Raw genomic sequence first — 72,089 nt, 5'->3', positions numbered from 1 at the left:
AATGAAACACGTGGTGTCGGTAAGATAGTGAGACATTAACAATGGTTAAGTTCGCCCTTAACAATAAAAAGAGAACCGAAACTGGAAGCAAAGAAGGCGGTATGGAAAATGAGTGACTTTCAAACATCTACAGAAAATAGATACATGTTATTGTGCGACAATGATGACACTGATACGAGATGAGAAACGGAGACGCGATGACCACTGAAGCCAAAAAAGCGACAAATTAGCGTGTTACAGGTAAGACACGAATGTGCGAAACAGTATATAAACAGTGCTCGTGTAATACGATTTTTACAATGTGATAGGGAAATAGAATCAAATAGCAAGTCGATTTTCCTTCTTCAACGTGTTGTCTGAATTGCCATGCTACTACACGGAATAGCCAATAGTCCAACAACATGTAACATTGAAGATTATAATTGAAGATTAAGTTACAAGCAGAAACTTCTGTGTATACAAGACTCAGACAACTCCTACGTTAATGTAATATATAATATATTTATGTATTTGTTATAGAAGTAAGCATTGTAAATGTCTTTGTTGTTTATTCTACTTTTTCCAATTATTATTATTACTATTTTTTTTTAATATTACGCGCGAACGGTAACGTTATGGTCATCCGCCATCTCTTCCTCCATACTTTTGTTTATACATTCAAGTATGTTTGTGTTCTTCTTATAAATCGTTGTGTAGCATATAAGTTTAATTTCGTAAGCATTATACACAGAACTATGAGCTATAATTCGTGAACTGCACAACAGATCTACCGCATCATTAAAATAAAATTGTGCCTATGTTCTGCTTTAAGATGATATATAAGATAATTTAAGTAAGTTTTAAGCAGGAATTGATGTACATAATAGAATTAGTTAGAAAAATGAAAATGCTATAAAAGAAATAGAACTAGATTTCGAGCGTTTTATTAATATACCAACCTTTGGTATTGTTATATATTGATATCGACACTGCAGCCGTTTATTCGTTTGTTTGGTGTCTTTGACATTTGGCGTTCATTGCGATATTTATAAATTGGAATGGCTTGAAAAAATAACTGCCTGATACATGAAAGGCAACGACAGATGATCTTCGCCTTGAAGATAGAGGATACGGTTATATTGCAAAAATTCTGAATCGATGCAAGAGTGCAATTGCTGATTATGTCACAAAGAGGCGATATTAACAATTTCAGTGCTACGGACAAATATATGTATACGTTTATCAATTTTGTCGACTTGCCTCGCATTTGAGATACTTTCATCAGCGTATGAAATGGTACATGCGCACTCCTTAGTAACGGCAATAAACAGAAAGAACGAAAGCCCGTTCATCGTAATTCCTATCACACCGCGAGAGTTGCGATTGCGAATAATATTATAATAGTGTCGTATATAAATCATTCTTATTATCATACTTCTTATTTCTAATGCCCTACAAAATGCGTAATAATCTTGAAGAATGTATTACAAGAGACGACAATGAAATAGGTGAAGATTATAATTCATCGGTAGCTAGATATGTGGAAAGTTATATAAATAATTATTTTATTGGATTAGGTGTGATCCATTTCGTTATATCTCTATTATTATGTTCATGCATAATTCAATAAACTAATATAAAACCGAAAAAAACATTCAACGATTTCGAATAAATGCTAATAATATTTTTCGTTCCGTTCGCCAGGACGCCCAAAAACAATCATTTTTTGACATCCTCTTTATCGTACACGCGTGTTACCGTGTTAATTGAAATGCGCCTGGCCAAAAGGTGATTTTGACAAAAATGACTTTTAGTATTTAACGACCAGGCATAGATTTCACGTGCCTCTGAAATACGAACCGTTATATATTCAGTTGCAATGCAACTATATATAAATTATTTATATAAATATAAACTGTAATATATATAATGTATATAAATTAAAAAATATTTTTGTGCTATCTGACAGCGCTAAAATGACTTTATTTAAGCAAAAGTTGGAGATTCGCCCTTTTAACTTAACACAATAGCGTATTACGTTAATTCTTAACTAAACACGCTCAAACTCTATTTTTTTTGAAAATGAAGTTTTAAATGGGGAAACTTCATTCCACGTTGGACTTAATTTCGTACGTATAACGAGCTTCTATTAATCGTTTACATATACCTAGATGGTACTTAGCCAAGTATAAGTATACTATATTGTTGACAAATTTTGAAATTCAATTTTGTCATACACCAAACGATAAATGACAAAATTTTATTCATATTTTTTCTTAAGGAATCACTTTGCCTCCATATATACATAGTCGTACGTGTTATTCGATCGCACTCTATATTATCATTGAAAAATAAGTGGATTAAGTGCCTCTAGTAAAACACGTGTGCCTGCAACTTACTCTCACCGAGTCGTCTACTGTTTATGCTAGTCCTTTTTATACCAATCCTTTACTTAAAAACGCGCTACTACATGGTTTTCTTTATTAAGGCAATAAAAATTAAATATTTATTATCATTAAACTATAGAAAACAAAAAAATATGAATGTATCATGTACCATAAAAGTAACAGAAAGTGCATTCTACTCCTACTGATCGATGCATTCCAATAAATGAATAAATTCTATGCAAAGACGATGGTCAGCAGTTTCTAAGATAAATAAATGTCGTGTGGAGAATATATTGCTTATAATTATACGTCCAACTCGACAGCAACACGTCACAGTAGAATGTACCTCGAACATGTAAAATGTTATTATTATTAATTCATAAAACCAGTTTTCATTTAGAAAAATAGCAATATAAACTGTTCCCCTTTAGCAATTACTTTTAGCAAAGACTCGAGTGTTGGTCATCTTTGTCGCGCAATGCCCTAAAATATGTTCGTACGTTGATTCGTTCTTATCGAACGCAGGAATTTTCAGTCAGCATGCTTTACATTTTAGTGTCGCGTACGTCCTCCGACGTGTTCTTATTCACACAGAGATACGATCACGATGAAACTCCTTGTACAACACTACATTACTAATACATTTATAATAATATATAATAATAATAACGTTACAAGGTGTAGATTATAGATCTCTTCCACAAGTTTGAAATTTTATTGAACATAGAATAATCAATCTGTAGATGTTTATTTCTTACTATTATTGAAGAGAGCTTGCTAGTACTGGTAATTTGCAATCTGTTACGTGTAAAATTTCACTAAAAATATTGATCGAATTGTGCCAGAGAGTTTAGGAGGTACATACAAGAAAATATGTTGTCTAGATGAATATCATGTATGATAACGAATATGATGTCTATGCTGAAGATATGCTTATGCTATAACATAAGCTCATCTAATTAATCGCTAGCTGCCGATCACTCGCTTTCTAGTTAAAAATTCAAGAGAGAAGCTGACAGAACAATTCGTTTCTATGTTTCGTTTGACTCCTTTGTACGAAACCCACTGTCTGCGAAGCGACGCTTCATATCACGCATATTAAACGTGTTAATGCTAACTATTGAAGTGATCGCCACTTCTAAGAAAACTCTACATCTGGTCTTCGGTTTTCTCAAGCGCTAAGGTCATCGATAGTGTCACACACCTAAAAGGACCATCCGCTCAGTAACCAGATAGGCCGAACACCCTGCATAACGCGCCTGTTGAAACAATAACTAAACGAGCCCCCTCCAAAGGGACTACACTCTCGGCAGAAGGACCTTCCTGAACTAGCGTTAAGTCAGTCCGCTCTAGCATCTCGAATCAGTCTGTCTTAATATTCCGAACCACACTGTTGCAACCGTCACTCCGTTAGATTTCTACAATAAATATCATTGTCGCATACCAAGTCTATTTTCTTCACCCTGTTTGTGAAAGAATCGTTTCGTTCGAGCCGCGACGCGAGGAGATTACCGGCAATCCGTTAATTCCGCGATCTTTTGTGTCTCCGACGTGACAATAGCGCATAGACAAAAGAATGCGTCGATGACAGACCATAAGCGGTACAGGTGCGACGTTGGTTTCGGCGGTTCTTTTAGTCTCAGGGTAACATTGCTAACGTGAGGATCTGGATCAGCTTACATTGTATTCCACACTTTGTATTTTAATATTCACAATATATATACTTACAATACCTTACAATTTACCCACGCGTTGCTTTAATTCCACATACACCGAATAACCTTAACACTAACAGTACGCTTCTATGCAGCGTTCATTGTAAATTGTAAACTAATGTGTGCCTGTCCACGAAACAGCAGCGAATTATTTTTGTCGTAACGGCTGACGTTAACATTGCCAGTAGCGAGGCGTACTGCAGCTATTTAAACGGTTGTAACGATATAGGATGGAAGCGTCTTCTTCATTATTGGACTCTTTAATAATGACAGAAAAAGATATCTTACTGTATCTTTTGTAAACTAAACACCGGCGTAGACGCATCGTCCCGTCTAGCAAATTACGTTTACGCTTTTATGATGCGACGCTGCACGAATAATGGGCTAATGACGTTGGTGGTCGACGAATCCAGAAAATACAAAATTGCGCCGCGAGTATCCTACTATGAAGTTAACTTTAGAAACTGGGCGACAATCGGGGACGATAGCGGAAATTTCTTAAATTTGATCCTTGATCGTAACAGTTAAATAAGAACAGTTAAATAACGTCTTATTGACCGACTTCTAATAAGAGTCGAAAATATTTACAGCTGTATGTGTCATCGAAAATCAAATACATATCTACATAAAATACTACAAATTCTAATGATTTATTCTTAATGATAATTAAGAGTAGCATGTGGCTGCTAATCCAATGGTATTAGCATTATTAGAAGATATTCATATTTGAGCTTGCGGTGTGCGTGAGAGAGTGCGTTCTTCGACCCCGACATCGGAGTTGTCTTCACCGGTTGCTTTTCGGCCGATGCCTTCTTCTTGTTTTTTCTTCTTTCAGCGGCCTGCCATTCCATGGTAGCCGCTTGTCCTCCCTTGGTCGCTGGAGTGTTGGGAGCTCCAGTCTCCACCTTCTTTCTCCGACCTTCTCGCGGTCTTTTCCGGGACGACCTCCTTTTCCTTCTTCCTATCGGAATTTTGTGGGTGTTCTTCTTATTAGTCGGATCAGCGCGGTACCCAGCTCCTCTATCTTGCGCTTGATCATGGTGAGACGTGACTCGACGCTCTTTTCTGCCGCAGAACTCGAGGCTCGCTCCTTTCGGAGCGCCTCGTTTTTCGCCTCCAGTGCCATAATGCGTGCTTCCATTATGGCGAGAACGCCAGGAGTGATGACCATCATTCTCGCCATCTCTGGTTTGCTGGTGGCAAGTAGTAACTTCATCGATTCCCTTAGAGTCTTCACGTATGTACCCTTGAGGCACTTAGACACCTCTGCGGTTTGCCGGAACATTTCCTCCCATACGTCCGCCGAAGTGGCTGTTCTCAGCTGCTCGGTCAGTTCCAGCTGGAACCCGATAAATCCACCAGCCTTCCCCAACTTCGCACCTAGCGCTTGGGTGACGGGGGAATCTTCGTCCTCTGACGACTTTTCTATAAGTTGGCTCCCCGTGCTTGGTGGGAAGCCGGAGTACCCCTCCTTGGGGACACCTTCCTCGTATTTCCGGTGTCAGTTTATATGGGCTTCGAGACCAACTTCGGTTCGCCGATTCCTCTCGAGACTTCCTCCGCCTTTTCCACTCCATTCTTTTTATTTTTACTTTTGTTATTGTTATCTTTATTTTTTGATGTCATCATCTGCTTCGTACGGAAATTCCAATTCCTTGCGGAAAGCATGTCACCCCTGGCAGAGCCGCTTACCGGAGGAAGGCTGATACCGCCAGGTGGTCGCCAAGTACCCCGGGGCTTAACTGCTAATGACTGGTGCACCCATCAGACTTCGTCGCCGAACAGCGCTGCCTAGGGTTAGGGATCTTTTATAGAGGTTGTCATCTTTGCGGTCCGGGCAATGAAGGCAAGACCCCAGCCAATTGAGACATGACCAATGGGGTACGGTATTTTGGCTAGGTTTCCTCGGGATCGCATACCCGTACTGCGACTCGCCAGCGAGTCCGCAGTCCCTGAGGGACTGGAAGTTGGGTGGTATGGGAAAGGAGAAGTGGGAGAAAGAAGGGAGAGCCGTGATCTCCGGGTTCCTCGAGAAGTTGCACCTTCCCGGCCGCGAGGCCCGCACAGGTCCCCAGCGCCTCGTGACGTATGGGGAATGCTGTACGGCTCGGCCAACACTGCCAGGCTGATCCTCCGCTCCACCAGGAGCGATTGCCGTCCACTTCTTCTTCTTCCGTTTATGTCGGTGAAGGTCCCGTCTCCATGGCCTCCTTCTGGCTGTTCCCCTCGCGGTTGGCACAACCGACCTTCCCTTTCTCTCTTCTAGCCTCCGTGGGACCGGTTGACAGCGTCGTCACTTTACTCACCGCCGCAACACCGCCATCGTCAGCGACAGCCCTTATCTCTTGTACGGCCCCCTTCTTGCGGACTGGTGGTTTACACGCCGGTGATTCCGTTGGGTGCAACGCAGGCAGTCGCAAGTCCGCACACACCGGACATTTAGGTACCCGCGCCAGGCAGTCCCTGGCACGATGTCCTTTCGTACCGCATCGGTAGCAACGGTCCGTGGCAGGGTGACAGGGAGCCCCACGAGAAGTTGAGGTGAGTGGTCTTGACAGGTATGGGCCCACCAACTTTTCCGAAATTCTCCACACCGGATCGGCAAACTGATGGATGCCAAAGGCATCGACCAGCCACCATCCAACTTTAGGAGAATATCAGATCCATCGGGGGTTCCCGTATGCGGCCCATCGACACTTCGTAACGTTATTTTATATGATTCCATCCTTATATCATTAGAAGAATGTTCAAAATTCAGCATTATTGGAAGTGGCTTCACCTGCTTTGCTTGCCCACTAATGAAGTTTCCCATTTCTGACATCGTTATGGCGACCTTTTCGTTGTTGTGTTTTCTGCCATTGTTCAAGGTTTGTTCGTTAGAATACCCTTTCTTCTGTTCTGATCGTTGTTTCGTGATACTTAAGTAGGACAGAATCTTCGCCTTTATATCTGGTGTGTTATTGGGTCGGTATGTGTTATATGGTATATATTATTATTAATTAGATTGATTGAAATTTGTTGGAAGTGGTAGCAGTAGATTGCAAAATTAATTGAGCACCAGTAGATATAAATATTTTGGACTTCTAATACTTAGATTTATAATAAATGATCCTTAAACAGCAAAAAGAATTTTATATTCATTATACTACATGTTGCGACCGTTCGCGGAGAGACGCGGTCGCGAGGAAACGCGTCAGCGAGAGTCGTAAATTCTCGCTACGATTCGGCTAATCGACGCCGCGAAATGGTCGCTCCCCGCGTTTCGTTTAGGATAACCGGGGTGATTTACTGAATGCAACTTATTCTACGATTGTAGAATAAATATATATTTGTATCACAATAACACTTACAGTTTATATAAGGTGTCGGTTTAAATAGTATCGGAAGTTACCACTAGAATGTTCGAGTTATATTTTATACAATGTGACTGATTTGGACGCGACCGTACAGAAAGTTTTCGACTGCGACTGATCGGTTAGAATGTTAGATTGCGACTTTACGATGCTTCTCCGTGAGTTCGTTGGACTGAGCGATCGTGGTAGACGTGTTGATTGAATTGACGACGAAGACGAACTGACTTGATCGTGACGATGCTGTGTCGGAGGTGAGCTAAGGAAGGGTGTGTCTAACGCACGGAATCATCTGATTTGTTGATGACAGTTTTTGGTTGGAGAAGTGAGGGTAATAGAAATTGTTTCTATTGGTTACTAAGACTATCGATGGACTGGGAAGGGTCCTAGCCGCCCTCGATGGAAAGTTGGGAGTAGGAGGCATCGCACGTGTGAACACTTAGCGTTCACGTGTTTTCCAGACGTTAACCAGAAACCTTAGAAAACGCTTTCGTGGAAAAGCCCTTGTTTGCGATGAAAGACTTTCGCCAGAGTTTTCTGAGATTTATAGTCAGGCTGCGAGTGTTTTCAAGAGTATGCGATAAGGATGTGCGGGCATCTGGCTGCCATCCGTCCGCGATGTGAGGTCCGGCTCAGGTAGAGAGTCGGCCGACGTAACACTACATTATATTAAAATAAAGCATATAGGTTCCAAAAAATATTACACAATCAATACTAAAATTCCGTTTTAATTATAAAATGAAAATAATAGATACTTCTTTTTTAAACGTTAAATATTTTGGTGAATATCCCTTATGTTTAATAACGTAATTTAAACGATTTCACATGTTACGCATTATTTTCCATAAATAATTTATTCCTATTTTTTCCCGCTCTTCTATTAAATAGTATCTTAATTCGTCTATAGAATTTAGTATTTTTTTATGGATAAAATATTAAAAATATTAACACAGAGTACATAATTCCAAGACTTTAGAACTTATAGTATTTACCAAGTAAAATAAAAAATATTCAATCGATATTTAATTTTTGGGGGATTAATATCTTCATTGTTCAACAGAATTTTGTATTTTCTTTTTCCTTTATCGTAAATTAAGTTTCTGATATTATATAAATAGCGTTTAAAAAAGTAGGTGATAAATGCTCCTACATATGTATGTGCATTAGATAATATAAAACAATGTAATTTGAAAGTATACATACATACCTCGATTAGTAATTTACATTTCCGAATAGGAAGAAGGTTGCTATGATCTTTTGATATTGCGTTTGATATTGTAATTATAATGTATCATGGGGACGTAATATTAATTTAGTTAGCGTTCTTATTGATCGAGTTTCGTATTTACATTCGATATATTACGAAATATACTTAAATTTCTTGAAAATATAAAATTGCATGAAAACCTAGTTAAACTAGGATTAAGTGTAATTGTTAATATCGTTAATGTCGATTTTTAAATCAACGATATCTGAGGTGTTGTAACCACCTTCGCAGACGCGTCTCGTCCTAACGACGACAAACGTGAAGCGTTAGAAGTTCCCGGAAAGATTAAGAAATTTTCCAGGTCGTAACTTCTGCAACGATACCCACTACATATCGGTCCAAAATTATTTTTGAAATGAAGGACACGTGTTCGGCTATTGAATGTGACAGAAAGCAAAAATCCCAGAAAAACCAATGATTATTGTAGCCAACAGATGTTCTAAGATTTCCATTCAGAAGCAGCCTTCATTCACACTTTGCCAACGAAGATTTCACATATTCTCTTGCATGTTTCAAAATGCAACATATGTACATATAAATATTGAAATTTTGTTAAGAACATGTTTTGTTATTATGTTGTTATTAATGCCAGTTAATTTTTTTCAATATCATTTTAGTATAAACGAAGCTACTTTTAGTTAGAAAAATAAACTTTTATACAAATTAAATATTTAAATAGAATGATTAAACTTATATTCACTAAGCGAAACCTTTAATTTATGTCTCTGCGATAGCTAAATGTGTATTAGCCTCCATTATCTCGTTTGGGTATCGACCTATTCACGGTATTCGTATAGTCCATGTTATAATAAGATTTTCATAAATACATCTTTTTTCATAAATGGCTATTTTATTTATTTTTGTTATTTGCATTATTAATAAACATCGAAATTTTGTGCAAATTTATATTCTTACGAACACATTTAAACAGATGAAATCTAAACAGAAATTTATTTCGTTTTCCTATAAGCGTTATAACGTAAGTTACGCGAGTACTTTGAATATATGATATATCTTCTTATATAAAATATATTAGGTATTTGCATTTCTAAATTCTCCGCAAATGCAAAGAATCCTCAGTTTTATTATTAAATATCCCATCGTATTTGTTATTCTTCGGTTCCATGTGTTTCATATGAATCAGATTCAAATTTTTGTAAATTTCGTTCAATCTGTTATATAATTTATTAAAAATTCTCTGAACGAGGTTTCGACAAGAAGCTGTAATTTATATTACTTAAATTATTAAAATTTCATTGTTTCTTAATTCATTCGTTTCTGTAACTTTTTCGAATGTAAAAACTTTTTCAAAATATATGCCGTTGTTCTAAATGGTCATTTTAAATTGTCCCTGTATTTATAAACGGAATTGTAAATTATATTACGCTTAAAGGTTTTGTTAAGAAATATTTATACTTATGGCAATTGGGTGGTAACATGGAGTTTTCAATCTCTTTCCTTACCTTCAACGATGTGGCTTTATAATTTACCGAAGTCACGACGTGGACGAGACTGTACTTCTATTTTTCACATTAATTATTAATGACTGGAAACATTGAAACTTTATATTTTACAATGGGAAAAGCAAACCGTATTTTGTTGTTTAAGAATGCTTTCATTTGGTATGTTATTTCTTTTGAAATAGTAAGTGCGAAGAAGAATTCTATGCCTTTATAAACGAATTTTGTTCCCATTTTTTACTTATTCCCAAATTGATCGTTTTCTCTCGTATTCCTTTTTAAACAATTGGGGTAATTTTAATCATTTAAATATCTATCATTGATCTCAGTGCAAATGATTTTTTCATATTTCAGGCAGTAATTGATTCAGTAATTATTGCCAAGTTCAAGTGTTAAAATTTTAGAGTCGTCGACACGCGCTACATCTCTCCTACAAGAAAAAGTAAAAAGTATGGCATACTTACATTCAAAGAGTCCATATCTTTGATACAAACCGCTAATATAACAATGGTGAGTTCTACGCATCGTGTATACAGAGAATATATTATAATAAATATCTATTATTAAACCCTTAAACTATGATTTGCGTTTGAGAATTTTGGGCCGAAAACGTAAACAAGCTCGCGCAGCCTTCGAGCCATTCGCACGACTTGTGTAGTACGATAATCGGGCCAATCGTAAATATTACGGGCATCGCTCGTGGTACGACGGTCGCGGTTTGTAATTTGCCCCACCACAAATAGCACAGACAAGGCTCCTGAAATATTCTTATTATTTCTTCGTATCGTGATCAGTTTCAAGTCATTCTTGGTCACATTCGCACATCGAAATTTATTTTCATAAATTATAGAGAAGCATCCCCACAACATGTTTTCAAGAAAAAGATTTCGTGATGAGAGCAGTGAGAATTGTGCTAAAAATTCCTCTACCGAAAGTGAGAGTAGCGATATTATACGTTCTGTTCGAAAAGAATGCATGCGATTAGTTATTGATGATACTTCTGACGACGATCAACTACCAATGCCTTGGCTTTGAAAAGAAATAAGAAATAGTCCAAAAATCTGGGACTATACGATGACTCCTGGCATAAAAGAGGCAGCCTTACGTCAGTTAGGAGGAAGTAGAAGAGAAGTAAATATATTTAATCTAATATTTGATTATAATATTATTATGATACAATATGAAAATATTGTAATCGAAACTAACCGGTATACAGATCAAATACGAGCGAATCGACGCAGAACGCGAGAAATCGAAGACACTTGGTTTCCTGTAGATTCTAACGAAATTAAAAGATATTTCGCATTGTCCATAATAATGGCACAGGTAAAAAAACCAAGAATACGAATGAATTGGTCGAAAAGGGCTGTTATCGAAACGCCGATATTTAGAAAATCAATGCCTTTGAAAAGATATCTGCAAATTACAAGGTGTTTGCATTTCGCAAACAATAATTTGGTTGCCAATACAGATACATTGATTGAAGATTAAACCCGCGATCAATTTTGTGAATCAAAACTTTAAAGAAGTATATATAATGAAAGAAGACATTGCTATTGATGAATCGTTCATGAAATTCAAGGGGCGCCTATCTTATAGGCAATTTAACCCATCAAAAAGGGCAAGGTTTAGCGTTAAATTTTATAAATTGTATGAGTCTGATTCAGGCTATTGCTATGAATTTAAAATATATACAGGCCACGATAAAATAAACCGTAATGATAGCGCTTCGGAAAGTGTTGTGAAAAAGCTTTCGGAGTCAGTGTTGCACAAGGGTCACACTTTATACATAGATAACTGGTATTCTTCCCCAAAATTGTTTATGACATTATCGTTTAATTACAAAACAAATGCAATTGGCACAGTACGTGGAAATAGGAAGCATATGCTAAAAGATTTGTGTAATTTAATATTAAAAAGGGGGGAATACGCAATAAGAACCTGCAACCGAATACTCGCTATGAAATGGAAAGACAAGCGAGATGATTATATTATGACGACAAAACATGAAACAGTCGATCCAATCGTACTCCAAAACCAAATTGTATTACAGAGTACAACAAGGGAATGAATGGAATTGATCTCCAAGACCAAATATTAGCATACTTTCCAGTAATGAGGATATACATGAAAGGATATAAAAAAATTTTTTTTATCTGTTCGATATTGGTCTTTTTAATTCATACATTTTATGCAACAAAATAAATAACGGGAAGAAACAATATTACGATGACTATAGGATCAGCATGGCTGAATCACTATTGAAGAATATGCGAAAACCGAATTATAGAGAACGAGGAGAATTATCAATAGCATCAAAATTAAGACCGTCAAAACCTTGCAGAGCTTGCCAAAAAGATAAAAAACGTAGGGAAACAACGTGGGAGTGGCAGAAGTGCAAAGTTCCATTACATCTACCAGAATGTTTCGAATTGTATCACACCGTTGCAGATTATTAATTTTGTATTACTGTTTTTTGTATAAATAAAATTTTTGTAGTACTTGCATCTACTACAATTATTGCATCAGATTGTAATTACTTATCAAATATTCCACAAATATTTATACCTTTTGGAGGGAGCCGCCGCTAATATTTATATTTGGCCCGATCATCGTAATACAGGCTATGCCCGTAGTTGTACGTCAAGGGATTAATTCCAGGCCTGCCCAAAGTACTGGCTCTACTTTTTAATATTTTATATTATACCTCTCACTATCCGGAGAGTTGGAGTGAGAATAGGACCACATTAATGGGGATCACGAGGCAGGTGTGAGTTCTCAGTGTGTAGGACCACGCCCTGGGAAACCCCGATGGATCTGATATTTTTCTATAGCTAACCGGTGGCTGGTCGGTGCCTTGGCGCCCATCAGTTTGCCGATCCGGCGCGAAGAGAAATCAGACTCACACCTGTCAAGACCACTCACCTCACGTTCTTGTGGGGCTCGCTGTCACCCCGCGCCAACTTGGTCCCATGTGGGGTGCGAAAGAGTGAGTGGCACCGGGACTGAAACTGAAAGTGGGATCGGATTTTGTATGTTGGCGTTGACGACAAGGCCAACATACAAAACGATGAGATAGTTATGTCAAAGAAAGCAACAAATAACGTTTACGGTGCAGGGGAAGGATACCCCAGTACCGGTTGTAAAGCGGGCCCCGTTGCGTCGTCATCGAGTAACCGTGGCCGTCCGGGAGTGGACCACCAGGCCCCCGGACACGTTCAGGCGTCTGGTGAAGAAGAGGTACAACCGGTAAGGTCTCTCCCAAAGGGACACAATGCAACCATCAGCAACCCGGGATCTTCTCGTGATGAGCTGCCGTTGCGGCGCCGCGGCGCTTGGCGCTCGGCCGACAGACAACACCGCCTCCGCCGCCGATGGTCGCGGCGGGTGCGCCAAACGACGAGGGCTATAGGGAAACGCGACTGCGGGGGATTCGGACTCCACGTTGTTGCCCTATCCCGAGAAGAAGAAAAGGGGGGATGCGGCGCGGACACCGATACTTGTTTGTATGTACTTAAATTTATTTAAAGCAGCTAAACACTCTTATTGAAGAGCAAGGGTAATAAGCCCTCGAGGAAGCAACCTACTGGAAGCGATACAAAGGCTGCACGTACAAATCCGTGCAACTGGAGAACCTACGTATTGTCCTACCCACGAAAGTCGTAGGTCTGATGTACTAGAGTGCTTCGTCACAAAAGCAATAAATCAAGGAAGCTTCTCTGTCTAACTATGCTTAGATCTGCAATCAAAACATACAGCAATATCGGCAACTATCACGAACCAAAGCATTACGTATAAGAAAAAGCCACCTACGCTATATAATGTTACCTATAATGCTAAAATGCTTTTAATTAATTCCAGAAAACGGGACAGAAATAAAAATGTCACTAAAAACGGAAGGGCAAATAGATGGAGCTGTAGATCACTTCTGACTGTTATCTTTAGCGCGGTGGTCAGAATAGGTTGCTTCCCAATCTGCTGGATTGTAATAATTGCAATTGCATTGAAACAAAGTGTGGTAATTCACTGTGTTACTCTCATAAAATTGTACCTCTCGGACAGATTATTCCAGGACAAAACACAAAGAACCACCTCGATGTTTGTTACTTCCTATTACTTTATTCTATTCAATCAGTGTCATATATATTGTATACACGCAGGTCTACCCGACGATACCAAATAGCACAAGCTACCTTCGGCGACGACACGGCGATGTTAGCCTCGAATCGAGATGCCCCACGAAGCCTCAAAAGAATTACAACACCATCTTAACGAAATAGAACTCTGCTTAAGAATACGGTGAACTAAAATCAATGCTACCTGTCCTATATGTTCCCCAGTAGAATTAAACGACAATAAAATACCGTAGCAGGAAACAACCAAGTATACACTGGACGGAAAACTATTCTGGAAAACGCGCATTCATAGAGAAGGGGATCGATTAAGCGAAAAGCATAGAAAACTTTTATGCCTATTTGGTAAACTGTCAACTATAGGGCATAGCCTTAGACTGCAACATAAAAACGATAGAAAAATGGCAAAATGAAAAGCCAGGAGCTACGATGAATGCAGATTGGTGCATTTGCAATCAGCAAATAATAATTAAAGAAATTCTCTTCGTAAAAGAAGAAATTGTGCCAACATCTTGGCCATAAGTACATCATCGAAGAACGTAAAAGATTGAAGAAATTTTATTTTCTACAAGCACTTCGGATTTAGCGATTCAGTTAAACAGCATTAGTTCGGTACACCATTGAGTGTATTGATGTTCAGATCAATCTAATCCACCACATGTCGATGCTCATTATCATTAAACGATAGATTTCACGCATGCAGATATTTAAAAAAATGTATACATTTAGATATATTGGCAATGATGGAGTTACTTCGCGTCGACTGGATGTACGAATGAAATCGTGAAGTGAAATCGCAACATTCATAAATCCTATACTCAACACAAACATTCATTATATCTAACGAAAACTTTTGGTTAAAAGTGAAAGGTTCTTCGTGCACGATTATTATTATGCGATGTGCGATATGATGTGCAGAGAATAACCGAAATCGACACATTCGGATGGCTTGAGGATACATATCCTTTTGGTAATTGGAACGGAATATCATGGTGGCTACTTTCGATATACGTAGCGGACAAAAGTTTAAGACAAAATGGAAGAAATAAATAATTGATTTACTTTCCATAAAAAATATAAATACAGTATTCTACTTTTGATATTAACTGATTAGACATTTGTTTGTACACTTACAAAAAAATTTCATTTTGATATTTTGCTCAGCAGCTAAGTTATAAAAAAGGAACGAAATCTGTATCATATTTCATCGGTCAAAAGTTTAACGCTACACAAAAAATATTACTTTTTGGTAAGAAAATATATACAATTTTTGTTTAAATTCAATATTTTGTCCAACATCCGTTATTTCTTATCATTTCGGTACATCTTCTTGGCATAAAATCTATTAATTTTTTACATTGATCTAATATTAATATTACTTCAAGCTGTTTCAATTATAAAGTTCATTTAAATTTTTCGGTTTATAATCTTGTACTGCCTTTTTTATGATGCTCCACAAATTCTCAATTAGTTTAATGTCTGGTAATTGCGACAGCCACGGCAGCACGGTAATATTTTCATCTTCAAAACACTGTTTCACACCCAAGTCGTGTAATTCGGATCATTATCATTTTGAAAAATAAAATCATCACTCATATTGTTGCGTGCAAAAGGCAACATTGTGTTCTTGAGTATGTTCATGTATTGAAAACGGTCCATAATTCCATTGATACGACATATCGGACCAGGACCGTCTCGATAAAAACACGTCCACGCCATAACGTTTCCACCACCATGTTTAAGAGTTTCTAAAACGCACTGTGTTTTCAAACTTTTGCCATTTCGACATCTAACATACCGTATCCCGTCAGAAGTGAAGCGATTGAATTTCGATTCGTCCGAAAACAATACCCTTTGCCAATCTTCGCTTATCCAATGCTTATGAGTCTTGGCAAATGCAAGTCGTCTTTTTCGATTTCTAGAACTCAGCAGTGGTTTCTTTTGGGGTTTTCGCCCACTTAATTTAAAGTCTTCTAATCTTCTCCTAACAGATCTAGCACTAATTTGTGTATCGTTTTTGTAGTTCTTCACCGCAGCAATATTATTTGCACTGCGAAAACGATCCTTTTCGCTCGATCGATGAATCCGGCGATCCATTTTCGGCGTTGTTTTTCGCGGTATTCCGTTTTTCGGTTGATCGCGATACATGCCTGCCTTCAAACATTTATACCAAGCTTGCTTACAAGCCGTTTCTGATCTATTCACTATATTTGCTATTTCGGTGAAGGTTTTACTTTGCTTTCGCAACCTTACGATTTGTTTCCCTTCGTTTTCAAGTAAATTCTGTGATTTATTCCGTTTGCGCAAATGAGACAAGAATACTAACGAGAGGAAGTGAGACTAATGATACCTACTATATAAATAATAATCACTAAAGTTACAGCTGATTAGCTTAGCTTTTAAACGGTAGCGTAGAGAGTTCCTGAGTAAAGAAATGTTAGATGGTTCCTTAAAATATAATTTCTATAATTCTTATTATTTAATATTTTAAGAAAGGAAGATAGAAAATAGCTATCTGAGAGCGCGTTATTGTTTGATAACGGTAATAATAATTAAACAGCTCCAGGTATTTCCACTATCTACGGAAGGTATTATAGAGCGACCTGAATATTATATTTTCCGATAGTTGGTGTTTTATTTCTACGGAAATCAATCACGTGTTAGGTATTAATTGGAAATGAATCGTATTGAACAGATCGGTCCTCTAATTGAAACCTACGAGTGCTGGTGTAAGTTAAACAATGACATTAATTGATTTTATGCGCCGCGACGATGATTCTTTTGTGAACTGTGATCGATCATTGTTGACCGGCAATTGTAGTGGAACAATGGGAATGTTAATTGACAAGTATGCTTGACATATTGGATAACGAAGACAAAGATATAACTCGACAAAGATATAAAATATAATATAAATTACGATTAAGTACTCTAAAATTAAGTAATCTAAATCTACTTAACTAGATCTTTTGCAGTTACATACTCACTCAGGCGGGGACACTGCCCCCGCCGAACAGGCAGCCCGAGACGTTCGGGGGGAAGTTAGACGAGAGGTGTGGCAGCAGTGGCGCTCCGAACTACTCACCGAAGAACACTTTCGGGGCTACCGAGCCATTAGATCGGTTCTGTCAAACTGGGAGGCTTGGAGAGACCGCGGAGGACTTGCACTGCCCTTCCGGATGACGCAGGTGCTCGAAGGACATGGAGTATTCGGGGAATATCTGAAGAAAATCGAAAGAGAGGTGACGAGTACCTGTCATCACTGCGGTGAGGGCGAGGACACGGCCCAGCAAACGTTAGAATTTTGTCCGGCGCGGGAGGCCCCACGTCGTATTCTACGGCTAGCCATTGGCGAGAGATTAGCCCCCGATGCGGTCGTCGAGGCCATGACGAGGGGTCAACAGGAGTTAGCCGCCGTCCGCACCTGCTGCGAGCGAGTCATGCTCGCGAAGGAGCGGGCGGAGAGAAGCAAGTAGTTTGGCGCTGTGGTGGCCATGGGCCGTGCCGTACCTAGAGTAAAGACTCATACCGGCGAGCGCAGTCACGATGGTCTGTGACTGTTTACTACTTCTCCAGCGTCCCCTGTCAAGGGAGCGGCGCGCAGGTGGTCGGCGCGCGGCTTGGAAAAACCCTGCCCTCACCTTGCGGATCACTGGACAAGTTGAACCTGCCCTTTCGGGCAGCAGCTCTCTTAGCCGGCGCCTCGCGACGCACGCGTCGCGCTGCGCCGTTACCAGCGGGGGCCACGGGGAGGCGGAGCTGCCAGCACAAGGCTCGGTCCCAGCAGGTTGGCTTTCCAGCCGATTATAACCTGCACCGTCACAGCTCCCATTGTGTGGGTGCCGCCTGCACCGACGGTCGCAGGTCTACTCCTCGGTTCGCGCTCTTGCGCTTCTGCTCTTGCTGGTTCTGTGTTTTGATTTTTAGTTTTCTGTTTCTTTTTCTATTGGTCCTATTTTAATATGGTCCGGTGAACTGTGTATTTGTTACTTGTTTTTTGCATGATTGGTTAGTGACTTCTTCCTTGTTCTTCCCTATTGTCTATTTTCTCGTCCTCCTCCACCCTAGTTTGTTGGCGGGTTCTTCTTGTCGTACTCGTCGGCGGTTGACTCGGCTGCACTTCCGTCCTTCTCCTTGTGGGATTCCCTTGTTGGGGCGGGCCGCTCGTTCCTTGCAGAGCCGTTCTCCTCCTTTGTTCTTTAGTCAGAAGAACGGCTCTTGCAAATGCTTGGAAGTGGGAAAATACGTCTTTGGTGACGAACTCCCTCTTCTCCCTCGGCCAGGAAAGTTCTAGCTCCTGGATGGAGTCCCGCAGCCTCTGTCGATCCTCCTCGAAGAGACGGCATACTTCCAGTATGTGTTCCGGGGTTTCCTCCATGCCGCAGTCACACGTGTCTTCCTCGCTCAGCTGGAATGACTTCAACTTCTTCTTGAAGTCCCCGTGACCACTTATGAACTGTGTTGTGTAGTGGTCCGGGTTAATCCAGCGGTTTGCCAATCTTTCTTGAGGGGTCCTGAAAAATTCGTAAGTTGCTCTGCCTTTCGACGTTGTATTCCAGCGGGCCTGCCACGTTTGAGTGGCTTCGTGGTAGATCGTTCCTATTGTTTCTCCTTCTGTGGGGTTCCTCTTGAATTTGTAGGCTTTTGCCCTTGCTTCGATGAGGAGATCGATGGGCAAAACCCCTGCTATTATCTGTAATGCGACCGTGGAAGTCGTCCTGTAGGCTTTTGTGACCTGCAGGAGCGCCATTCTCTGTGCTCGTAAAAGTTTCGTCTTTGTACTGCTGTTCAACAGGTCGCTCCAGCCAGCCGCGGCGTATGTGATTATCGGTTCAAACAACCCTTTGTACACAGTACGCATGGCTGCTTGCCCGAGTCCCCACTTCGCCTGGGCCACCCTCGCGAGACTGCTGAGTAGGTTTCTTGCTTTGTGGATCGTTTCCTCGGTGTGTCTATTGATTTTGAAGCCGTTCTCAAAGTAGACGCCCAGGTATATGATGGATTGCTTTCCTCGAATACTCCTGCCATCGATCTTGATTATTGGAGGCCTCTCGGCGTCCAATTTCCCCTTTATCAGGAGCATCTCGGTTTTACTTGCCGAAAGCTCGAGCTTTTTCTTAGTGCACCAGTTCGAGACACGCGTGACTGACTCCTGTCCCGCTTTCTGCAGTTCCACTCTGGAGTTCCCCGCAACCAATATAACTAAGTCGTCCGCATATGCGATCGGCTCGCACTCGGGTGTGTGCGTCCTAAGTTCGTCCAGCAGGTTATCGAATACCAGGTTCCAAAAGCTTGGACCTAATACCGAGCCCTGCGGGCATCCCTTGGTAACGGGTCTGGTGATCACTTCGTTCTTTCCTGCGATCTGCACGGTTCTGTCCTGAAAGTAACTCCTCGTCAACTTGTACAGGTTGTCGGGGCATCCTCTTCGCTTTAGTTCGTGCAGTACATTGGGCCACCAGACGTTGTCGAAGGCACCCGATATGTCGAGCGCGATCGCGAGGACGTACTTTCGGTCACCCATCTGTGCCGCCTTCTCCCTGAGATGTATTATGGTGTCCGTGGTTGATCTTCCGGGGCGAAAGCCGTATTGCCTGTCCGAGGTAAGCTCGTGGTGGTGGAATAGGGTCGTCAACTTGGCAGCCATCAGCCTCTCCAGCAACTTGCCCACCATGGAGAGCAGGCAAATCGGTCTGTAGGACTTTGGGCTGCTTCTGTCTCGTTCCGGTCCTTTCGGGATGGTAATCAGATTCCCCACCTTCCAGATTCTCGGGAAGGTCCCCCAAGCTAGGCAGGCGTTCATCGTCCTCAGGATTTCCTGGTGGAGCACCCCCCAGGCGTGCTGGATGACCTCCACCTCGATCAGGTCGGGTCCCGGGCATTTCCCTCTCTTGAGTCTTTTGACTGCACCTACGAGTTCCCCCATGTTGAACTCCGCGGCATTCTCAACGTTCGGAAGGGTGCCCATTTCCCTCCTGATCTCGGCTTGCTCCGCCGTGTCCGTGCTTTCGTGGTCTTCGGGCAGGAGGGCAGTCAGCATCGCCTCCGCGGTCGATCGCCAGTTGGAGAGGTTTCTCCGTGTGGCGTCCGCAGGGTGGATACCGTTTCTTCCCTCCTGATTCTTCCTGTGACGGTTTTGTAGACGATGCCCCAGGGTTCCTCGTTACCTTCTTTGGTGACGAACTCCTGCCAGCTCCGGTTCTTGGCCTCGGTCACCGCTTTCTTGTACGACTTGGCGGCTTCCCGGTATCGCGCTTTCTCCACTTCCCTCTCTTCAGGGTCCCTGGTCGCCTGATATCTTCTTCTCGCCCGGTAGGCGCGTCGCTTCGCCCTGGTGAGCTCCGGCGTCCACCATGGCACGGATTTATGGTGCCATTTCTTCCTCCGGATGGTTGCGTCGCAGGCCCTTCTCAGGGCTGCCTGCAGGCGCACCGCCATCTCTTCGACGTCCTCCTCGCGCTGTGGGACGAGTTCCTGGAGGAGTGTTCTCTCCTCCAGAAGGATCTTTTGGAACCCCTCCCAGTCGGCGGTCCTTGTATTGTATCTCAGTACCGGCTGGTGCGGCTGGGGGCTTTCCCTCTCGGGAGTTAGGCGCGTCTCCAGGATTCTATGATCGCTGGAGGTTCCGTCCTCGTGTACTTTCCAATCTTCCACGAGCGGTATGATCTCTGGACTCGCCAGGGTTATATCGATGTTCGATCGCCCCCTGGTGGTTTCGAAGGTGTGAGCCTGTCCCGGTCTGTTTAGGATGTGGAGGCCGTATTGCGCAATGACGGCCTCCAAGGCTTCGCCCCTGTCGTCGGTGCTCCTGCTGTTCCACAACGGCGATTTGGCATTAGCATCCATGCCGATTAGAATCTTCTTCCCTCTGGTGTGTCTCAGTACCTCCTCCAGCTGTCGAATGCCGACCTCGATGTTTTCGGTCGGCGGGAAGTACTGGCTGACGACGTAGATCTCCGTTTCTCCGTCACTTATCTGCACACACACGCAGTGGGTTGTGCATAGACCTACTATCTCGAGCGCCGTCATGTATCTGCTGCCGATTCCCACCGCGGCCATCGGCGGGTCTTGCTTGGAGCCTCGAGAGGCGATCGCGAACCCCGCGAGCCCAGGTATCCTTCCGTCGAGGCTGTAGGGCTCCTGCATTAGCAGGATGACGTTTCCTTCAGCCTTTATTTGCGCTTTGATTTCATGGGGGACAATTTTCGATCTCTGCATGTTGTGTTGCAGGATCCTTATCCCCCATTAACTCCCGAGTCCATTTCCAGATTCGCTAGACATTTTACTCATAGGTGGTCTTCGAAACATATTGCTCCAATGCCCTCTTATACGCCGGACAGTTTATATTGGAGGCCGCATGGTCTCCCTTTTTCCCAGTCTTTTTGCAGTTGACACAGCTGGGGGGGGGTTGCTCTTGTTAGGGCATGCCTTGGTGCCATGGCCACTGTCGGCGCAGTGCGCGCAAATGTCGTAATTCACGCGGCAGTATTTGGCCACGTGCCCGTATCCTTGACATTTGTAGCATCTACTTACCGCTACATAGTCTCTCACCTTACACGAGTTCCAGGAGATATATAGTTTCCCCTTGAGGAGCTTGTCTCTAACGAGGTACCTCGACCACCCAGTTCGTTTCGCTCTGATCCTTGCGGTCTGTTCTAAAGCAGAACTTGATGGCCGCTAAGTCCTCTTCGCCCAGTCTCTCCTGGTTCTGTCTACGGAGGCAGGCCAGTATTTCCTCCTCCGAGTTATCCCTCGGTACGTCGTAAATTATCATCCGCGGGTTCCTTCTCGTAGGCGTACTGGCTTTTAGACCAGCCCCCTTTAATTTCGCGTTCTCCGTGAACGCCTTCAAATCTTCCGGCTTGGTCGTTTCTACGACCAGCCCGCTGCCGCCTATCTTCCTTATGGCCCTGACTTGCAGACCTCTCTTACGGGGGTTCACCACGGTGAACAGCGCATCGCACGTTTCCTCGCTAGTGCGTATGTCTCCGTCCGCCGTTTCCGGGCGGATAATGACCACATTCCTCGGTGGTTTCACCGCTTTAGCCTCTACTTTGTTGCTGGTCATTTTGACCCTCTCTGCGTACGTAGGGTGTTTCTCGCCCGTCGGGTCTTTCTTAGCCACCACGGCCTCCAGTCGCTTGCTGGCCTGAAGAGTCTTGTTGACTGCCTTCAGGATTGCCGATTCTTTTTCCTTTCCCTCGCCAGAGTTCTGCTCCAGTCTTCCAGTGAGATAGCTGTTTTGGAGGAGTAGTTCCTCCACTATCCCCCTCATGTCCCTGAAGAACCTCATAATTGAAGAGGTTTGCTCCTTATTTATCTTCTTAGCCGGGTCTAAACAGAAGGCTAGCACCTTCTTCTCTATATCGCCGGCCTGTGCCCTGAGTTCCGGCACCGGGCGCGCTTCTTCGACACCCGCGTCTTTGCTCTCCTCTTCCGTTCGCTTCTCTGGCGTCGGAGGGGAGCGGCCCTCCGCGCTCTTCTGTATCTTCGTTGTCTTCAGGGGGTGAAGCACCACCCTAGCTTTCGTCGTCGGCGGGGTTTGCCCCTGCGACGGCATTTTAGCCTGCTTTTGGGCCTGGTCGCTCATTTTCTTATTCAAACGGGAATTTTTCCCAAGTCCGCGCGAAAATTCTCACGACGCGAACGTCGTGTTCCCGCCTATTTCGATTTCGACAAGCAAAAAAAAAAAAGGGCCCCGCGCCTACTTGTGCCGCTCCTAGTGGCGCCGCCCCTGCTAGAGCCGCTCCTGCACTGCACTCGGCCGTCCCCAATATGGCGTCCAATATGGCGTCCAATATGGCGTCCAATATGGCGTTCCCGCTCACCTAACCACTACCGACCACGTGCTCACCAGAGAATCACTGAAACTGTATTTCTCGATGCACTGCACCGCTTATTTTCACACCACTTGTTCCTCGATTTTTTCCACGCACTATTACGTAGTTTTCGTCCACTGGGAAGGTCCCTTTTGCGTTTTTTCGCGCACGAAAGTCTCGTCGACCACGTGCTTCGACGCACGAATTTACAATTCGCACTTTTCTCAGTTTCTCACTGTTACTTTTTCTCACCTTTATTCTCACAGTTACTAAGCCACTAAAACTTTACTATAATGCACTTTTTTCTTCACCAAACTGATTATTTTCACAAAATACCGGTTTTAACTGCGGAGCGATCTGCACGCGTCCTCTCCAGTCGCCGCCATCGGGCGGAGAGAAGCAGGTAGTCTCCTTGTATCTTTAACGGGTACCCTTACCTCGAGTAGAAACTCATACAGGGCCCGGGTCCCCGGACAGGACCAATCGGGGTCGGGATCACGCCCGACCGACGTACAAGGCACCCAGTGCACTTGCTTCCTTTATTAGCTAGGCCTGGCAGAGGCTTTCGCTCGTCTAAGGTAAAACGGGGCCACCTTCCCTTAGGCCCTACCGTCTCCCAGGACGGTTCCAGAGCAGTTGGTACGCTGCTCACCCGCCAGCGTAACCGTTTCCGGAGTACGAGTGGGGAGGCTCGCACCCGGGGGACCGGCCGCCTAACCAGCATTCGGCTATGAACCACGCCACCACAAGTCCATACCCAGTTTCGGACGAGCAGAGGGGTCGCTACTCCCTCCGGGCTAATACTCATCCTGCCCGTGGTACCAGCTTATGTCGCTGGTGGGACCACCGTGTGGATGTACGGTCACGTCACTGCTGGCCCTGCGAACTGCTAACAGGGCTCTCAACAGACCAAGAAGGGACGCTCGCAAGCGGGGACCTGCGACACTTTTGTGCCCAGGGATTTATCCCGGCGGTCCCCTCATTCGCGTCAGGATCGTGGGTGCGCTACTACCCATGACCGCGTAGAGAGAGCATGGCCGCACTTAAGCGCACGCATACTCCCGGCGATCATCCTTGCGGAGTACATAGGGACTCACGTAAGCGGAACGCTTGTTCTGACGGTCCCCCTGGCAGCGGGAACGTGGGTTTGCCAGCCCCCATAGGTTCACGCCCTCCCTGCGTGAGGGCGGAGAGAAGCAGAGAGAAGAGGAGCGATCCCGTCAGGGTGGCTCGCCGAAGAGAACCGACACACTGCCGCGGGACCGCGGCACCACCACCGCCGCCGCCGTCTTAGGCGCGCGCGTCGAAGGATCCGTCACGCCGAGGAGGGTCTGGGCCCTCCCCTCGGACCTGCACGACGGCCCATGGGCACTAGGGGGTGAGTGGTCTCCCCCTTGCTGCCCAGCTCGACCAGGACGCCTCACGCAACAACGAAGGTAGACGACGACGAGGGAGTGTTGCGGTAGCATGTCTAAAGAGAGGAACCGGGACACTCCTGTCAAGCGTCATAACGGCCACCGTAGGGTTTTAGTCGATAAGAGTCCGACACTACCCGCCACCTCCCAGAGAGCGGCCGGGCGTCCATGAGGATTTCCCCACGTTAAAAAAAAAAAAAGAGATGTCAATATCGGTGTGTGGATGTGTGTGTGTGCGCGCAGCGTCTCGAAAACAAAGGAATGTAAACTGTTCAGTCGGTTAGGAGTCTGGTATACAAGAAAGTGCTGAGACGCGAACAAGTGTGTATCGATGAATATATGAGAAATCGTCCATAAAATAAATATATTATTATTTTAATATTAATCCTCAGTATAAATTTAGTGTTCCTATAACATTATTTCGGCTTCGAAGACCCACAATTTCCAACAACTACGAACGTAGGCGCTGATGCTATTCAGTCCTGTATTAACAAAGGTGTTCGTTAACCAAAGCGAACCGACACCGATTCCTGGAATGATTACTCAAATATCGCGCCAGCTTGCTTCGAGTCAGCAGGTGACTAGTTATCGTGCACAATGCAGGAACACGACTTGTTGACCAGGAAATGTCGCAGTCGTAATGTGAAATATTAGCTACTTGTTCACATTACATTATGGTAAGCACTGTGATATTTTCCCTTCATTCCTCATTTGTTTATTTTCGTTCTCATTACTTTTTGTGGTAGTTCCGCTTGATTTATAGATAGATGAGAGTTTCACGATAGGAATATATTATTCCGTTTGCAAATATTCATGGTATATTTCTAATGTTCTGATGATTTTGCATGTTTGAGGTAAAATCGGTGACAAACTTGTATTTCATAACTGACTTTAATGCGTTAGCTATCAGAATCGTTGGCAAAAAAAATTACAACGATAAGAAACATACATAGACCAGAGTCAAAAGCTTTGTAAGAATATTTGACACGCAGTGATTTCCGTGTTTATATTGAGTTCTATCTGTGATCGTTCACATTAGAAATATAGGATATTTCAGGATATTTTAGGATATTTCAGAAACTTCAGAAGCTACTTCGTTTGTTTCAATAATACAAATACATATGTATATGGAAATTTGAATATCAATTTAGAATTTTTCTTGTAATTTCATAAAAATTCGTGTATACGCGTGCAATTAGTGACGATGAATATTATATCAAAGACTAACTATGTAATATAAATTATAGTTAAAACAATTGAATTCCCTTTTTTTTTTAAACCGAAACGATACAACGTACAGGTTCGAAACTTTCAACTCGAAACTCCGGAAACGTAATTGCATTGTACCATTATAATCAATCGAAAGTTAAGCTATTTGAATCCTCAGCAGTACGATTCTGTTCGTTCTCGTCGAATGCGAATTTGGAAATTACGAAGCGATCGTGATTACAGACAAATCGATCGTAATCTGACGGCGAACTTTTGTATTCGCCGCATAAATCTGGCTTATCTACCAAGCCGCGGTAACCTAAACTATTCGTCTCGTGGCCCGGAAGCATCGGCAAACTTGTTGTTGTTATTAGGCTCTCGACTCATCATGTACCTTCATGTACATCTACTTTCGAAATAGTTATTTCCGTATCGTTAAACAGCGCCCTCTCTTTATTTTGTAATCAGCTTCCCGGAGTCCCTATTTTCTTGAACGTCCACGATCTCAATTTTCTCACCACGATCCGAAATATTGCAACTTTACGTACGGGATTTGTAATTCTTTGAAATCAAAATAATCCATAGTGCCAGCTATTGGGCCCTCCTTCGTGTCCCTTACCTTTTAATAGCATAGATATACTTTTAGTATGTTTGAAAACTTATAAAGAGGAAGATCGATATCGAAACACTGTTTTTGTTTTCTATTAAAAATTTTCCTTTTTGGCATTTACCTTTGTTCCCTCGTAACTTCAATTTCTCAATTATCTTCAAAACTGGCTGAACAAATACGAAGCAGAAAATGAAGCGAATCATTATATAGCAGCTCCTGAAGCTAGGGAGGCCAGGGAAGCAATCGAGTCCAATTGCACGTTCACCGTCTCCGTTACCATAGAGATCAAAGCTCGAGATGTTCCGCGCGCTCGCGGCAAAATGAACGTTACGATGCTCAAACTTCTGTTGCTTTCATCAACTAGAAAGGGTATCAGACAGGGAGAGAGGGAAAAAGGGAGGGGTTGAAACGGTGTCGTAACGAACCGAGCGTGTTGTTAATCGCCCGCACGTTTTTTCTTACCCAATTTCGAAGGGACTAAAAGAATCTACGCGATTGTACCGCTCTTTAAGTTCCACAAACCGCGAACACAGGACAAAATAGTATTACAATGACTGTAGCAGGGTCGGATCAGGAGAACGTGAACAGGAGCGGTTGTAACGGCCTCTTTAACCATTTCCACTTCCTCGTGCAAATTTCAGTGAAATTGTCGTGCACTCGAGGCTCTTCCCTTAGAGATGGGCGATCCTATTCAGGGACCACTCGAAGAATACTCGAATGCCCATTATACGAGTACGTCCGTCTCTTCAGGATGCTTCACCTCGCCGATCCACACCACCTACACTCCTTTGCAACCTGGTAAATATCCGAGTAAAATTACTCACTCCAAGTATCGTGTTAACAGAGGATGTAAGACTTAATCAGATTTCAGATGAATTTCATTCTACGTAGTTCTGATGCAAAACGAAAATTCGTATGTATTTGCTAAATTCGTGCATGTCGTTCTTTATGATAGTTGATTTTGTTCGATTAGAGAGTCGATATTAAAAATTAATTAATTGGAACTTGATATTTCTAATCTTTCTTTTTACAGCCAAATTGTTCGAGATTCGCCGAATTTAAAGAGACAACACACAATGAACCACATATGTTAACCATCATGTGTTATAGAATAAATTTATAAAAAATCTACTATTCTATGAATAAGGCTAGCCTACTGTGTTGTTAGATAAATAATCTTATCGATGACTTATTTCATCTCATTTAAAAAACTCCTGAAACAATGCACGTCTAAACTTCATGGACGCGATGTATGACTCTTTACAGTTTTTAATTAAATTTGTCAAATAGTTTTGTTTTGAATAATAGAATTAACGACTATATAGTACATCTACTTTTATTTTCAGTGTTAAATTAATTAATCCCACCTTTTTCATCTTTTTCGAAATAATAAAGCAAAATCTCTAGGTATTCATCGAGTATTCCATCAATTTCATTAACTTCTTCTGGAATTTTTAAAGACTCGGTGCGATAGTAATACACGTAACCAGCAATTTAAAGCAGTTCACTATGCATTATGCGATTAGATTTACAATTTCCGATTTCCGATTTCAAAACGCTTATGCTTAATGAAAGAGTGGAGCAGAAAGCAGTCATTTACAGTTCCCTACCATGCACTCGCGTTTCCTTCAAATTGGAATCGTATTACAGACAATGATTAAAGTAAAGATACGATTCAAAGGGAAACCAGCAATGCGGCCATTGGCACTGATAACATTACAGAATGCATTGTCCATTAAAGCTTTATGTATAAAAAAAATTTTCAATTCTAATGAAATTCATTTTACGTATTGCATATTTTATGAATGGAATAATTTAACGTAGATTTTAAAGAATTCTGTTCTAGTGCGAATTCTGATGGCGAGTTTAGAAAATAACCGCAGAATTGAATAAATAAAAAAATATAGTCCTAGAATCGACAATATCATTTAAAATTTTACCTAATAAATTAGTATAAAATAATCAGATTACCCACTACTAAATCTATCAACATTCTATTCCTCAGAAGTTCTTCCAGAAAAATTTAAGTACGAGTATCGTATCTTTTTGAAACCTATCACATCATTCCGCGTCTCACCGCTAACAGAATCTCCAGTACCGCTATTCGCCAATTTTCACTAGGCCTGTTATTGTCATAACTTGAAAGGGTATAAATGCCAGAAAGAATATTTCCACGTCCTGTAACCGGAGGCTCTTCATTTTCCAGCATTGTTGAATTTCGCGCTCTATACTTAGAGAGACTATACGTGCGCGAACCCACTACGATTAATCATTCTGTTTTTCGATGCTACCTCCCCCGACCTCGAGCTACCTCGTTCTTTTTTTTTTTCGTTGTCGGCTAATCTTCACGGAGGAGTCGAGGATGATTGTTCGCTCACGATACAAACAACAAGCGCGCCAAAGCCGAACGAGCCAGCGGATTCGTTAGGCAAGCATTTAACGAAAAACCACGCGGCGCTTCCTCGAGCTGTCTCCACCACTTCTCGTTTGATTAGTTTTTGTTTTAACCGGTTACGTTCATCCCTTACTCCGACGATACATACGTACGCTTGTCTTTTAACTTTTACTATCTGTTATATACGTCGGCCAAAAAAAAGAACTACTACTAGTACTACAAATACTGAAAGCGAGCATAGTGACAAAGTAGTAACAAGAATGACTTCCCATGCTCTGGATGATCCGGAGGATGGGGAGTCATGGGTAGTTGCCCTCTTCTATGGCACTTTGGCGGGCCTCTTCGGCTCGTAGCCTCTTCTTTCTTCGGGCGCAATGCCCGCTGAAACTTACATCTAAGCTCGAGACTTTCCAAATCGTAAACCAAAAAAATAAAGTACAGAGGTGAAATAGAAACATAAATCGCAGAAGCTGATCCAAGTACATATGGATGAACAACGATCATATAACAATTGTCACACGCTCAAAAAGGCAATACGTTCAGAAACAGTAATCAGGTAGACGAAACATCCTGCATACCACTGCCATCGAAACAATAACCAGACAGTAACGGAATAGCCGCCTCTGATACACACCCGACGATAACCCATCCAAAGGGACTAAAACCTCGATATAAAAACCCTCCTAAATTAGCGCTCGACACATTATTCTATTGCAACACGTAGAACCGTCACTCTGTTGGATTTATATACTAAATTCCATTATCATATACGAAGTTCAATTTCTTCACTTTATTCGTGAAACGTTCGAACTGCGACGCGAGGAGATTGTCACGAATCAATTTTCCTTTTTACCATGTGGCACGCCAGATGTGACGGTCCTTGCGAGATTCCCCGTAGTCCGGACGCCAAGACCTATCTATTGTTCTATTAACTCGCAACAGGCCTAGGAAGACGACATAAACCGAATCTGTTCAGTTTCAGTTTCCTTCACGTAAACATTTTCGGTTTATGTTTGTTGCACGCTCTTACCTAATACGGAGAAAGCGGGTGTCTGGCAAGATAAGAGTTTTCCCATGAACAAGGATGCCCACGAGCCATATCTAGCTCTCCTTGTCTTTACTACCTAATTCATTTACCAATGGGCATCGCGGATCATTACCCTCACTTTTCCACCAAAAAGTGTGGACAACGAATCCGCGTTCTGAATTCCAAAGGGAACACCCACACCGAGTTTTCCTCAGTAAGAGCAGTAGAGCAGTCAGATAGTCTTGAACGGTCACGTCTAGAGCTCGGAAGTGTATTGTAAACAAAAGAGAAAAATAAAAGTTTCTTTTCTCCTTAAATTCATTATTATTTTACGTGACAAGATCACCGGCGATCTATCGGTTTCGTGATTTCTTATGTCTCCGACGTGACACGATCGCTGTCCGTTCGCATGTGTATACTCGAGCAATATTAACGTCCGTTTCGAGAACCACTCGCGGTCACGAACGCGAAATTAAAAAAATCAACGGGCAAAGCCAGAGACGATTACATGTTCCGTTGGTGCCAGTTTTACAGTCGATTATTCGAATAAAATTCCCTAAAACAGGTTGGTCGCTCGAAAACGCGTCTACCCGACCAGAGATCCACCTCCACGGATCTCACACATAACACTAGAGAGAACGTCTCCGGACGCCTCCGATACCCAAGCTTAACACGCAACATGCACACTCTAATTTACGTACCATTTTCCTGAAATCGACTGACGAAGGCTAGTGACCATTGCGCAAAACGTGATAAAACACGTCTAAAGAAATTATATCGTTAAAATAAATATAAGTAAACTTACAATTATAATTGTAATTTACAGCAATATTAACAGCGTGGTTACACTTAATCGTGTAGCTGATATTACCACTGTTACGCCCCGAGGTTTACTATAGGCCGTGTTCCTAATTGTTGCTCGTGGTACTACAGTGTCGCAGACGGATCGTCTTACATGATCGACGAAATATATACAACGTCGATTCGCCTTCGGTCCGTTATTTTATCTACGCAAAGAAGTTAGCATACGTGATCATAGGCGCGAACGGTGACGTGACCCGAGCGTGGTGGGGGTCGTCTCCCAGAGAAGACAAAGGAAAAAATATCGAAGGGCAATATGTATCATTTGAGGATTTAAAGGGAATGCATCGAGAGGTTCAAACGAATAAAATTCAGGTCGCTTAGTCAAACGAATACATCGAGAAATATCATAAAGTCGGGTCGAATTACCGTAACAAACTAATTGTATCATCGTTAAATCATTTGTGACGTGTTCATTACAATTTTAAATATTGTTAAATATATAAGCTTATATTAAACCTGTTAATTCAGTGTTAAAATCATTTCAACTACCTGTGTTATCCTAATCGACTAACAGGAGAACGACTAATTCGCGGCGTCGATTATCAGAATCGTAGCGAGAATTTACGCCTCTCGCTGACGCGTTTTCCTCGCGATTGTCACGAATCTATACCCATGATATGTAGGTTTAAGAAACGCAACGACATATCTACAGTGCTGGACAAAAGTATTGGCACAGCAAGATTGTTATGATACAAATGCTTATAACTATTAAACAAATTGATTTAAACAAAAAACTTTTTGACGTATTTATTTATTATCTATCCTAGTTTATTACATAACAAGAGCAACAATATAAATAAAATAATACGCAAAATAATAACAAAAATATATTTTTTGAACATTTTATGGGTGGACAAAAGTATTGGCACAGTAGAATATTTACGCTTATAACTAATTACATAATAAACTTCTAATATTTTGTTGGCAGTCCTTTTCTTTTAAGGACTTCCTTTAATCTTCTTAATTATAACACTCGATCAGTGAAACTGGAGACTTCAGTTATTAAACAACAAAAAACCAAGAAAGAGTAATAATGTCTAGAAAAACGAAAGAAACCACAATTGAAGAAAGAAAAATAATATTAAATTTATATAAGATGAATAAATCTTACAACGAAATTGCACAAATCATAAACAGAAGTCGTTTTACTGTGCGTTCAGTCATAAAACGCTTTAAAAGTGAAGAAAATCTAGAGAATCAAATTAGGAGTGGTCGCCCTTCTAAGGTAACAATTCGAGAAAAAAGGAAAATCGTAAATATTGTAAAGAAGGATCCAAAAACTAATTCGACTGAAATTGCTTCGATGTTAAAAGCTGAGTGTGAAAAAGAAGTAAGTACCAAAACTGTACGTAGGGTATTGAAGGATGCCGGTTATTCTGCCCGTGCAGCACGAAGAAAGCCCTACATCAGTAAAATAAACCAAAAGAAAAGAGTGGAATTCGCGAAAGAGTTTGTTACGAAAGATACTGATTTTTGGGAAAAGATCATGTTTTCAGATGAAAGTAAGTTTAATATTTTTAAATCTGACGGCAGAATATTAGTATGGCGAAAACCCAACACAGAGATGGACGAACTGAATCTGCAAGCCACCATGAAACATGGGGGTGGTGGTTTAATGGTGTGGGGATGTATGGCATCATCGGGTGTAGGAGAACTTATATTCATTGATGAGATAATGGATAAATATGTATATTTAAATATACTCAAGCAAAATCATTTGAAAAGTACTCAAAAATTAAACCTCCCCAGGGATTTCTATTTTCAGCAGGATCGAGATCCTAAACATATGGCGTATATTGTTCGTCAGTGGATAATATATAATACTGCCCACACATTAAACACACCACCTCAAAGTCCCGATATGAATCCCATTGAGCACGTGTGGAACGAATTGGAAAAAAGAATTAGGAAACATAATATCACAAGCAAGTCTGAACTGAAGAAAGTTCTTCTGCAGGAATGGAGCAATATTGTACCTGAATTCACTAAAAAATTAGTCCACTCGATGCCCAGAAGATTAAAGGAAGTCCTTAAAAGAAAAGGACTGCCAACAAAATATTAGAAGTTTATTATGTAATTAGTTATAAGCGTAAATATTCTACTGTGCCAATAGTTTTGTCCACCCATAAAATGTTCAAAAAATATATTTTTGTTATTATTTTGCGTATTATTTTATTTATATTGTTGCTCTTGTTATGTAATAAACTAGAATAGATAATAAATAAATACGTCAAAAAGTTTTTTGTTTAAATCAATTTGTTTAGTAGTTATAAGCATTTCTATCATAACAATCATGCTGTGCCAATACTTTTGTCCAGCACTGTATAAACGGATCTATTTACGGATGAGAAATCAAAGCGCGTGAACAGCTTCATCTAACCGCGCGAAAACGGACAAGCATGTCAACTTGCTACTCGCTGAAAATCAAAAGATTCCGTTGCACAATCATTCTCCCGTTTTGAATACAAATTAGCACTTACCGCTGTACAAAGTATATTTTCGACCGGTAAATAATATCAGGGAGCTAAATGACAGTGTTCAAGCTTATTGCTCTGGTTGTTTCCGTACTAGTACTACACCATGCTATCGAGTATTCAGTTCAAGTAAAATTAGCATACACACGAATCTGTAAGATTAGGGATCTTGCCCTGTTTAGTTGTAATATAGCATATGTAAGAACCTATGTATTTAATCTGTTACGTCGAGTAACACTCTCCTCCACCGGATCACATACCGCGGGCAGGCTGGCAACCAGAAGTCCGTACATTGTCGCGGCGCGCCTTCAATGTCGTGTTTCTAACCGTCGCCAGCGGTCCGCCGGCGTCGTATATCAATACAATGTATCGACGAGCGTATGGTTGCCGCCTGGCCGCGAGTTCCAGAGACTTCGATTGAGATCTGTTTAATTTTACGAAGAAATCGGCCTACGTATTCATTGGCGCGTGCGGTGGCGTGATCCTAGGGTGGTGGAGGTTGTCTCTCCTAAAGACAAAAGAATCGGTCCAAGACAGTCTCTTCTCCATCAAACATTCTAACTCATCAGTCGCATTCGAACATTCTAACTCATCAGTCGCATTCGAACAGTCACGCCTAGAGCTCGGAAGTGTATTGTAAACAAAAGGAAAAAATAAAAGTTTCTTTTCTCCTTAAATTTATTTTTATTTTACGTGACACGATCGTGTTTCTCCGCCAAAGGTCGTAACAACTACGAATTGCGATTGTATTGATACATAAGTTGAATTAATATATATCCCCACATTTTTAGTATCTTCAGTTGTAGCGAATGAGAAAAACGACGCAATTCCACAGCCTAACCACACACACACAATATGGAAAATACGTCGTGCACGATACACTAGCACATCGACAGCTGCTAAGACATTTTTGCATTATTCTGGTCATCGTGCCCAATGTCCTTTTCTCATACAAGTAGCACCTGGGCACGTGAATGAGATCCTGACAATGGGCACGGAAATGGTTAAATCTGAAAATCCTAATCTAAAAACATGATTAGTTTGTCTGATTTGTATTTAACGGACTAACGTTCTTTGATTTTACATTTTATTACTTCGTTTCGGATTATAATAATTCTGCTTTATTAATGTAATAAATTACTGAAATTTTAATATTATCAAAAAAGACGTAGACGAAGACGCATTAATTGAAAAAAGACGAAGATTCGATGAAAATGCAGAAACAATGTTCAAAATTATTGCTTGATTAAAAAATCTGCTTGCCGCAAAGTTTTTCCTTGCACTTAAAATTTTACACATTCTTGTACGGAAAAAAATAGATTTTAATTCATATTTTAAATTCTACTTATGTTTATAATATCTGAAGTCAAATAAGAGAATGTGACTTAATATTGTGACAAAATGTATGTATCGTATATTGCATGAATCGTCATTATCATTGAGTGAAAATTGCATCTTTTATTGCAACGAAATCGGAGGGCATCCGACTTCTCTGCTATAAAATGCTCAAACGAAATCGCTTCCATAGCTCTTATCTATACTAAAATTCATTGCTTAAGATTAAGTATATTTATGTCATACAAGTATATTCCTCTAGATATTTGCCTTTCGCAAATATTTATACCAATTACTATTATACATATTTGTAAGTACCACGAATATATTCTCAAATTTATATGTTTAAACTAATTATAAAAAAACTAATTATTATAATCGCGATGTGCAAGAAGACCTATCCTGAACTAATAAATGAAGATATGAAAAAAAAAAATGTTACTACTCACGAGTATAAAAAATACTCGCGGTCACTATGCTCGAAAAAAATTCTACATAATACAACCAGTCACCCGTGCCGATTCGGACCTTTCATCCTACGACATGACTGAGTAACCGGAGGAACAAAAATGCATGCGACTCACCATTAGAAGCGGACAAACGGAAAACGTTGCCATCGATACTGCACTATCTCAGCAAATATCATTAGAAAGACTAACATCAGGCAGGAACCGTTGAAAATCCAATGGTGGAAATGGAGGTTGTGAAAAATCTGTTACAAAACAAAACACGATAAGTGATCGCTGATTATTTGGAAAGTTGGAGATTATGAAAAATGGAAATTTATTACATTCGTAACTTTAGTAATAATAAAGATTGAACTTCTAATAAACATCCAGAAATGTAAAAACCGAAACTCTAATATAAAAGTTTAAAATCTAGAAATCAAGAATCTAACGATTTTTTAAATATATTAGTCTTTTTTTTTATAATTTGGTATTAAGGCTTTAACACTTTTTTTAATTTAGTACAAGAATAATCTTAGAAAACCCTAACCTATGAAATTTTCAATCAAATTGTATTTCTTAATCAATAGTAGTCAAAGCAAAATATACAGAATACACATAATTCAAGTATGATATGTAAAGTTACTTACATTCTTGTCTTTTGAGCCACCGTTGGAGCATTCCCAAAGAAGACAAAGAAGTCCAAGCTGTGATATGTCTATAACAAAACATGAAATATCATTAATATCGTTAATACGCAATAACGAACATGGGACTTTAGCAATGATAAAGACTAAACTCTAATAAATATATAAATTGAAACTCTAACGTAAAAGTATGAGAACAGAACATTGAGAATTCAATAATTTTTTATGCGTATCAGACAGTTTTATTGTACTTAAATGTTAAAACGTTCAGACTTTATTTCAACTAGAAAGGACATTTACAGCTTTCTAAATTATCAACCATTTTTATTGTATAATTAACAATAATTCAAACAAAATATAATAAATAACACAAATTGAAATACAATATGTAAAACTACTTACATTCTTGAGCTCCTGCAGAAGCTTTGTCCTGTTGAGAGATGCACTGACTCTAATACCGAAAAAGAATGTTCAAAAGAATATAAAATAAGACCACATTACCGCGACCGCTAAAATTATAATTGGCGAACGATAACTCTAATGTGGCGTACAAAATTGTTTGATAAAATTTTATTACTTTCGCGTGTGATTATTTACTTGAATTTAATCAAAACGACCGTAATTTGAAAATATCAAAAATACTGAAAATACTTTGGCGAAGCAAACACTGACTCTACAAACCGCATTGCACGCGGTCACAAATATTCCCTAAATATAAAATTGTTTATGGGTGTAGAAAAGAAGCGGAATATTGTTTCAATGTTTTCCTTCTTTTCACTATTGAACGTTTATTTAGAAAATAATATTACTTTTCCGTTACGTATGAAAAATATTAGTTTAAAATTATAAGGTATTTCTCGATATCGAACAAATGTTTACGAATACCGTGAATGCAATGCGATCATTTGCAAGAATTATATTGTGAATGTTCGTTGCTAGAATATAAAATATCCACTCCACTAATACACTATAGTCGCGTGTTATAAATAGTTGAAAATATTTGCAAGAATTCAAAAGTTCCCAACCAAATATACTTAAATAATATTAGACAAACGCATGCGAAATTTTGCTTTGAGAATTTAAACGATAGTAAAAAATACAGTAATGAATAATGCGAGAAGTATACTAATGAAAATAATAAAGAACCGACGCCACCAATAGGTGATAATATGTTACAAACCTGACGCAACGCGATCCATGTTATCGATACGAAATGAGACGACTAAATGACTCCTTGTACCTTAGTTTCGCCAAGCAACTTCCAAAGTGGTGGTAGAAGGGGAGGGGACACATGAGCCGGTGGCACAAGCAGCTACGCAGTTAACGACTACTAGACAAAAAAATGTATACATCAACAAAAACATTCATCTTCTACGCAGCGCTTACACGAATCTTTCTCTACGTCGATATTTACACACATCGTACAATAATTCGTAGCCCTTGTCACGGACGAAATCCTACTAAACAAAGCGATAAGAGAGCGAAATTCCAAGCGCCTTAGCATGAGTGACCATCGTATTACATCCAGTCACTCTATCCGTTCTCAGAAATATGCGATCGAAGCCTTTTCCCATTCCCACTAATAAAAGAATTTAAATACTTCCCCTAAAATGATCCTAGTCAGTCTTGAACAGTTACGCTTAGAGCTTGGAAGTGTATCGAAAACAAGAAAAAAAAATAAGTTTCTTTTTTTCTAAAATTTCTTTTTATTTACGTGACACCCTACGGGCAGCATTCAATACCACAGACACATTTGTCTAATTTGAAACGAGAGAAAGAAACCCACCTGGTAAACTCGCGGACGTGATAATCGCAGTATACGTCTCTGAATACCATGGTCTTCTCTACGACTTGTACGAGGTAAGCTGCTACCTATGTATCGTTTGAATTGACGATCACTGTGCGTGTCACGTAAATAAAAAGAAATTTTAGAAAAAAAGAAACTTTTTTTTTTCTTGTTTTCGATACACTTCCGAGCTCTAGGCGTAACTGTTCAAAACTGACTGGGATCATTTTAGGAGTATTTAAATTCTTTTATTAGTGGGAGTGGGAAATGGCTTCGATCGCATATTTCTGAGAACGGATAGAGTGACTGGATGTAATACGATGGTTACTCATCCTAAGGCGCTTGGAATTTCGCTATCTTATCACTTTGTTTAGTAGGATTTCATCTGTGACATGCGTCTCGTTGCTTAGACTAACCCCCTTTCGTTAGCGTAAGAAGATTTTCTCTCGTGCAGAATTATTTTGATCGATTTTTAATTGTCTATATAACTAAAAAAATTATAACTATATAAAAGACGAAAGCGCAATTTTTTATGTTTGATCTTCATCTTATTTCGGCTTCAAGATATTTATTAAAAAATCCCTTCTTGTCAAAGTACAATTACCCAATTATAATCCTATAGGGTGCTCATCGGTTTTACATTACACTGGCACATGCAACACTTTGCAAATGAGCCTTTCTCATAATGACTGCTTTTAAACTACACCATCGTGGTGACTTCCTAGCATTTGCCGTAATTGTTGGCTTTGGATTGGATATCATAACGGTTCCACCATCCAGCTGCCTTTAAATTGAATTGTTTTATGCAATTGTTCTAAATTTAAATGTATATTTAATACGTCATATTTTACATGAGTTATATATGTATTCTACATTTTGCATCTACCATATTTTTATTATATATATTTACACAGTGAATTTTTAATTATATTTCATAGTATGTATAACAATATATTTTAATGTTTTGAATCCTATTGATGTTTGCATTGCTTTTGTTAAACTGTACTATTTTTGTACTATGTACTATTTATGTACTATTTTTCTTCTAAAGACTTCATTTATATTAATGATTATATTCAACTTTTCATTGTAATTAATGAGATCAAATTATGAGAATGCAGCGAAACTTACGCAGGATGTGTTAATAGTCTCATTGTAATTTCTAATGGAGTACTTTTGCGCGAATGCTCAATGATATCCCGGAATTTCGAGATTCCTAGCAGTTGAGCAATTTTGTTGGAAGGGAAACTTTAAGATGGCGTATCAGGTAAAATTTCATAACAGTTTCCATTGGGACGGAATATTGCAAACGAACATCGTACGAAACAGGTTGCGTTGGAAATCGTGCACAGGATTAGTATGGATAAATCCAATGGGAATTTCTTTAGTTTTTGTGTCACTTCGTAAGTACAGTTATTGTTATCGTTGTGAAAACTGTATATGGCGGAAACAAAATAGTTCGATACGAGTTTTTTCGATATTTGAATTTAAGCGTTTTTAATAAATACGTTTTCATTCTTGTCGGAATTGGAAATCGCGATTTGCTTTAATAAAAGGAGCATTAAACGTAGTTTTGCATACGTAAAATACTTAGCTCTTTAAAGATTTTCGTATGTTTCTTTATTATGTCAAATGTGAAATTTTATAGTTGATTTATTACTGAACTTGTTACTACTGTGCAGGAATATTTATTGATACTGATAATAATTTGTTACTACTAGCTCGTCAGATTTTATTACTAATATTAGTTCAATTATGCAAAAGATAATTTTTTCAGCAATGTTACATCATTATGTACAGTATATGTTTTGACAATTAAAATACAAATATATTTTAATTATTCGCTCACTTAAATAAAGTTGCAAATATGCAAAGAAAATCTGACGAGAAAACTTCCCGATTTATCTAATATTTACTTCTTACAGTACTATAATGACAACATTTTAGTAACAAGTTAGTAATATTATTGACTGATCAATTATTGCAGAGAGAGTTCAGATCATAGAAATCTCTATGCAAAAATATAATAAACGATCGGATATTTCAGAAACCATCAAATTTATTTCTTATATTCTGGTCTTGACATACACAAGTAAATCAAGAATTATCCAAATTCTATTTATACAATTAATTAAATGATTAATAGCTGCGATTCTTCAATGCTAAAAGACACCACAGAATAAAAACTAAACAAAACATATCGCAGTTCTCAACCACGTTTCTTATTCGCGACCTCAACACACCCTATCGCGTAACAACGTTATTCTTATCGCAATCAGTATTTCCAGACATTTGAGCGGATCTCAATTATTTTATTTCCGCGCGTTTTATCTTCCACGAGGCCGCGCCGGGATATCGTGACTTTGTGTCGATTCGACCGGTTTTATCTATCCTTAAGTATTTCTCCAACGTGGAAAAGAAAAAAAAAACTGGGCGCGCAACCATAACCGTAACTAATGTAAGCTTCTTTCGGAGCTTGCGGAGAACTCTTTGCCGTAAAGTTTCCGCACGGCAGGCGCAGCCGTGAGAAGTTTCTGCTACGGTGTACATTTGTACTCGGGTGTTCAATATCGCTATGGGCACCGTTGCTCCTCCACGTGAACTTATCTCGGCAATTATCTGCCTCAAGTGTGCCCACGCTCACTCAGTTGCATCCAAACGCGTACACGCAGTGCGATTCATTCGAGTAGAATCCCGAATCCACAGAAAGAATCCGCCTGAAGAAATTGAAATCCGTAATTACGATCAGTCGTGTCAATTTACGAATAATTATAATCACTGTTGAAGTCAGTTCTCTTTTGACTGCCGAAGAGTGCAGACGTGCCAGGTACCCGGAGAGGTCTCTCCGTCGAAGCCGAAAGTGGAAAAAAATAGTGCCCCCGAAAGTGCGAAAAGCGGGGAAAACGGGGAAATGCAACGAGTGCCACCGCTCAGGATATCAAACAACGGCGAAACATACGCCATACTCAGGGGCATGGAGGTCCAGGAGTGGTGCACAGAGGACGAAATGGATGTCACTCGGATGAGTGACGACAGAAACACAACTAACAACATACTAACAAAACAAGACGAAAGCTGGAAGGTCGTAACACCCAGCAAAAGAAGAAAAATAACAACAAACGCAAATACTAGGAGGGCTGCCGAAACAGAACGTAAGCAGTGGCTCCAAGAAATCCCTATACAAAATCTCTTCAGCGTACTACCACAAGAGAAGGAACCAGACACAACGGAAAAACCAACACACAACACCAAACCACCACCAATCTACATCGATGTGCAAGTAATAGACCCCCTCCTCGCAATGCTAAACAACACGGCAGGCAAAGAAAATTACAACATCAAACAACTAAAACTAGAACAGATAAAAGTGCGAACGAACATCCCAGAAACATATAGAAAAGTAGTAAAGCTGCTAAAGGAAAAAAACGCTGGATACCGCACCTACCAATTGAAATCGGAAAAAAGCTACAAAGTAGTAATCAGAGGATTACACCCAAGGACAAACACAAGCAACATATGTGACGAACTAACCAAAATCGGACACCAGGTAAGGGTAATAAATAACATAACAAGATTTGATACCAAACAATCACTACCGCTGCCCCTAATAGAACTAGAACCGAACAAAAATAACAAGGAAATCTATGACATTAAACAAATCTTGAACACAATAATCACAGTTGAACCACCCAGACAAAAAATACATACCTCAATGCATGCGATGCCAACAATATGGACACACAAAATACTACTGCAACAGAAACCCGGTGTGCGTCAAATGCGCAGAAAAGCACTTGACAACGTACTGCCCATACACGGGAAAAATAAACGAGGTAAAGTGCTACAACTGCAACTGAAACCACCCAGCCAGCTACAAAGGCTGCCCAGCCAGAAAAGTACTCCAACGTAAACTGTTTCCGCCGCTTAAAAGCAGGACATATAATTACCACCACACACAACAAGACAGGGCAGAAGCTGAGACACCAATAAACGTACAGCACGTAATGAACATCAACCACAAGAATACCAACACCTCTGGCAGTCGAAGCTACGCGCATGTAACCAAGCAAATAACACCCGTAGTCATCCAAAACCATAACAATAACACCAACGACGCTACAGAAATAAAAGAAGTATTAAAGCAATCCATCAAAAGCACCGACATGTTAACAAGAACGATAAGCGAACTAAACGAAGCATTCAAACAGCAATCACTAAAAATCACAGCTATGATACAACTAATAACAAACATGCTAAGCAAAAAATAAAAATGAACATACTCAAAATAGTTGCCTGGAACTCTAACGGCCTACAACAAAGGGCCCTTGAAACCAAAGCATTCCTGTATCACAACAACATAGACATACTACTCGTATCAGAAACGCACTTCACAACAAAAAGCTACATAAAAATACCGTACTATACTATATACGATACCAAGCACCCCTTAGGAAAAGCACACGGAGGGACCGCAGTAATAATAAGAAACGACATTAAACACCACCTACACAGCCAAGTTAGTGAAGAACACATACAAGCAACGAACGTTACCGTCACAAAATTACAGCACAAATGTGGGAAGAATACTTCCAACAACTAAGCGACAAGTATATCGCGGCAGGAGACTACAACTCAAAGCACACGACATGGGGATCAAGAATCACTACACCTCGAGGCAGAACCCTGGAAAAACACATCAGGAAAAACAAAAAGAACCTCAATATATTATCCACAGGAAGACCGACATACTGGCCGACAGACCTGAGCAAAATCCCTGACCTACTCGACTTTGCAGTCACAAAGGGATTAAACGGAAATAAAATAAATATAGCATCCAGCCTCGAGCTTAGCTCCGACCATACACCCATAATAATAACATACAGAAACAAGCCAATACTCTACAATAACCCAGAGACGCTATGCAACAAATCCACTAATTGGCAAACCTTCAAAGAAATAATCGAGAGCAAAATCAACTGCAACATCCCACTGAAAACGCCCCAACACATCGAACAAGCTGTAACAACACTTACAGAAACTATACAAGAGGCAGCACGGGCAACCACAAAACCAGAAACTACCACTAGACAAACAAAACAAATCCCATCTGACATCCTCGAAAAAATTAGAGATAAAAGAAAAGCGAAAGCAAAATGGCAAAAACATAGAACAAAAGGAAACAAAAAACACCTAAACAAACTCGCAAAGGAAATAAAAAACAAAATAAAAGAGCACAACAACAACGAATTCACAAAGTTCATAGAGTCACTATCTGCACACGAGAACTACAACTAGCAACCACAATGGCCATACGGACGACGATGCGCTAACCACTAGCACCGCAGTTGACAAGCAATGCACCATACCTAAAACAACAGCGCAAGAAATTAGAAACATAATCGAAAACACAAAAACCAACAAAGCACCAGGAATCGATCTAATCAATGGTAAAATATTGAAAAACCTCCCTTCGAAAGCGATACGACTAATCACTATAATATTCAATGCAATACTAAGAATCCAATACTATCCTAAATTATGGAAACAGGCACAGGTCATAATGTTACCCAAACCAGGCGATGACCCACACGAAACAACATCTTACAGACCAATACCACAACTTCCCGTGCTCTCCAAAATACTAGAAAAAGTAATATACGCCCGACTAAAACCAATAATAGAGAAGGAAAAATTAATACCAGACCATTAATTTGGATTCAGAAACAAACACTCCACCATAGAACAAATGCACAGGCTCGTCAACGAAATAATACACATAATAGAAAACAACAATATTGTACAGCCCCATTCATGGGCATAGAGAAAGCATTCGACAAAATAAACCACGAAAGCCTACTACAAACAATCAAGAAACAATTCCCGGAACAAATACACCAAATAATAAAATCATACATAAGCAACAGAACCTTCACAGTAAAAATCAAGGACGCACACTCCGAAGCCAAAGACATCAAAGCAGGTGTTCCACAAGGAAGCGTCCTAGGACCCATACTATACACACTATACACGGCCAACATTCCAACAACTACCAATAGCAAAATACTGACATTCGCGGACGACACAGCCGTGCTAGTCAGGCACACTAACCCTGTAACAGCAGCCACAATACTACAAGAGCACATCACAAAAATAGAAAAGTGGCTACAGGACAAACAAATCAAAGCTAACCCTAACAAATGCAACCACATCACATTCACATTGAGAAAACAGATAACACCCAACATCTTCCTGAACGGCACGCAAATAACACAAACAAGACAAGTCAAATACCTTGGACTTCACATAGATACACATTTCACATGGAAACATCATATCAAATCAATAATAGACAAAATACAGACAGCAAGGAGACAAATTCACTGGTTAAAAAGCCGAAAATCCAAACTAAGCACAGAAAACAAACTAAAAATATGCAAAATAATCATAAAACCAATCTGGACATACGGAATTCTACTATGGGGAACTGCAGCAATGAGCCATATAAACAAAATCGAAGCAATACAAGCCAAAATCCTTAGAACAATAGTAAACGCCCCGTGGAACGTTAGAAACGAGGACATACGGAAAGATCTGGGAATACCAAGGAGGTCAAGGAGGAGATTACCAGACTCGCAACAAGATACACAGTAAGAATAGAAACACACCCGAACCAGCTGACAGCTGAAACATGCAACACAACAAACATCGCAAGGAGACTAAAAAGGAAACACCCAATAGACCTCGTGAAAGATATAACTTAGAAAACACGAAGCTGGCACCCCGCTGGGGGCAGCCACCCACATGCTATATTTATTTTATTTTATTTTTTTTATTTACCAATGAGATATAACACTTTACCAAATGTCCTTCAGGACAAATTGTCAAAACCAAAATAAAATAAAAAAAAAAAAGAAAAACTCGTCGGAGCGCCAAGGTCTGGAGCTCGAACGGAGGGGACGCCGCCAGGACAGTCGCCGACGCATATGATATCGTCCGGTGTCCCCTTATGATCCCGATAGCTGTCGTCCTAGGAAGCCTCCTCAGCCAGATTAGACTGCGACGACTTGTCATCAGATCCCCTGTCCAAACCAATAGGACTATATACCTATCACAAAGACATTTAGCAAAATAGATTATCGATTTTCAGGATATAGGTAATGTTACGCCACGAGGCGTAGTATAGGCTGTATTTCTAACCGTCGCCCGCGGTCCTACAGTGTCGCAGACTGATCGTCTTATCTGCCTGACGGAAAATATACAATTTATCGACGAGCGCATAGTTATCACCAAGCAGCGAGTTCCAGAAACGTCGATTTCGGTACGTTATTTTATTCTCACAAAGAAGGTGGCATACGTGATCATAGGCGCGAACGGTGGCGTGATCCGAGCGTAGTGAGGGTCGTCTCCCCGAGGAGACAAAGAAATCATCGGAGGGAAGTCAGTCTCCTTTGAAGATTCTAACTGCATACATCGAGAGGTCTGACGAATAAAATCGCTAAGTCTAACGAATATTGAGAAATTTCAAAAGTTGAGTCTAATTTTTGTAACGAATTAACCGTATTTATCACTAAATAATTTGCGTCATTTTTATTATTATATAATTTATTGTTAAAAATACAAGCTATATCAACTTGTTAGCACAGTGTTAAATTCATTGAACCACCTCTGTTATCTTAACCGAAACAGGGGAACGACTAATTCGCGGCGTCGATTATACGAATCGTAGCAAGAATTTACGCCTCTCGCTGACGCGTTTTCCTCGCGACCGCGTCTCTCCGCAAATGGTCGTAACAGGTACATTAAAACATGGTGGACGAATTCAGCACGACGATTCGGATCTGGAGACGCACTGTATTGAAAGAAGAAATCGCAGGTTAAGTACGAGGGTTATTGCTGCTGAGGAAGGTGCCAGCAGCAACACCGTATAGTCTGTATTGAAGGGAAATATCTACACCTGTATAACTCTCAGTAAGTTCGCGAGTTAAAAACAGAAGGAAAACTTTTTCTAATGGATGAGTCGGAAAATACAATGCAATTCCAATTTCCCGCGAGGATATTATTTACTAATGAGGCAATATTTAATAAACGTGACACTGGAATAACAAATACACGTAACGAACATTTTTAAGCACGTGAAAATCCACGCGCATTAAGAAATGGTTCTGCAGGATAGTACACCACCACATTCTACCAACGCAGTGCAGGAGCACTTGTCTAACTGTTTTGGAAATCGATGGATTGGTGGAAGGGGACCTGTGCTTTGGTCTGCTCGGTCCCCACGTTTAAATCCTCTCGACTTTTACTTCTGGGGACACATGAGGAGGTTTGTGTACGCATCGTCGGTGTTCAACTACAATAGAACTGCAACACTGCATTCTCAATACGGCAAAATTTTAAGAGAAACGTCAGGCTCTGTTAACAACGAAACGGAAATCATATCGAACATATATCGTCATTCGTTGTATTTTTTGCGGACACTCGTTTTAGGGACAATCATGGTGCGTGTGCAAGCCTTTTATGAACATTGATAATACGGTTTTATATTTATGCATTATGGTAGGCAACGCTTCAGACGAAACATTAATTCTCTGCGCTCGTAAATTTCATAGAGCGGTTTTCGATGTGCTCTTATGGATTTGCATGAGTAAGTGAGTTTAATGTTCAATCCGACATTTCTTTGCACAACGTCGCGCGAGATCATTTACGTCTCTGAATCTTCTTCTCTACGACTTGTATGAGGTGCATTAGGAACTCCGACTCGCGCGGGAGCTCATTTTTCTTCGATCTGCCGTATCGTGTAGATCAAAATAGAACTTGTACTCGCTTATTAATAATTTAATTATTAATTTGTAACAATTAAACTTACGCAGGGAGGGCGTAAGCCTATGGGGGCTGACAAATCCACGTTCCCGCAGCCAGGGGGACCGTCGGAACAAGCGTTCCGCCTACGTGAGTCCTCATGTACTCCGCAAGGAAGATCGCCGGGAGTATGCGTGCGCTTAAGTGCGGCCATACTCTCTCTACGCGGTCTTGGGTAGTAGCGTACCCACGATCCTGACGCGAATGAAGGGACCGCCGGGATAATTCCCTGGGCACGAAAGTGTCACAGGTCCCCGCTTGCGTGAAGTCCCTTTTTGGTCTGTTGAATGCCCGGTTAGCAGGTCGCCGGGCCAGCAGTGACGTGGCCGTACATCCACACGGTGGTCCCACCAGCGACATAAGCTGGTACCATGGGCAGGACGAGTAATAGCCCGGAGGGAGTAGCGACCCCTCTGCTTGTCCGAAAATTGGGTATGGACTCGTGGTGGTAGTGGTTTAAAGCCGAGTAGCTGGCTAGGCAGCCGGTCCCCCGGATGCGAGGTATCCCCACTCGTACTCTGGAAACGGTTACGCCGGCGGGTGAGCAGCGTACCAACTGCTCCGGAACCGTCCTGGGAGACGGTAGGGCCGAAGGGAAGGTGGCCCCGTTTTACCTTAGACGAGCGAAAGGCCCTGCCAGGCCTAGCTAATAAAGGAAGCAAGTGCACTGGGTGCCTTGTGCGTCGGTCGGGCGTGATCCCGACCCCGATTGGTCCTAGGGGACCCGGGCCCTGTATGAGTTTCCACTCGAGGTAAGGGTACCCGTTAAAGATATAAAGAGACTACCTGTAACAATTAAACTAATAATTTACAACATTTAAGCAATTAACTTACAACGTTTAATCTATTAATTTCTCACGTTCAACTATTAATTTATAACAATATATTATAAATCTGAAACAATTACTCCATTAATTTTTAACAATTATACTAATAATTTATAACAATATCCTACCATTAATTTCAAATAATTATGCTCTTAATTTATAATAGTCATACCATTAATCGGAAGCAATTCAGTAGAATAGTAATTCATTTAAATCAATACCACCAACTCATAGTGATTAAATGAATGATTTATTTTGTTTTATTTAGTATCAACGAAATCTTTTTAGTCCTTGAAATGGTATTTTGTTTCCATTTAGTTTTATTTTTTAATTTTAAACGCAGTATTTAATTTCTCACTTAACTATTTCGTATAAAATCAGTGCCGATGCAAAGTGTAACTGTAGAGCGTCTGTGGATGAAATGTAATTCTTCGTGCTCGCTCAAAGCCAAAATATCAAACCGCATTCATGGAATCGAAGAAGCAAATGCAATGTAATCGATGGCAACGAGGTATGGTTTCTTCGATGGTAAGTTCAATGTTCAAATATGATTATATGGGTCCACATACTATAACTATTCTAATTAATAAATTTCAATACACGCTACTTCTTTGCTATCAAATAATTTTACATCTTCTGCTTCCGATGCTTAAAAACTCTTTACGTAAATAGAACCTGAGAAATAATGATACACGAAGTACTATTCTGAAAGTGTAACGTTATTTTTAATATTAGGATTAGATTGCTATTGGTAAACAACATATATTAATAATGCCGAGATATATAAAGCAAAAAACTACTTTAATAGTTTAGTCTAGTCTAGATCATCCAAAACTGTTTGACGAACTAGACTAGACTAATAACCCCCTACGGTGGCACTGTGGGGCGTCGTCGAACGTCATGGGACGTCCTGGGGCCTCGTTGGAACGTCGTAGGACGTCGTGACACAAGGCCTATTGCTTGTTATCTCATTTAGCGGAAGAAGCCTGGTTAGGTATTATAAATTCCCACCTTCGCCAATTTGTTTATGTGGTTGTGCGAGGTAAGCCGCGCTAGACTGTCACGACAATCCTACATCAGCTCAGATTTCACTGCCATTACCATGTTCTGAAGAAGTCCAAATGTAACAAAGCTGTTTTAAGTTATTATTTTAAGTATTTGATAAAACGCCGACTCAGAACCGCCTTCTCTCCGTCCAGTATAGATTGTCCGTGGCACTCCCTACCGGTTGGAGAAATGTAACGTCGCTCTGTCTATCTTATAAATGAGACGTATAGTTCAACAGGCTCTCATTTTCTTCATCAGATGTTCAAGGTCAAAATCGAAAAAAACACTATTGTTAGTCTAGACATTATCGAGAAAACACCAGTTTTGGTTTTCCTTAGCACAGAAAACCTGTTTCACTTTCAATAGAGTATTGTTGTGTTCCAGTCCATCCTTTTGTAGCTTTACTAGGTAATAATCACTTGGTTACCAGGATGATTTTTGGGTAGTACTTCTTTGGAACTGCAGCGTCTCATGCCAGAAATTGAGATGGTTTTAAAGATAGAGCACCACCTCTTAGAGAGCCCGATATTTCCTTCTATTTTTATTACTATTGGGACAAGACTCTGGGAACGCCCGCTGGCCGATCAAACGTTCAGCTCGATTGATCTCGTTGGAGTACAAGTAAATATCTCCGGACCTGCGATTGCCACAAAAGCTTGTTATTCGAGATGTGATATGGAAAGGAGATACCTATATATTTAACAATGTGCTGGACTGGATAATGTGCTGAAGAGAAAATATTATCGAGACGCTAAGTCGGTAACATTTGGAATAATACTAAAATGCTAAAGGTTCCCAAAGTCTCGAGACGTGCGACAAACGTGTTTATTCTACTTCTCGTTTATGTATACTAATATAAATGTTTATTCTGTATTTCGTTCCATCTGTGGCATTGTATTGTCACGGTGATCTTGGAATATAGAATAATCATATTCTACATACCAGTTCGCATACCATAGCCATCAAAACTACAATTAAGCAGTAACAGCATACCCGTGTGCCGGCATCCAGCGATAACCCCTCCACAGCAGCCAAAACCTTGATATAAAAATCCTCCCAAGTCAGCACTCGACATTCCACTCCTATTTCTGTTCTGTCAATGTAACATTCTGTACCGTTACTCTGTCAGTTTTATAATAAACTTTGAAACAACTATTAGTTGTTATTAATTGGAGTACGAATCACTCACCTTACGTGCGGAACGTGAAATAATCTCGAACCAACGCGACAGTATCACAGATGATAATACATATAAATATGTTGTCGGTAATTTACCGACCGGAAAAGTTGACGGTCCTTCGGATTCAGATAATCATTTCTTTAACCACACTTTAATTTCTTGAGCAATAAGGTGCTCGTCCTGAACGCTAGAGTATAAAACAGATATTTTGATAGATATTCCAACAACCAGTGGTATTTCATAAGCCTATGACAGAGCCAACAGTAAGTACGTGTGTGTGTGTATACGCGCGCGCGCATGTGTATGTATGCACGTATTTGCTATGTTCGTAAACACAAATTTAAAAATTCCATTCGAGTGTGTAAGACTCCTACGGGCCAGAAAATATTTCTCGAGTAAGGGACCTCAATCGATTTGCTAGACTTCGCCGTGCAGCGCTTCTTGTGTCTGCAGCACGATCGTGTTTATAATTAAATTCTATTGTATTATGTAAAACTACATTTAGTTAAACAACATTCTTTTGTATCACATGTACTACCGTATGTCTACTTTAAGTATATTGATGAAAATTATGAAAAGCAGTTTAGTTTATATTCTTTACTTTCAGTGATAATGTCGACAAAGGTGTTAACAAATCGATGCCAGTGCTGCGACTAGCGGCCGATTTGTAAAGCACATTTCCGGATATTAAAAGCATTATCCTCTCTACTGGAGTTTCCAAACTTGTGTATATGAATGCGACAATACTTACAATACTTATGATGCAAGAATAATCAGATATTCATTGACGTTAGTGTTGCTTCTTAGATGCACAAATGTGCATACATATATAACGTGAGTTTTTATAGAAACGTTTTTTTTTTTAGTTTATTTTGGTTTTTACAATTTGTCCTGAAGGACATTTGGTAAAGTATTATATCTTATTGGTAAAAAAGAAAAATAAAAATAAAATATAGCATGTGGGTGGCTACCCCCAGCGGGGTGCCATCTTCGTGTTTGCTAGGTTATATCTTTTATGTTTATAGAAACGTGAACATGAAAATTGTATTGGACATAACGTGAAGTTAGTCAGAAAATCTACTTAGTAATACGCGTGCGCTGTAGTTCCACGAATCAATTTTTGATTTACCGTTACGTGTGAACGTACTATATGATACTGTTTCGTAATTAAAATGGAATTTATAAAATGGATTAGGTAAAAGTAGATGAAACTAATGTTAAACTAATAAAATAATATTAAACTGTTGAAGAATGATGTATTATAAATACTATAGGATTCTTTATTGTACACTTTCCATCCATAAATATATTTTCAAGGTTACTTCCTTACCGATAATGATCTGAACCTGTCTGAACTGAGCGGAATATTTGTTACTAGTGGAGGATTCCATTTTAATGCCTGTAGTGCTGCTCATAGTGGTGTCGGAGTTTGAACGGAGTTTCTCTCTCTCTCTCTCTCTCTCTCTCTGTGCATGTTTATATGTGTATAAATAAAATTTACATTCTATTTTGACGCAAATTATTAACAAAGGAAAACTTCTTCTGGATGCAAGTGAATAATAAGAGAGTGTAAACAACCTTTAAGATCATGTATGACACGCTAACCTAAAATATCTTCCATTGTCTTCTGCTTTTCATTGATTTTACGACTTTTTATCAAATAATTACAGTTTTGTTAAATATATTTGAGAACTGTATTTCATACAATTTCTATATTCATTTACAAGTTGCTACTGTTATTGTGCAGTTATGACATATTTTAAGAAAAACGCGAATTGTTCTTTGAGGATATTATTAAAGTCTACTATCCACGTATCATAGATTTTCTTTGTACACAGATAAGCAGTTTGTGTAATAATAATAATAATTTCATAAAGTAAGTAGCTCGAGCGTTAGTTTACGTAGGACCTGTTGATACAATCTTCATGGATATAAAATTGGACAACAAAATGGATGTAAGTACCTTTTGAAACATCATTCGATAAGAGCTCTTTGACCGTACTGAATAATATATTTTGTTTTTATAAATCTTGGTTAATATAATATATTAAGCTAATGATTAATGTTTAACTATTTCAATATGACAAAGTAAGATTTGCTTCTTTGGCCGTTGTGACGCAAACTTGTGATTTGTAATACAAATAAAATTTAATTGTTGAATTAGAAGGAATTTCCACCATGGTACATAAAATTTTGTATAATGTACCTGTCAATTGTAAGATTACTTTGGCCAACGCGCTATGATCTCTTGCGCGTCTATGCTTTATATATTATGACTCAATAATAATACATGGATTAAAAATACTAAAGTAATGCAAAATGCCTAGCATCGATGCAGCCTTGCTTATTATTATTATCAATATAATATTTAATTTTTCCGTTGTAGAGTAATAAGTTTATACGAATGTGATTATTTTACAGTTAAATTTCATTTACATATTTTATTTTATTGAAATTGAAATATTGAATTATAAATGACTTTCATTAATATGTTAATATTTAGTATACTGATTATGTTTACCATTCGTATTATTATTATTTGTTTTTAATTTTCCTGGACTTGTAGAATATAAAATTGATATTCATACATATATAAATATGTTTTATGCAATATTAATGTATATCACTGATGTATCGTGATGTTATCTATTTATTCGTATAAATTAATAAAAAAGATGCATGTTACAAATAAGATTTTTATCATATTAATGCGTTGAAGCATACGAGCGTTGAAACAACGTATGTTGTAAAAAATATATTGCCGTATAATAGATTAAAACTCACACATGTACCAGGAACGTTCATCACTAACAACGTACGTTACCTTTTCACTGATGTATTTATGTTAGTACGGGCATTGAATTCGGCTGAGGCATGTTTTGTATTGTATAACCTTAAATAGAACAGGTCACACGAACGTATCGTTATATATTCGTTATCAGTTCGATGAGTATGTATTTTTTTATGTATGTCCAGCGACTATTCTATAGCGAATAGTTGGATCGGAATGAAAACTTTTCTATTTTGTGGAAAGATTTTTCGATTTGTTTATTATAAATCATTTGTTATTGCAAAAAAGTTCCATTGTTGTATATTTGTATAAATCAAATTATTTACAGTTTTTAACGCACTTCGATATTGATTCAGATTAAAAAGAAATATTCTTTGAGTTTTACAACACAATGTCCCGAAGGTTCCATTAAGCATGGTTTACGTCACAGTCCAGAACAATCGCTACTTTTGAGAAATAGAAATTTAACGCTTCGACCATCTGCGTGCCAGCGCTCTGATAGTACGTGAGTAATTCTTCCGCCAACTCTGCAAAACAGGCAACGCTCGTATGCTGTGACTTCTACGTACTTCTACGTACGAAATGACTGTGAAACGTATGCCCGTTTTAACGTCGTGTATCCTGATGCCCAGGTTTAAATTTGCGCATGCGTTATGAAAAATATTGCTGCTATGAGTTCATATACAAAATTTTTCCGCACACACTTTATTATGACGAGGCACAGATACACGTTTACATTCGCCCACGTGTATATATATTCTTTTTTGCATATATCCCTAACTGCCCGAACATCATTGGAACAGTAGTTCTAATATAGCCTAGCGTAGAAAATTCCTTGAGCAGCCTGTACAAGCTGAAACGTATTGTAATGACGCTACGCATCGACTCCAAAGTCTCATGAAGTGACATCAGTATACCAGTATATACCTAATATATATCTAATGGCTTTGCTTACCAATTAAGAAAATATATTACTTTCTGTATCGATGCAAACCAACATACTTCATAAAAGAACAGAGAACTGTTCTGTTTGACCAAATACTACCATTAACTGTTTCTTACACCGGTTACTGATCGCAATTGATTCTACAATATTTTCCACCCAATTGGATACAAGTATTTCTATTTTAGACAATTCATGGTGACTTTTGTAAATACTTTGAGCTGTTTTTTTATATTCTCATATTATATGGAATTTTTAGAGTTTTGCATGGTGTTTGTTACTCTGTCGTACATTTTATTTATCATTTATAATATACAATTTGCTAAACATGTAGAAGGACCGCTCGTTGCTTTGTACTAATTTGTTACCTGGAAGAATACATTCATAAAATAACGTTAAACAACCATGCTAAAAGAATTGTTTGCGAATCTGATTTTTCTTACGTTTGAATATAGTTGAGAGTTGAATATAGTCGAATTCACTACATAACAGTTTGAAAATATCGACCGGCCCTGCCCTATGGTAAATGTTAGGAGTTGAGGAAATGTTTCTTAATAATTCTAATGGAACTGTAAATTTACATAAAATTTACACCTCTCTTGTTATGTATGTAGTATTCTGGATTTGTGCAGTTACGTATTTCATGCTTTTAATGGTGGAGTCTGGCTGACTCATAAATATGGCGTCATAAACCGTTCATTCTAGTATCTAATTCAGTAGCTCTATACGTAGCATTCTGTTCTACCCGTAATATTTATGGCACGATTGACTTCGATTACTAGACTAGAATGGTTTCATAGGTTTTTCGTTTCTTAGGATGTTACATTAGGTTTGTATTTTTTTTTTGCAGCCTTCTGAATATGCAATAACCATAAAGGAAGAGCCAATCTATCCAGAGGTTTGCGATGACTCGTCGCCAGTTGATACGAATACAGGGAATGAAAATGAAACAGCGACGTTTGAAGGTGAATCTTCGGATGACGTTTATCGTAGAAATGGAGAATCCGCGTGTCCTCAAGAAAGTACTTATTTAGAAAATAACAAATCGGAACCTGATAAACGAACAAGTAAGCATAAAGTACCTTCAAACAACGGAATAAGTTGCAATGTTTGTTTGTTAACTTTTCAAACTAAAAATTTATTGGAACTGCATAATAAATTATATAGCTGTAACATACTTAAGTGTAATAATTGCACTGCGATCTTCACTACGCATATTTCGTTGATACGTCATTTGAAGACGCGATGTTACACGAAAAAATCGCATGGATATAGATGTAATTTTTGTAACCGAAGGTTTTCCTATAAAAAACATGTCCAATCTCACTTATTCCATGTGCATGAGAATGCAATATGTTCTGGTGAAAGCAAAATTACGAAAACATCTCCTGAATCGTTAGAAAAGTCGAAGCATTCGGATGGTATAGTAAAGGCAGAATCAAATACTTCACACAGTCCCTCCCCCAAACATGTAAATAGCTCAATAAATATATCTTTGAAACCACCTAATAGTTCAAACGATACACCCACCAAGGGTTCGAGCAGCAAGATCAAGTCTACGCATCCGAAACGGTTAAACGATTCGCATGGTACACCTTCGAAAAGGATGACGCAGACCGTCCTTACAGACTTCATATCGCTGGACAAAGACAAACCGAATGACGAATGGGTTAGCCGGGAAAAAGTTATCGATACGGAGAATATACCTGGTACTGCGACTATTATTCCAACTTCGACTCTCGAGACATTTAGTAACAAGACATCAACGGCTTCAGAAGTTATTCAGATGTCCACTTCTGTTAAGCGAATCGAATCTCCTGTTAGGAAAAGACTGTTTGTTCAAACTCATGTGAATTTAGAAACAATGACATCTTTATTAAGCAACGAAATAAAAGCTGAATCTGAAAGCTCCAATACCTCGCACAATATGTCTTACAACCTTCGGCCAGTGAAAAGATGTTCTTCTCCTTCATATGATTTTTACGATTTATTGGAGTTTAAGACCTCTGAAAGATCAAGACCATCTTGTACAAAAAACAAGTCTCACTACATCTTTAATCAAAGTAGAAGATCTGCGCCTGAGTCTAAGCGTAAAGAATGTGTGGTCCTTTTGGAGAACTGCAACAAATTCTTGGAGCCTACTAGTTTTGTGTCAAACGAAAACGAAGACGAAAACGAAGACGAAAACGAAGACGAAAACGAAGACGAAAACGAAGACGAAAACGAAGACGAAAACGAAGACGAAAACGAAAAGGAAAACGAAAAAGAACACAATGAAGCTTTCAAACAAGCAGTATTGAAAAATGTGAATGAGGAATTTGAAGGTTTTCGTGAAAAAAGCTCGGCAGATAACTTGCCTTTGACAGCTGACACGATTGCGTCAAAGCGAGTCAATGAATTTGCAAAATCTTTCGCTCATAGATTAATCGTACCTCAACAAGATTCGGTCGAGTTTAAGAAGAACTTTAAGGTCAATCGGCAGAAAAGATTTCAATGTCATATTTGTAAAAAATCGTTTTCTTTGAAGGAGAACCTGCGCGAGCACATGAAATTGTTCCATACGATTTACATGTCGAGCATATGCAACGCGCGTTACACGTCCATGAATAAGTTACTATCTCACTATCTACGTCAGCATATTGTGTTTAAACGAAGGGAATGTTGCGTGTGTTATGAGAAGTTTGACACGTCGGCATTGTTGAAGAGACACATGATTTTGCATTGTGTGAAGACCATAAGATCAAAAAAAGACTCTCTACCGGTCGATGTTGAAATAAATTGCAATGTATCAAAAAAACAACACAAATGCAAAGGTTGTCGCAAACGATTTTGGCTATACTCGTGTTTGAAACAACATGAGAATGTATGTCGTCGAATGAAGGTCTTAATACATAAACAACGTGTACGTCGTGTAAACCATTTGTCTCGATCCTTCAAAGAACCAAGTGACATGGAACTCGACATAGTACAGTCACCTGATTTGAAACAAATGTTGGATGTACCGGGTAGGACGACGAGATCTTTGAAAAATTATTCGGCTCCTAGTACGCTTATTACGGACGATATTTTCCCTTCGTCGTTCGATACAGCTGTAAAGAACGAAAGGTTACGTAATAGGATTGCGTGCGTAAAGGGTTACCAAGCGGACAAGATGAACGGAACAAAGTTTTCTTGCACTACTTGTGGAACACAATTCCGAACATTTCAAACTTTGTGCAGACACCAGCGCACTTATTGCCAAACAGCCACAGAAAAGTGTAACGTTTGTCAGACGATGTTTTGCACTAAAAGAATATTACAACTTCACATGCGTGCTACTCATACGCCTTCGTGCTCGGTAAAATACAAATTCTTTTGTAAGTTCTGTAATCAAGGATTTATTAAGAAATCGAATCATCGAGTTCACGAACGACACTTGCATATTGGGTAGAATCCTTGACTGGTGCTGAATTCCGATTGCGCCTTGAAAGATAATCCAATCTGTAATATATGCCATTTGTTATTCGAATCCTACGAACGTTTAGTTGAGCGTAACATGTATTATTACAAGGGCAATGATATTTTGTGCGCAATATGTGGTAAGTTGTTTCAAGAAATATACAAGTTTTATCATCACAACAAGTTGGAGCATTATTCGGGCGAGCCATGAAGATTGTACCTTTACAAATGCGATACTTGTAACGAAGGCTTTAGCTACGAATCGCATTTCCACGCACATAAGCTACACACGTTCATTCGTACGATTCGGCCGCTGACGAGGCGCGCGATCGCGATACATCGGATCAGATTTTTCGCATGTGTTCATGATGCTTTGGATAAATTAAGATAATCATAAGATAATAAGTATAGAGAATATTTAATTCTTTGATTTATAGGTCGTTTCAAAATCAATTTTCACGGTACTTTACAGAAGAATCGGCCTAGATTCACAATAAACGCGCCATATACACACACGCATACGAAGCAAATGATTTCTAAAGCGTTCTTTAAGTCATATATTCGCATTTTCCGTGATACGAATGAAATATATTGATATTTTTTTAAATATACTTTACAAGTCAAATCAACGCTTCTGACCTAGTACAAACTGTTCACTGTTTGCGATGGTCTCAGTTTCTTGAACCAAAAGGTGTCAAGTATTCTAGGCTAGACCACCCGAAAAACCAGTGAACTATATATTCTATACTGTCTCTAACTTTATTTAATATACATCGTTTTGTTCAAATAAGAGATAAAGAGATGTAACCGCGTTATCGTGTCGTTTACTAAGTGGCATTTGAAACAGCTTAATGAAAATTATTATAGATCTATATGCATTAGATAGAGTAATAAATTAGTCTGCTTTTCTTTGACCGCATTATATTTATGTACTTTTATGTACGTATATGTTTCTGTGTGTGTGTGTGTGTGTTTGCGCGTGCGTGTGTGCATTTCAAGTACGTTGATTATTACCCTATTTCATTATTGTAAAATTTCCTGTTAAAGGGAGTTTTTCATTCGGCGTGCGCGTTTGCCGATCTTCATATTTTATAAATTGTTTTTGGTCGGCGTAAATGTTCGAAAAAGTTAGAAAATAAATGAAGCGAGGGTAAGTAAATGTTGCAATTTCTCTTCTTAAATACTGATAGTGGTAATTTTTCTTCTATTGCAATGTTTATTCGCCATAATTATTCGTTTAAACGTCCGCTCGATATAATATTTATAACATTCGTTAAAAAATGAACAAATCTATTAATGAATCTGATATTGAGATTACCAAAAAATTCATTTCGTTTGTCACACGTGGAATGATTATATGATAAGTTTCATGTTTGACAAATGACTAATTTAAATATGGATCGTAATTACAATTTTCATTATGAAATGATATATTTACTTACCCAGCTATCGATTAATGACGTCGAATGAAATTGTACGGGAACCATAATGCTTTGTAATATGCAATTAAATCATTACGTTAAATATTCAGCGAATTAATATTTCAATTTCCATCACCATCAACTGAATATTTCAATTTCCCGCTCGCACAGTTCGATAATCGGGAGGAATATGAGACCAAGAGCGGTATGTATCGCTATAAAAGCGCGAATGAAAATTGTCGTATTAGAATTTCTATAAAGAAATAAGTATTGATGTTTATATCACAGAATAGCTGCAGCGCGTAATCAAGTAAATTGGTTGTTTCACAGCGGGAAAATGAACTATTTTCACGAGCTTTCACCGGTTTTGCCATACAACGAAACGAACAGTTGAGCAATTATGAAAGCTAACTTTTGTATTTTCTAAAAATTCGAAAGCTGGTAAACTTAATAGATTGCTCGAGAAATTTATAGATTTTAGTAGTACGATATGTACTGCTTTTAAAAGTGTATTCTTTAATAAATTACATTTTTCAGAATATAACGTAAACTCTTTCCCTTGTAAACCACGGCATTCGTACAATCTTTGTTATTGTACGAACCAACGCTCTCGCGTTCGAAACGTTGTGTATGACTCGCGTTAATTGAACGACGCGACATGAAGTTAAAATTATATCTTTGTATACTCGGGACTCGAAATAGGGTGTACTGGTACCATCGTATACAGCATTTTGATTCGAAAGGTTTTGTACAAGCAACGTTAATTAGAAGATCGAAGCTACGTTTTTGTTGAACTATCAACTAGAAAGTAGCGACGTATTTGTCCGATTATGTTTTTCCATCCTGTTTTCGCCACGATGATCAATCAGTGGTGATCTTTGTAGAAACATGAAGCGTCTTTGTGACAGAAGAAATAGAATTTTACAAATTCTACCAATAACTTGGATTTTGAAATTTAAACGGAAGCTCCTACCGAATTTAAATTGAAGTATGTTAAGAAGGATCGTTATTGTAAAAAGAAGAAAACAAAAGTACATCGAATTAGAGTAATTCCAAAGAGAACTTCACCAGTTATATGGTAACTTATGCAAAGTGGTTCAATATTACCGAAGATCACCTAAAGTGAAACACGAACGAAAAGTAGAGAATACATTTTACTACGTTATAGATTTTAATGGCAAAATAGAAAGAACTCTAAAGAAAAATGGATCTCTGCCCAATACGTATTCTATGGTATAGGAAAATTTGATAAAATCCAGAGGTGTCTGATCAAAATTGTGGTGAGAGAGAGGCTAGGCATATTTATCAGGTTGACGGTTGTATAGCGTTTGAATTGCGGCACAGTAAGTTAACGAGAATTGAATTTCAACGGAGGAGTTGCGGAGTATGGGTGCCGGCGGCCCATTCCATGCATTACAAATCCCGCTCCGCCTTTGAACGCGTCTCCGTGTCGTGAAATGAAGCGATATCGATATTGTGTTATACAGTTACCCATACTACACTCGACAAAGCATTCTAACCTGGGCGACATTATTACGATGAGGGCTCCTTAACATTTTTTTAGCCATTTAGAAGCTTGATGATCACTTTGAATCTTATATTTTCTACCAAGTAGATATTGTCCTTTGATTGACCATATTATTGCTAGTAACTATTTCACGGTTGTGAAATAGTCTTTCTCAGGAGGGTTCGAGGTTCGGAATATGTAACAGCGTGGATATCCATCTTGGGAGAGTATTGCTCCTAATCCTTCGTTATTTGCGTCTGTTATTAATGTGAATGTTTTTTCAAAGTCCGGGTATTGCAGTACGGGAGCTTCACAGAGTTTTTGTTTCAGTGTATCAAATGCAAGCTGTTACTTATCGGTCCAGTGGAATGTAGTGTCTTTGTTTATGAGATCTGTCAGTGGTTTCGCAATTTTAGAAACGTTACATATAAATTTTCTGTAGTACCCTACGAGTCCCAAGAATGTTATGTGAGTCGCGGTTTCAAAAATTCGCATTTAGTCGGTGGTATCTGTTGAGATATGTATAATTTTCTGTGTCGGGCTGGGTTACATGCGTAGTAGAGATACTTGTATGTGAATGGAGATCCCTTTTGATTGCCGAAGAGTGCAGACGTGCCAGGTACCCGGAGAGGTCTCTCCGTCGAAGCCGAAAGTGGAAAAAAATAGTGCCCCCGAAAGTGCGAAAAGCGGGGAAAACGGGGAAATGCAACGAGTGCCACCGCTCAGGATATCAAACAACGGCGAAACATACGCCATACTCAGGGGCATGGAGGTCCAGGAGTGGTGCACAGAGGACGAAATGGATGTCACTCGGATGAGTGACGACAGAAACACAACTAACAACATACTAACAAAACAAGACGAAAGCTGGAAGGTCGTAACACCCACCAAAAGAAGAAAAATAACAACAAACGCAAATACTAGGAGGGCTCCAAGAAATCCCTATACAAAATCTCTTCAGCGTACTACCACAAGAGAAGGAACCAGACACAACGGAAAATCCAACACACAACACCAAACCACCACCAATCTACATCGATGTGCAAGTAATAGACCCCCTCCTCGCAATGCTAAACAACACGGCAGGCAAAGAAAATTACAACATCAAACAACTAAAACTAGAACAGATAAAAGTGCGAACGAACACCCCAGAAACATATAGAAAAGTAGTAAAGCTGCTAAAGGAAAAAAACGCTGGATACCGCACCTACCAATTGAAATCGGAAAAAAGCTACAAAGTAGTAATCAGAGGATTACACCCAAGGACAAACACAAGCAACATATGTGACGAACTAACCAAAATCGGACACCAGGTAAGGGTAATAAATAACATAACAAGATTTGATACCAAACAATCACTACCGCTGCTCCTAATAGAACTAGAACCGAACAAAAATAACAAGGAAATCTATGACATTAAACAAATCTTGAACACAATAATCACAGTTGAACCACCCAGACAAAAAATACATACCTCAATGCATGCGGTGCCAATAATATGGACACACAAAATACTACTGCAACAGAAACCCGGTGTGCGTCAAATGCGCAGAAAAGCACTTGACAACGTACTGCCCATACACGGGAAAAATAAACGAGGTAAAGTGCTACAACTGCAACTGAAACCACCCAGCCAGCTACAAAGGCTGCCCAGCCAGAAAAGTACTCCAACGTAAACTTTTTCCGCCGCTTAAAAGCAGGACATATAATAACTATCACACACAACAAGATAGCACAGAAGCACAACCACAATAATATCAACACCTCTGGCAATCGAAGCTACGTGCAAGTAACCAAGCAAATAACACCCGTAGACAACCAAAACCATAACAATAACACCAACGACGCTACAGAAAAAAAGACCTACTAAAGCAATCCATCAAAAGCACCGACATGTTAACAAAAACGATAAGCGAACTAAACGAAGCATTCAAACAGCAATCACTACAAATCACAGCTATGATACAACTGGTAACAAACATGCTAAGCAAAAACTAAAAATGGACATACTCAAAATAGTTGCCTGGAACTCTAACGGCCTACAACAAAGGGGCCTTGAAACCAAAGCATTCCTGTATCACAACAACATAGACATACTACTGGTATCAGAAACGCACTTCACAACAAAAAGCTACATGTAAGTACCACAATAGTTACAAAAGGCGAGGTTAGAAAGGAGGTAAGAGTGAGAACTTTGAGTGCACTCGTAGGTTACAAGCGAAATGATTGGCATAAATAATAATTGCTCTATTTCGAAAAATAATATCAATTACCAATTGGTTCAGTATTTGTATAATTATCTTGTTTTTATTTCAAGCAAGCTATTAAAAAAACTAACGCAAACGCAATACATCGATGACATTTACATTTAATTGGTTTACAATAGACATTTCTTACAGCCTATGCAATTGTGCAAGGGACATTAAGTTAGCCCAATTCTCGTTTATATATGCTATAAACAGAAGATAAGAGATAGATTTGTGGTAGATTTGGGCAACCAATACTGACCCATACACTGCCTCAGACACACAATTATAGGCTGACTACACTATAGTACTATCGACAGTTATTTGAGAATATCTCGGATACTAAGGCCGATCACCTGTTATATACGTAGGAAAAAATTATTCAGTATGTTGAACTTTACAGTATTTTAAATATAATATAATATAATATAATATAATATAATATAATATAAATATAATATTTATAACCCATTGAAATCAAAGAGAAAGTAGTTTTTCTATAAGTCCATTCATTATCATATGTTTATCTATGGTTCAGTACCTATGGATATTCCTATATACATATGTAAATAATAAATCTCTGAGATAGAAATACTCGTAGAGTTGCAAGCATTACAGATGTCCGACGTCCAATTAAAAACAGTTTCACGCATCTGAAGAAAAAATCAATAGATAACAACGTATTGCTCCATATCTACATAGTACAAGTATCCCCTCAAAGCAATACTAGTAACTTACTAAAAATTAACAGCCTGAATTACTTTAGGGTAAAATGGGGAACAATCAGAAAAAATTACATAACCCAATGCCACAAATGCCAACAATTATGTCATATCTCACAAAACTGTAACTTTAATTATCGATGCGTAAAATGCATCGAGCCAGACTGGCCAGACGAGTGCAAAATCAAAAAGAAGACGCGGTTGTCGCGTAAAAATTAAGATAAAACAAGAAACTTGTCAATTTCCGAACAGGAGATCGAGTTCTTTATTTGTACAGTATTATTTTCGGTTCGCGATGATACACTTTTGATACTTGGGCTAGTTGAGAATTATTTTTAGACTGACTGGATGACTTTGAAGGGAGTATTTATATTCTTTTATTCGTTGGAGTGGGAGAAGGCTTTGGTCGTACTTATCATATATTTCGGAGAACGGCTAGAGTGACCGATTGCCACCCAGGCGGCTGAGAACGGATGCTGACCGGACGGTCACACGTGTTAAGGCGCTCGGAAGTATGGTTTATCATATAGCTGTTCGAATTTCACCTGTGACACGGTAAACAAAGACAAAATGAAACCTGTGACCTATAAGCCTACCCAACATAAGTAAAGTATTCGAAATAGTCATAAACAACCCCCCAGCCTCCTCTTTTGCACAAAACAAACAACGAAATCCCAGAAAACCAAATCGGCTTCCGACAAAAACACTCCACAATTCACGCAATAAACAAACTTACGTCGGACATCTGCTGGGCGCTAAACGCAAAAAAAACGAGTACCCGTCTGCTTAATAGATCTCGAAAAAGCTTTCGACACAGTCTGGATCCCAGATCTCATTTAAAAATTGATCAAGAAAAATTTTTTCTAAATACCTAGTCAAAATAGTCTGGGACATGATTACAAGCAGAGCATTCGTAATGACCGAAGGTTCTCACACATCAAGCAAAGAATTCTGTATAAAAAACGGTCTACGACAAGGTACAGTAAATTCGTCACTACTTTTGAGTATCTACAATAGTGACTTACTAAATCTCTTCAATCTCAATATATCCACCCATAATCGCCACCCATACTTTTCGACTAATTAACGATTACTACCACACATGGAAACTAAAAATCAACGCAAGCAAATGCGAAATCATATTGCTTAGACCCATGTCAAGTGAAATCGGCCCAATAGAAAGAGAATACTGCAAGAAATTCCAACTAAGAGAAAAAGCAAACGAAGGGGCACTCATACCACACAAAAACTGCGTAAAATACATAGGAGTAAATAGAGACGACAAATTAAACTTCAAGCAACACATCGAAATTCAACACTCCAAGGCTAATGAAGCATTCTGGAAAACAGAAGGACTATTCTTCTCCAAACATCTCAACAGCAAAGTAAAAATACTATGCTACAAAGCACTAATTAGACCGATTATATCCTACGGCTGCCCAATCTGGTACAACATATCAGCCTCCCTAATGGAAAAAATTCGCATATTCGAAAGAAAATGCATCAGAACTTGCTTGAGTACTTACAGATCTACGACCTAGCCAACATTCACCGCATAGACTGTCACATCTTAGAATTAATAAGAAACCACTTTGCGCAAGCTCCAAAGATAAAAGAAAACAGCTTAATCTTCAGTTGCTTATTCCCAAACGACTCATATTACAAAAACACACTGACAACAGACTACATCCCCCCAGAAGCGTTCCTATACCTAGACGAAAAAAACTATCTCCAAAACCAAAATAATATCCCAATAATCTATCACATGAAAAGAAAAATAGGTATCAAAACTATACTCTATGAAAAAAACTTAAATGGACAGACCGTAGACACTAGTTGGAGATACAACATGGCCCTCCCTCTAAAAGACACTAAAGACAAGCACAAAAAAAACACAAAAAAATATTGGTGGATACCAAATCCATAATAAAATAAGAGAGAAAACCAATAAATCGACAGAATTCAATTCTGCCTTCGTGTAACTTAGGTTTAAACTTTGTAAATATCGTAAATTTTGTAAATATACCTATTTAACATCCCCCTCCCCTTCCCTCTCGTCCCTGCCCCCCTCAAAGTCCCACAGCACACAAAAAGTAGACTACCGAAGCGTCCTGTTTTGCGACCAAGCTTTCAGGACAAAAATAACGACCAAAAACAAGAACACACAAAAGTTCCACTCCCCAGTGGCTTAAATTCAAAAAAACTCAACACAAGAACGAAAACACAAAAAATTGTAAAAATCCACGACACACAAGAGAGTATGGCTACGTCGTACCATCGCGTATCGGTATTTTTGCCTAATCCATCTTATTAAAATTCATAGTTTATTGTGAATTACTCAATTGTATTAAAAAAAAATCTTGGTATAATGAACGTTATTAAAATAAAAAATAGCATTCGTTCTTGTCCGATCACGAAAAGTTAAGCAACGTAGGGCTCGGGTAGTACTTAGATAGGTGCTCGCTCGGGAACTCCGTGTGGTGTTAGCTTTTTTAGATTTTTTCCCAATTCTTCCTATTTTTCTTAATAATTTATGGTCATGTACGTCGTGCTCAAAATATACTTTTAGTATTACCGCGTATGTCAATGTCGTGGTTGGTCGCAGCTTTTTCTACACCTTTGGTTATACATCTAAGTGCGCTTGTTTGAAAGTCAATAGACTATTGCTGAATCTCATACTACTTATAGATTATTGTCTAGCACGTAAGTGTAATTTCGTGTACATTATACAACAGTACTGTGAGCTATAATTCATGAACTGCGCAACAGATTTAACGCAGAAATTATCTATGCATCTATTGCACTGATTCCTGCAGTAGTATTAACTTTCGACACTTTATAGTTACCGTTTGCACAAAATGGCTATTTATATGTCGGAGATGAAAGGACACCGGGCCTTCCCTCTGGAATACCTTGGAAAATCCCCGATACTATAATCTTTATAAGTTAACCCTATTATACTCGTCCGAGATTTACGACAATGAGCTTGGGCTCGAAGCGACAACTAGTCACCGAACGTAGCCGCGGTCGTTTTAACGTTTTTACCTAATAGAGGTATAGAGTAATTGTATTTATATAGAAGTATGAGTAATTGTAGCTCTCCTTAAAAAGAAATAGTTGTAGCGAGACTTAACAGTAAACATTCTAATGGTCTTTCCCCTGTGGCTCGCCACATACAGCCCCTATTCCTCGGGCAAGATGATTACCAGATGTCGATGCATCTCCACAGTATATGTTCAGCTAACATGAGGACCCGCTATAAATATTATGATTTAGTTAACTAAGGTCCATCAAACGGACAAACGGTCTTTATCCTAACAGTCCGTTAATCTATCACCTACTACGAGAAGATACGAGAAATCTGCTTTTCTCAGCTAGCAACTTTTTTTCAAGGGCGGTTAGAATCTTTCTTTAATCACCAACATAGAAATTTACCAATTAACAGCAACGTTCATTTCCCTCACTTTCTAAACGAAGGTTGTCCTCGACGAATCCGATGATCTCGTGCCCTGATACGCACCCCATCATAGTTTTCCTCTGCAGCATCACTGTAACGGAGAGGTACGTTCTCGTGCGATATTATCAGCGAGTATAACGTCTTTACGATCAGTGGGTACTTGACGTTTGTAACTCCTAGTCTGATTTAGACTATGGAAGAGAGTATATTTGTTATCCCGGGGATCGCAGATACGTTATCGAACCTAAGACTGTTGTCATTAGTGTCTAATCACCGCGGTTACTTGTCGATTCTGTAATTCTCACGCTTGTACTAATCAACATTACCTCGATTGTATAACAACGACGGCTAATTCCAGAGAATATTCATTACACGCCCCTAACTTTAATTATAATGTGAATCCGACATATATAAGGGAATTTTTTTCATGGAGTGATTTCAAAAGGTAGTTAATTGATGATATTTTCGAAGTGCTTGACTTTCGTTACCACAAGATGACGCATTCTGGTTTCGAATACACCTTCAGTTACGAGAGAAATAGCATGACTAATGGCATCCTTGAGTTGGTTAACTGTCATAAGATGTGTCTTATACTCAAATCTTTGAAATATTTCCAATAAAGCGGCCAGAATTTGCACCGGACAGTCAGAGTTCTCCGTGCTTGCTCCACGATTTCACATGTCTTAGCTCATTTTCACGCACCCAAATATTTTCTTAGTACTGCCTACCTTATGTAACTCGGTACTTCGATGATTTCTTAGGCTGCGCTAATATCCCAGTTTCTTCTCTTTTTTTTTTTTACACCATCTATAGCGTTAGTTCTGTTAGTTCGAACGTGGCTATAATGAGATCTATACTCGATGGCTGGTGAGACCCTTAAGCAGACTTGGAGATAATGTGTGGCATCAGCAGGAATGAGCCACTTTCTGCCAAGATTTCCACGAGGGTCTCACATTCGTTGCACGGCAAATTCCAGTCTCTATGATGGGCGTTGAGATCTTTCATGATTATGGTTTCTCCTCCATTCCTCACATTGTCCACCAGTTTGCGCCAGTGTTGTTTTTCTTGGGATCATGAGATACCAATATTCTGTCTTGAGTGAACCCAAAAAGAGAACAGTTTACCTCACGAAGTTTATGAGGTTGAAATTCTGAAGCTACGTCTCGTTTATCTTTTCTTGTGATTCTTACAGCTGAGACCTTTGCAATTTAACTCGTAAACAAGTTCGCTTAACGTGAAATTTATAAATATTTACATAGAACTGCCCGGTCAATAAGATTGTTTTCTTCCTGAAAGTACAAAGTGGCACGGTCGAATTACGACTAAATTCTTATGCAAGTTCTAATGAATACTTGTGCAAATTTTTACGAAAATTAGCGTGTATCTGTTACATAGATTTTCTTGTGAGATATTTCTAGGCGAGCCATCTGAAATTCGCACACGCGAGTTTTCTGAATAATTTCTATCGAATTCATTTTCTTTGAAGATTCTTCACCGGTACAACATTTTGGACCGGCATATTATTTATATTTGATAAAATCTTACCGTATAACATGGCTACAACGCTACCGTATAACATGGCTAAGCACAATGCCAAGTTAACTTTTATATTATCATTGTCTGAATTGTATGTCTTGGGAGAAAGATTATTTATTTTATTTATTTTAAAAAGATTGCAAATGTTAAAGTTTGATGTTGTGTGTTCTTATAGTAACAGTTATCGAGAAAATGCATTTTTAACATTTAATATACCAGTTTACACACTTAGACCAATTCTTCTGTGATTTGAAAGTAATATAATGATCGATATGATGCAAGAAAATTGAAACACGCATATTTAGGCCCACATCTAGTTCTTCTATGGATACTATTTCTTTATTTTCAATTTCCACATCTTGTGTTAATTGACGAATGTACAGACCTATAAAAACGTCTTCTTTTATTTTTGCTTCTCGTAAAAGTGAGTTTTTTAACTTTAAATATTTGAAGGTTGCATCGTTTTTATCTTTTCTTTTTTTTTGTGCGTACGCGAGGAGGGAAAAATGCATTAAGTATACTTAGTGACCTGTGTCACTGAGTTATGTGGGACTCGGCAACATAATAACGCCATATCCACTAAAAACCCTCCTCTATACCACTCCTCTGTCAATGCATTACGCATATCCAGTGACCACGTCACCGGGTTACTTGGGACTCGGCTGGTGGCAGTGCCATATCCACTAAAAATCCCTCCTCTTCCAAGCCTTCGTAGAGTGGAAGGTCTCCCCGGCACCGCTAAAATAAGCATTACTTCTGCGAGACCCCAATCGACGCATCAACTCCTTCTATGACATATAGCAATGCTTCCACAATCGCATCAATTATTGATCCTCGTAATCACATTCCTCATCCTATTGTCCTTGGAAAGAGTTACCCCTTGTTCTTTTCTCCAAATTTAATCACTACAGGTATACTACCCGGTCTACTCCCGCTATTATACCTCCTTATGACAGGACACGCCAAAGAATCTGTGACGTACCTGACGTTGACTCTATTGTATTTTACGCACGAAGTACATCTTGACTCATTTTTACAATCGTACATCTTATAATCCGACCAACCACATCTGCGGCAATTCTTCCTGCCTGGTTCTACAGCTGTGCATCTCGCAGGCGCATGTCTGATGTCATGGTGCGTATAGCATCTAATAATGTTTGACAGAACCCTGCCACTAGCAACGGTCCACCCTGTTTTAATCCTGATTGGGACATCACTCCGCGGCACGTTGTTGGTAGGCACCGTGACAATTGCGAACTGTGTCTCCCACAGTGCACTCCTCGAGGTTTTAATTTCCACCATCTGGGGATCTTGTATGTCAAGATCCCTACAGATATCACCGACCAACTTTGCCCTAGTGGAAAGAGGGTCGATGTTTTTGACCCCAATCGTGATTCTGTTTAGGAGCGAAATGATCTCTACTTCCTATCCAATCACAGGTTTCAATCTCTCGGCCACCTCACTAGCCGTCCCTTGCCCACTAATCTCGATCAAGACGTGGCCAACTCTGGTCTTGCGTACTCCCACCAACTCCTGAATCATCTCCTGCGCACCAACAATCTTCTTGTACGGCTGGAGCCAGCCGGCGCCATCAGGAACCTTGATCATGACTGCCTCCCCCCTCCTCGTCTGCTGTCTCACCTGGAGATGCCTCTTATTATTTCCAGTCATATCGCCTGTTGTAGCTCCATCAGATTCTCTCGTTGTTCCACTTTCAGTACCTCCTCTGGAGGTGAATCGGCGTCTTCATATCAGGTATAAAACCGGAATTTTCGTATAGATGTCCCTAGCTGATAATGTAGTTATCACTAAACTGCGTCATTGTTGCCAAAAGTCTTTGTTGACATCTCACAAACATTTTCGACTTACAACAATACAAGTTTCATACAACAGCATAGTTTGTAATAGCGTTAAACATGTCGAATTTTGTGCCTGCAAACTACGATTTGCTGACAGCATTGATTTTCTGTTACCATTTGAAGAAAACTGCTGTAGAATCGCATCGAATGCTTGTCGAAGCTCACGGTGAGCATGCTCTTGGTAAATCACAGTGCTTTGAGTAGTTTAAAAAATTCAGAAGTGGTAATTTTGACGTGAGGAACAAAGGACGTGGAAGACCACCGAAAAAGTTTCAAGACAGCGAATTGCAAGCATTGTTGGATGAGGATGACGCTCAAACGCAACAACAATTCGCTGATCGATTAAACGTGACAAGAGAAGCCGTCTCCATACGTTTGAACGCCATGAGAAAAGTCCAGAAGGTGGGAAAATGGGTTCCACATGAACCGAATGAAAGACAGCAGGAAAACCGAAAAACCACTTGCGAAATGCTGCTCGCCAGATACAGAAGAAAATCATTTCTTCACCGAATTGTGACTGGCGATGAAAAGTGGATATATTTTGAGAATCCTAAGCGTAAAAGATCATGGGTAGTTCCAGGCGAACCACCGACATCGACTACAAGACCAAATCGCTATGGACGGAAGACAATGCTCTGTGTTTGATGGGATCAGAAGGGTGTGATCTATTATGGGCTGTTAAAACCTGGCGAAGCCGTTAATACTGAGCGCTACCGACAACAAACGATCGATTTGAATCAAGCTTTGCGTGAACAACGACCAGAATATCAAAAAAGGCAACACAAAGTAATTTTGCGCCATGATAATGCACCATCGCATACAGCAAAACCGGTCAAGGAAACGATTGAAGCGTTTAGTTGGGAAATACTTTCGCACGCGGCTTGGCTTTCATCAGACTTGGTTCCGTCCGATTACTATTTATTTGCATCGATGGGACACGCACTTTCTGACCAGCACTTCACTTCACACGAAAATGTACGAAAATGGCTCGATGACTGGTTTGTCTCAAAAGAGAAACAGTTTTTTTGGCGTGGCATCCACCAATTGCCAGACAGGTGGGACAAATGTATAGCTAGTGATAGGCAATACTTCGAATAACATATTTTTAATTATTTTCATACAATAAACGTGTATTTTCTATATAAAAATTCCGGTTTCATATTTACATACCTGGTACCTCCGCATGAGAGCCAACGCTGTGACGAGGTTTCTTCCTGCTGACCTGGCTGTCCACGTTCGGGGAAATTTCTTTTCCTTTTCACTTCCCTTTTAATTTTCACATCCGTCTGCGCATCAGTCTGCGTCCCATCACTCTATTCCTTTCTCACCGCACTCTCTATTATCCCTTTAGTCTGCGTCCCAATATCGAAGCAGACCTTCGCTTCCCCCCTTTTCGCTCCTCGGCGAGACTTGTGTCGCTAAATGCACACACTTCACTCTCGTATTAACCTTGTCGGCATAAACCTATAACCAGCTCTCCAACAATTCCTCAAGTTCCTACCAATTCTCTTCATCGGTTTCCCATCCACCTTAACAAAGCGTCTGATTTCCCTAATATTCACCTTGAATTCGCTGGTCACAAACGAAAGTGGCACCGCCGCTCCCTTTCCCTGCAGCATCATTACCAACGCTCTGTCGTCTTTCAGCTTAGTAGAACATAAGACTTCCAAATCGTCTTCTTTATCCTCCCGCCAGGATTTCCACTTATATTGAACCCTCAATTTAAAAATCGCATCATCCCTTTCCTCTTCAGTGACCTCATGGTCGGCAAACAAAAATGGAACTAGCCTCCCGCCTTCAAATGATTCCACCGACATGTAGAGATTCATCTTGCTCTCTCGCCCCTCCCTTCTCTCATCCACCGGGCTCCTCTCCAAGTTCCACCCAGGTTTAAACGGGTTCTTCACCTTAGTTAGGGTCTTCTTGCCAGACGACGTAGTCAAGTCATCCTCCACCTCGGCTCTAACCGGCGAGACGCTCGCTTCTACGTTACTTTTGGTGTGGGACTTGCCACAAGCGCCTGACCTTGCACGACTTACTCTCCAACATTCACTATCGCTTGCCGAACATGACTGATCCGCGGTCACTTTACCCGAGCGAGAGGTGGCCCTGGGACTTCCTTCCTCCCCTCGTTTGTTCAGTCACTAGATGACCGTCGAGTCGAGCCTGGTACGACACTCGAAGCATCGACGAGGCCTGGGGGCTGCGAAACCCCCTGCGCCGTAATTTTCTTCTCTGTAATGTACTTATCCATATTTATATTTAAATGAAGCTCATAATCCCAGGACATAGCCAAATTAGTCGTACCGTTATGCCATATCCTTCCGAAGGAGTACCAATCATAAACCATAAACAGAGCTAAACGTCACAATAAATAAGCCATCGATCCATATAGTATCGCTATACAAACTAAATAACCATCCCTCACATACCCCAAAAATCATCAAATTACTTTATGAACAAATAGCAGTTATATACATGTGTGCAGAAATGTGTGGATATATTAATTTCTAGTTTCACATTCGTATGTCCTTCTGTCGTATATACCTCCTTTAATCTGAATAATTGCTCAAATTCTCGTTTGATTGTACGTTCGGCTCGTCAGGAACATTCGTAATTCCATTATATTATATTTACCTCAACCCATCAATTTTACATTAAACAAAATTAATTATTAAATTATACAACGTAATTAACCTAACATTAGGAACTTACTTCGAGCCGATTCTACCTTAGTAGCAGCTACGCGGTCCATAAGGTGGCGACGTCTAGCCAATATGGCGCGAACTAAATAACATGCGCGGCACTCCAAACCAATATATGCGCAATAGCTACGATATCTCGCACGACAGTACATGTCCCGTTCACAACATGGCGCCGACTCCGCGTCACTGTTATTGTCACGTAAATAAAAAGGAAATTTAAGAAAAACAAGAAA

At 39.6% G+C, this 72,089-nt stretch overlaps 1 long non-coding RNA gene across 1 annotated transcript; it reads right to left on the bottom strand.

The window, feature by feature from the left end:
* Positions 1-34,711: 34,711 nt before the first annotated feature.
* Positions 34,712-36,853, bottom strand: LOC132915714 (uncharacterized). The gene is made up of 3 exons (XR_009659942.1): positions 36,713-36,853; positions 35,536-35,603; positions 34,712-35,151 (listed from the first exon to the last, which is right to left on the bottom strand). It is a non-coding gene; the product is annotated as an uncharacterized LOC132915714 (long non-coding RNA).
* Positions 36,854-72,089: the final 35,236 nt, after the last annotated feature.

This window comes from Bombus pascuorum, unplaced genomic scaffold (assembly GCF_905332965.1).
Source record: "Bombus pascuorum unplaced genomic scaffold, iyBomPasc1.1, whole genome shotgun sequence".
NCBI lineage: Eukaryota > Metazoa > Arthropoda > Insecta > Hymenoptera > Apidae > Bombus > Bombus pascuorum.
The sequence above is the reverse complement of the archived record's forward strand: the minus strand, read 5'-3'. Positions and strand labels throughout refer to the sequence as shown.